At 45.0% G+C, this 70,914-nt stretch overlaps 5 protein-coding genes across 8 annotated transcripts; 4 read left to right on the top strand and 1 right to left on the bottom strand.

The window, feature by feature from the left end:
* The first annotated feature begins 24,576 nt into the window (after positions 1–24,576).
* On the top strand, positions 24,577–32,553 carry qrich1 (glutamine-rich 1). Of its 4 annotated transcripts, none has more exons than XR_014630654.1 (12): positions 24,577–24,733; positions 25,776–26,079; positions 26,309–26,368; positions 26,491–26,631; positions 27,072–28,235; positions 29,250–29,403; positions 29,745–29,899; positions 30,520–30,634; positions 30,937–31,045; positions 31,310–31,441; positions 31,666–31,756; positions 32,222–32,271. XR_014630654.1 is itself a non-coding variant. In XM_084445614.1 (12 exons), exons 2-12 carry the CDS (start codon positions 25,828–25,830, stop codon positions 32,409–32,411), a joined length of 2,583 nt encoding a protein of 860 aa, XP_084301740.1. In that variant the 5' UTR covers positions 24,577–24,733; positions 25,779–25,827; the 3' UTR covers positions 32,412–32,553. The 4 variants fall into 4 exon arrangements, 3 of the variants coding, with proteins under 3 accessions (XP_084301740.1, XP_084301741.1, XP_084301739.1); XM_084445614.1 differs by having other exon boundaries at positions 25,779–26,079; positions 31,290–31,441; positions 32,222–32,553; XM_084445615.1 differs by having other exon boundaries at positions 26,315–26,368; positions 31,290–31,441; positions 32,222–32,553.
* A 972-nt stretch (positions 32,554–33,525) lies between these two features.
* On the bottom strand, positions 33,526–39,681 carry rpusd4 (RNA pseudouridine synthase D4). Its single transcript, XM_084445291.1, has 6 exons — positions 39,171–39,681; positions 38,352–38,556; positions 38,154–38,247; positions 37,528–37,678; positions 36,527–36,624; positions 33,526–34,222 (listed from the first exon to the last, which is right to left on the bottom strand). The coding sequence occupies exons 1-6, from the start codon at positions 39,616–39,618 to the stop codon at positions 34,010–34,012; spliced, it is 1,209 nt and encodes a 402-aa protein (XP_084301417.1). The 5' UTR covers positions 39,619–39,681; the 3' UTR covers positions 33,526–34,009.
* A 103-nt stretch (positions 39,682–39,784) lies between these two features.
* Positions 39,785–44,351, top strand: LOC311314796 (WD repeat-containing protein 82-like). The gene is made up of 9 exons (XM_084445292.1): positions 39,785–40,201; positions 40,542–40,642; positions 40,809–40,875; positions 41,038–41,137; positions 41,494–41,610; positions 41,795–41,950; positions 42,110–42,179; positions 43,230–43,372; positions 43,982–44,351. The coding sequence occupies exons 1-9, from the start codon at positions 40,041–40,043 to the stop codon at positions 44,009–44,011; spliced, it is 945 nt and encodes a 314-aa protein (XP_084301418.1). The 5' UTR covers positions 39,785–40,040; the 3' UTR covers positions 44,012–44,351.
* Positions 44,352–46,004: 1,653 nt separating this feature from the next.
* LOC311314781 (twinfilin-2-like) lies at positions 46,005–55,277 on the top strand (the record flags this gene model as incomplete). Its single annotated transcript, XM_084445267.1, has 9 exons — positions 46,005–46,029; positions 47,595–47,672; positions 47,833–48,011; positions 48,355–48,450; positions 48,913–49,017; positions 51,113–51,238; positions 51,412–51,562; positions 51,909–52,030; positions 55,110–55,277. 9 exons carry the CDS (start codon positions 46,005–46,007, stop codon positions 55,275–55,277), a joined length of 1,050 nt encoding a protein of 349 aa, XP_084301393.1.
* A 12,557-nt stretch (positions 55,278–67,834) lies between these two features.
* LOC311315407 (ras-related protein Rab-17-like) lies at positions 67,835–69,761 on the top strand (the record flags this gene model as incomplete). The annotated part of the gene is made up of 5 exons (XM_084446076.1): positions 67,835–68,015; positions 68,242–68,393; positions 68,762–68,887; positions 69,072–69,264; positions 69,715–69,761. The coding sequence occupies 5 exons, from the start codon at positions 67,835–67,837 to the stop codon at positions 69,759–69,761; spliced, it is 699 nt and encodes a 232-aa protein (XP_084302202.1).
* Between the last annotated feature and the right edge of the window lie 1,153 nt (positions 69,762–70,914).

Here is a 70,914-nt window from a genome sequence, read left to right as displayed (position 1 = left end):
AGGTGCGCGAAGAAGTGATCCGGATCTGCCAGACTCTTCTGCCCGCGGAGAAGGACAGGCTGCCGCTCGTCATCGACACAGTGCATCGGCTTGGCCCAAAGAAACCCAACCACTCCCGGAGCATCATTATTCAGTTCTCTTCTCGTGTCGCCCGTGGTGGTGTGTGGGCTGCTGCCAAGAACTCTGCTTTCCTGCGCGACAAGAATCTACGTTTTGCTGAAGACCTCAGTAAGACTGACCGCGAGAACAGACAGAAGCTGTGGCCGCTGGTTGAAAAGGCAAGGAAAGCGGTGAAGGTAGCTTACTTTGTGGGAGGGCGAGGCTTTATCGAGGGAAAAGAACTCCCTCTTTCTTGAGCCACAGTTGTGTTATTTATGTCTGCCTACTTATGTCTATTTCTTTTTGATAATTGCAGATGTAAATGTCCTATTCTCTCGTTTGAGAGTCATAAGCATGGCTTAGACATCCCTTTCTATATAGACCTTGGCGCCCTGTTTTTTGAAGTCAATTGACCATCTATTTCATCCGCTTTGTTCTCCGTTGGCCGTTGGCTTATTTGGTGTACAATATCTTATATACTATGGTAGGCTATATAGCCTATATTATATCAATCTCACCTCTATTCTCACAAATTGTTGACTTAGGTGACGTGTTTGGTCCCTTTCTTTCATCTTTCCTAACCTACTCTTGTAGCCTACTCATAAGCTTTATTTTTCAAGGTTAAACCTTGTCTATTTCGTTAGTTTCTATTAACACCAGGGGATTGCGTGATATCACTAAACGTAAGGCCTTGTTCCTTTTTGCCAAGCAGTTCAAAACTGATTTTTGTTTTGTTCAGGAGTCCCATTCAGTTGCAAATGATTCTAAGCTCTGGAGGTCGCAATGGGGCAATGGCCTCTGGTTTTCTCATGGCACAGAGCGCTCAGCAGGTGTCTGCATTCTAAAAAACATGTTCTCAGGAAAAATTATTAATTCAATTGTTGACCCAAATGGCCATTTTCTCTGTCAGGTTATTCAAGTTTACAATGCATTCTTTATTATTGTCAATATTTATGGTTACAATTTAAAGTCGGACAATGACCACCTCTTTGACACTTTAGATGAACATATCCTTTTGTTAATGAACAAATATCCTTCTTCATGCATTGTATTGGGCGGTGATTTTAATATTGCTATGAACAATCTTATTGATAGATGGCCACCCAAATCAGTTTCTTCTCCAAACCTTACTCTAAAAACATTTATGGAGAAATATAGCCTGATAGATGTGGCGTGAGAAGTTCCCTCTTGAAAAAACATATACGTGGAGCAATAAGTCAAGATCCTGTCAATCTAGAATTGATTTCTGGTTAGTCTCGAACTGCCTGAAAGACAATATATCCGTTGATATTAGTCCAACGTCTTTGACTGACCATAAGGCAATCTATCTTAAAATCTCTCTTCTTTCTTCCCCTGATCGATCCCATTCATCTTACTGGAAGCTTAACAATTCTCTCCTTCATCATGCGATGGTACAAGCAGAAGTCAAGAATTTAATTAATCGTTTCTGGTTAAAAGCTGTAATAGAAGATACATTTTGTATTAATTGGGAGTTGATGAAATTTGAAATTGGTAAATTTTTGAGGAAGTTTAGTAGTGATCTTACCAGATCTAAAAGAGCTGACGAGTTGGAGGTTATTTCTCTGATCGCTTCCCTCACGCAGAAATCCCCTGATGATTTATCAATGGAAGAGAGCTCTCAGCTCTTAGAACTACAGTATAAACTTGATTTAATCTACAAGAATAAAGCAGAGGGTGCCTTTGTTAGATCGAGGCAAAAATGGCTAGAGGAGGGGGAACAGAACTCGGCCTACTTCTTTAGACTAGAAAAAACTCACGCCAGCTCAAACTCAATCTCTCAACTAAAAATTAACAATGTAGTCTCAGATGATCAGAAGGACATTGCCTCTCACTGTGCGGACTTCTATAAGGCTTTATATAGCAGTAAATATTGCAAGGAAAGCGCTTGTTCCTTCCTAGATTCTATTTGTTCTTCTGTTAATGCTGTTAAGCCTGAAGATCGTGTTTTTTGTGATACGCCGCTATCTTTAGAAGAAGTCGTGATCTCGATCAACTCTCTTAAGAATAATGAGTCCCCTGGTGTAGACGGCTTAAGTGCTGAATTTTATAAGATGTTCAGTGAGCAGCTGGCCCCCTTTCTTCTAAAAATGTTTAGTGAAAGTATTAATAATGAGACTCTCCCCCCTTCTCTGACTCAAGGCCTGATAACCCTCATACCTAAACCTAGAAAAGATATTTTATTACTTGATAATTGGCGTCCAATATGTCTGCTGAATAACGACTATAAATTACTTGCTTTACTTCTTGCGTGTCGCCTGAAAACTACTCTATCCTATATTATTGATGAAGCTCAGTCTGGTTTTTTAAAAGATAGACATATTTCTGATAATGTGCGTTTAGTTCTTGACGTGCTTGACTACTCAGACTTAGTTACTGATGAAGGCTTTATTCTTTTCCTTGACTTTTATAAAGCCTTTGATACCATTGAGCATGATTTCATTTTTCTTTCTTTAAAAACATTTGGATTTGGCGATTTCTTCTGTAGATCTATCAGAACCCTATACACAAACAGTAATTGTTCCATTAAATTGTCAGCTGGAACTTCCCCCAGATTTAATGTAAACCGTGGTGTCAGGCAAGGCTGCCCAATTTCCTGCTATCTCTTCCTTTTGGTCACTCAACTCTTGTTCCATCATATTAAAAAAAGCAGTTTAGAAGGCCTTACAATCGCTGATAGAGAGATTGTAATTAGCCAACTGGCTGACGATACAACTCTCTTTTTAAGGAATGCTTCTCAGGTTTCCCATGCTCTTGATATTATTAGTGTATTTTCAATGGCTTCTGGCCTTTCTCTTAATTTGAACAAATGTGAATTAATGGCTCTAAAGGACTGTAATTTACCTGACATTTGTAATGTACCTGTAAGAGAATCTGTTGTATATTTAGGTATCACTGTAAATAAGCTTCAACATTCTAGGTGCTCTACAAATTTTTCTCCTATTATAGAAAAAACTAGAAAAAAACTAAACTCTTGGCTTCAAAGGGACCTGTCTCTTAAAGGAAGAACTCTGTTGACAAAGGCTGAAGGCATCTCGAGACTTACCTATGCTGCATTGTCACTGCATGTAGACGTCAAAACCTGTAAATCGATTGATCAGTTGCTTTTTAATTTCCTTTGGAAGAACAGAATCCACTATATCAGAAAATCTGTAGTTATGAATACTTATGACCACGGTGGTCTCAACTTCTTAGACTTCAGCACCCTAAACAACACTTTCAAAATTAATTGGCTGGAACACTTTAGAAAAAACCCAACTTCTTTGTGGAACTTCATCCCTCACTCTATCTTCTCTCGTTTCGGTGAAATAGATTTTCTTTTAAGCTGTAACTATAATATTGATAAGATTCCAGCAAAACTATCTGCCTTTCATAGGCAAGTTCTATTAGCTTGGTCCATGATCTTCAAACATAATTTCTCACCCCATAAGTATAGTATCTGGAACAACAGAGATATCCTTTTTAAGAATAAGTCTTTATTCCTTCAACATTGGTTTGACAACAACATCCTACTTGTTTCCCAACTTTTGAATTTGGACGGCTTCCTTCTCTCTTATAAAGAATTTCTTATTAAATTTAAGTTCCCTGTCACTCCTAGAGAGTATGCGATGGTTTTTGATGCTATTCCGTCAGGTGCTTTAATGTTATTAAAAGGAGCCTCTCCTGTGGTACAGGTTCCTTCTATGAATCCTGCTCTATCTTCCATGGGGAAGATTTGTTTTTCACTGCTTCCTAAGAATAATAGAGCAGTTCGCTCCTTATTTCAGAGAGATACTGTTTCGATACCATCTGTTTGCTCTTACTGGAATAATTTAATCTCTGATATTTGCTGGTCTGAAGTTTGGTAGATTTCTACTAACCAATAAGGTTAGAGAAGTATCTTACCGTATTATTCATAAATATTATCCGACTAACTGCTATCTGAGTAAATTTGTTCCTGACATTGATGTTAACTGCTCGTTTTGTAAAGATCAACCAGAAAATGTTCTCCATTTGTTTTGGTATTGTCCCCATACAAACATGCTGTGGAAGGACCTCTCTAGATACATAATTGATCATATCTATAGCAACTTTTCACTCTTATTTGAAAATGTTTTGTTTGGCTTCATGGTCATAGATTTTAACTATAAAAGTGAATTCTATATTATTAATCTTATTCTTCTCCTTGCTAAATTTCATATTCACAAATGTAAGTTCACTGGAAGAACTCCACTTTTTCTTGTGTTTATAAAAGAAGTGTCCTTGTACTTTGATTTTTTGCTTAATGTGTATTTATACGGAGATAAGATTCGATTGATCAAGGGCGAATGTGAAATAGCAGCCACGAACTCAGCGGGTTATCCGAGATGCGGCAGCAGCGGCCAAAGCTCCTGCTGGCGGGGAGTGAAGCTTTTCAACTCGCCGGTCACTGGCTCCCTAGAGAAATTCAGCCTGGCTGCAATAACGTTATCGCGAACGGAATGAATACCATCTACTAGCAAACAAAACATGTTCAGTTATATTTAACCTGTTAAAACTAAGATGCCTGGATGAAAAAATAATTTCTCCAATGGATATATTTGACAAAAACAGGTTAATATGCAAGCCGGTTTTCATTGCTAAATCAAAGCGGGGAGAGCCGAGAACGTGCGTCTACATTTCACATAAAGGTTAACTTTTTCGTGGACGCGCGTCGGACAGAAAAGCTCAACTGCGCAAGTACAAAAGTCACCGGAAATAGCCAAATGACTACAGATCTAGCCAAGATGGCGCGGTTCAATAGGCCTTCACTTTAGATTTCGAATCCTGGGGGCTTGACCGTGTCACATGAGACGCGGTGGGCTGTGGGTATTTTCTGCTCCTAAGTCCGCGAAATTGCGGACTTTCGGTAAGTGCGGTTAAAGTGCGCAAAATGGCGGCGTGGCGCACATGTGGACCTAGCAATTCCGTTTTGGAACTACCCTGAGCCCTTGTGGATTTAGCGGGAACGCGCATGTAAGGCCACAAGGCTGCGAGTGCTCTGCACTTTCGCCTAAGTGCGCGATTTGAGATTCAGCTTTTGACGGCGAAGTGAATGGAGCTGGAAAGGACTGGTGTCTGGCATGAGCGAGCGTAATGCGACAACAGGACTGAGAAGGGCTAGCTCAGTAGCTGTCTTTTCAATGCTAGCTAACGTCAGCTAATGATCAGACTAATGATTAAGATGATCAGAATTATATTACGAATGTGTTCGATAACTAGCTAAATGATATGAAGTAGCTACTGGCAGTAGATAGCTAAACTTATAAGCTAGAGTGTAAGCTACGTAGCTAGCTAGAGCTAACGTTAGCTAGACAGTTACTAGCACGCCAGACTAATGGGTTTAAAAGCTTCAAGCATCCACGGGAAAAGCATATAAAAGATCGGTCGGGATTTATGAATTGATTATCTTAATTCAAAGGAAGAACAATTTTAAAGCTTTTTTTTTTTTTTTCCAACCGAGCCCTAACATGGATGCTAGCTAACATTAGCTAACAGCTAACGTTAGTGCAAAGCTACTCTTAGCTAGCCAGTTAAGTAGCCTAGTAGTTAGCTAAATTAATGCCGTAAACGAGGTAATGTTAGCCGGACACAAATATTTTGTTAAAGAAATAAATGAACTTAAGCGTAAAACATTGAAATACATAAGTGCATTACCTCTCCATTCACCAGACTGCATGATGGTAGGTAGCTGTGCCCGCCGGTTTTCAAAAGCGCAACGTCTGCCTAACGATCATGCACGCGCACTTGAACTGTTTCTGTCGCCAGACATGATATTCAATACTGAAACGAAACTGATTTTTAACAACCCGAAAGCATGCATTAGCTTATTGTTGTTGATTAAATAAATAGTTAAGTCTTTTCAATATATATATATATATGTTATTTGTCACACAACTGGGTAAATTGTATGGTTCCGGTAGCTTTCTAGCGGGATCGCAGCAGCAGTGAGTAAAGCACACATCAGTTTAGTTGATCAGCTACCCTACAAGACCGTAATAGCTAGCTATGTCGAAAAGAAAATACAACACCACCCCCAGTCCCAACACGAAAGAAGAAGACTGGTTGAGGGAAAATGTTCCTAGAAGTACTTTCACAAGATGGAAAAAAAGGTTTGTGTTACTCTGTTTCCTAATGCACCTTATCCTAATTAGCCTAGCTAGCTAGCCGCTTTTCCACAGTGGTATGGCTCAACTCCCGCCTCGCATTGCCTTTTTTGTATTTCATTTGGACGGAAAGTTGGCCAAATTACGAGTAGAGTCGAGTCAAGTAGATATTTTTGTTACGTTAGCAACTTGCCCGTTGCCCCGACTAACTAGCTAGCTGTGGGGCTAGCACTGTTGTGTTAAGTGATTCATTCCTACAGTAGTTAACATTACTGTCCACTGTCTCCTTAGGAAAATCAACAGAACTTTGTCTGACATTGAAAAACACAGTGTGCAACACAATGTAAGTGTAAGTCCGGTTCATGTCCTTTCTGTCTTATCAACTAAAGGTATACAGTTACAGCTATATATTATTAATAGTCTACCGTACACAGATGATAATGGACCTGTGACTCCTTAGGGAAGTAATGACAGCCAAAGAGAAGAGCAGAGCCTTTCACATTGGCACAGGTGAGGCAAAACTATCACCTCTCTTTCTCTCCAGTATCTCTCTCTCTCTCTCCCATTAGATATCTTTCTTTTTAAAGGTTTGTTGACTTGTAGCCTTCACAGGAAAGTGAAGACGATACCAACCAAAGAGAAGAGCAGAGAGTCGAGCCTTTCACATTAACACAGCCTGCACAGGTGAGACAAAACTGCAGAATCTTTCTCTCTGTCTGTCTCTCTCTCTCTCTCTCTCTCTGCATCTCCCATATATATGTGTGTGTGTCTCTCACTCAGTAGATATCTTTCTTTTTAAGGGTTTGTTGACTTGTATCATTCACAGGAAAGTGAAGAAGGTGCCAGCCAAAGAGAACAGCAGAGAGCAGAGCCTTTCCCATTTGCACAGCCTGCACAGGTGAGACAAAACAACAGTATCCCCTCTCTCTCTCTCTCTTTGCATCTCTCTCAGTAGATATCTATCCCTCTCTCTGTCTCTCTCACAGTATATATCTTTCTTTTTAAAGGTTTGTTGACTTGTATCCTTCACAGGAAAGTGAAGATGACAGCCAAAGAGAAGAGCAGAGAGCAGAGCCTTTCACATTAGTACAGGTGAGACAAAACTACGGTATCTCTCTCTCTCTGTCTGTCTGTCTGTCTTTCTCACTGCATCGTTCTTTCTCTCTCTCTCTCTCTCAGTAGATATCTTTATTTTTAAGGGTTTGTTGACTTGTATCCTTCTCAGGAAAGTGAAGAAGATGACAAAGAGAAGTTGTTATGGTTCCCCCTGCTCTCGGTCGCCCCGGCTCACCCCCTACTCTCGGTCCAGACCCTCACCCCGGACCCCTGGTCCACCCTGGCTCACCCCCTGCTCTCCGTCCAGACCCTCACCCCGGACCCCTGGTCCACCCTGGCTCACCCCCTGCTCTCGGTCCAGACCCTCGCCCCTGCACCGGACCCCTGGTCAACCCTGGCTCACCCCCTGCTCCCGGTCCAGACCCTCGCCCCTGTCCCGGACCCCTGGTTCGCCCTGCTCACCCCCTGCTCTCGGTCCAGACCCTCGCCCCTGCCCCGGACCCCTGGTTCGCCCTGCTCACCCTCTGTTCCCGGCCTGGATTCCTCACCCTGAGCTCCTGTGCCCCCTGGACCCTCCTGGACCCTGAGCACCTCCCCTCCCAGTGACTGCCCCTGCACTACCCCCAGAGACTGTTGTACACTTTGGTCACATTGTCACTTGGGTTTGTTCTGCCTCCTTGTGTGTCTGGTCTTGTGTCTGTTGTCTTGTCTTCTATGTTGGTTTGTGTCCTCCCAGTCCCAGCTCTAGACACCTGTCCCCTCACTAGTCTCACGTAACTCCAGTCCCTCCTCTCCTGGCCCTCTAGTTCCCCCCTCTAGTTTTCTGCCCAGTGCCTTTGTTGTGTTGCACTTTGTCTCATGTCTCATGTAAAGCACCTTGAATTGCCTTGTTGCTGAAATGTGCTATATAAATAAACTTTACAAATAAACTTGCCTTGCCTATGTGGACTCTCAATATGAGGAGGAGGTATAGACTGAAATGGGTCTTGTACAAAGAACACACATTGCCACATTTCTATGTATTTTAATGTGTTATGTAATATAATTCTTTGCTAAATTAAATCTAGACCACAGCAAGAAAGGATCGAGTGTCTTTTTATATTATTTTTATTTAGCTTAATATTTAATACATGTTCTCAAGTGTTGATAATATCTACAATTTGTAATTAGTCATCTCATCTAATTATATGCTCTTCCATGTGAATTTATTTTATAGTATGATTTTATGCGTTCATTTGTATGTATGTGTCATATATGTGGCATCTTGCATAATCTTGTAAGGTTTTCATGCAATATTGTATAAGTTTCATATTACACACATTTAATAAGGATCATGCATCTGGTTTGGCTGTCATATGTATTACTTACAGGTTTCAGATAAAACATATACAAATTTTGTAAAATGTATCTATATCTTTTCCATATGGGTAGGTTACCCCATAGGAGGGAATGTGATATTAAACAACGGGTTGTCTGTAATGGATCGCTGGTCTAGTAGGCGGGGTCCTTGAGGCTCGGAAGTTTAAAATAAAAATGCATGACGCCGTAGTTGTAGAGTGGGCTCTTTGCACAAATCTGCAGGTTTCAGAAGAGCTGACCGGGCGGAATAGGAGGACACGATGCGGGGAATAAAGCATGTGCCAGGAAGAAACCGAATTTCGGTCAACAAACTATTTCTACAACTATATATATATATATAAAAAAGAGCTTAAGATGTTAAGCCGTTAAGATGTTAAGAAGATAATTATTATTAACATATAATTGGAAGTTCTAAACACGTGCTTTGGGCGTGGTTTAGGTAAACTGACAGTGGGTGCAGGTAGGTGGTGTCTTAAGAAAATTAACAAGAAACAGCGAGTGACAATGACGATGATGGTGCAATAATGTGTATGCATGTCATAAAAATAGCTGTAATAATGCTTGAAATACTAAGCGCTACAGCTATGCTAACGTGCTGAAACTTAATCATGAACTAAAAGCCAGCTGATCTGAGTAAAGTGCTATAATAACACTTTTGAGAATCGCTCTTGGCTGCACGAGAGATGAGGCTGAGTGAGTGGCTGGCGGGAGCAGAAATCTGCCTGTTGCGTATGTGCGTCGGTGTGTCATTTACACACACTTCTCAAGGCACCAAGAAGCTATTTAAAGAGCAGCCCCCACCTCTGCTCTCTCTCGGAGCAGGGAGTACTGTAATCCAAAAAAGATCACAGGAGAGTAATATTGGATTAAGCCAAAACTATGATTAGTTGTTAGCTGATTATGATATTAAACTATTGTAACTGCAATTTGAAATATCCTGAATATATATATATATATTTTATTGAAAATAACAGGGACTGGCTAATGACTGAGTACTGTCTGCAATAATGGGCCTCGTCTCCCCAGACACTCAGGACATCTTGTTACGGCTCGCATGCCCTCGCCTCCACAACCGCCTCCCTCTCTCCCCTCTGGGCCCGCTGCGCGCTCGGGGCGTCCTACGCGCTCTTCCGCACGTCGCCTCGGCCCAGGCATGCGACGCTCTGGCTCTCCGGAGTTTCCCCTCACTACCGGGCGTTCCCCGTCTCCGGCCAGCTCCGCGGACTCGGCAGTCTCCTCCCTCTCCGGTGACGTCGAGTCGGATCCCGACATGCCCAGCACATCGGCCCGTGCGCAACACCAAGAACGGCGCGCTCGTCTCCGACGATGACGCGGGCGCGGCTCTGCTCACCGGTTTCCTATTCATCATCACCACACCTGTCCCTCGTTCTGCAATCACCTTCAACCCCTACAAGAACCTGGTCTACTCTCCATTCATCGCCAGATCTTACCATAACCATATGTGGTAAAGTATAGCCTAGCCTACGATATTACTTACCTGTGTTTTGTAGTGCTTTTCTCGTTCCCTGCTCGTGATTACTATCACTCACCCTGCCTCTCCTCCTCGTCTCTCCAGTATCCCGGACCCCCTCTGCTGAGTTGTACCAGCTAGCAGAGCCCTCACCCTGCTCCACCTCCGGATCCCTCCGGCTCCCTTGAGCCAAGAACATTTTTATTATTTAGTGGCAGTTTGGTGGCTCCTTTTTTTTTTCTCTCCCATTATATTTTTGTGGCATCCCTTTTTGTGGCTCCCCCTTTGTGTTACCTTATTAAATCGCCCCTCCGGGCTTAACCGTTCCTTGCCTCCTCCATTCCTGTTGCGCCTGGGTCCCACACCGAACCATCACACATCTATTGTTTTGAGAGCCGAAGGGAGGACAGTAGGTCCTACTGTCCTACAGTAGGTCCTACACTTGAGGTTCTGCAGGATATTTTTGCAGATTGCTCGGTTATCATGAACCAAGAAGGAAAAAGTGAAGACAGAGTAGCCTATAGCCACCCAGCACAGCTAGAAGATACTAATGGCGCGTTCCAGGCAACCCGTAACTTGTATTTTTCCGACCTCCTACACGTGAAAATGCTCTGGAATGGCAGTCAAACCCGTAACTTCCCACCCGTGAACTCGTACAGATCGATGTACTCCCAGTTGCCGGTTGGAAAGTTAGGGGTTTGACTGCCATTCCAGAGCATTTTCAAGTGTAGGAGGTCGGAAAAATACGAGTTACGGGTTGCCTGGAACGCACCATAAACTGCCACAACAGGTATTTAGTCCTGTTTTAAGAATTGGCACTGTAACGTGTATGGAGTAACGTAACAATAGCAGCGTTATCAGAATCTACAGAACAATAGACTACTTAAGAAAATATTGCTGAAATGTATGTAAAGCATAACGGTAATATGAGCGACTAAGAGTATTGTTCCAGAGTAAGGAGAGACGAAGTCGTGAAGGAGAATCGACGCCTGTGCGTCTATCGACGTCGTTTGATTGGGCTGACGCCGTCACCTGTGGTGAATGGCGCGCAGATTTAAAACAAATAACTGACTGTGTGATTAATTGTTTAACTGCTTGGGTGTCACCGCTCCACGTCCTCCATCTTGCAGGCTCGTAGGAAGGCTCTGATCAAAACTTTAGTAATACGGCAACGCTGTTTAACATCTGTCAAGTGTATTTTTACCTGCAGGATGGACAGAGCGGCCGTGGTGTACCATGGGTCAAGCAGGTACTACATGATACCGTAAGAAATGTTATCTCCACTGGAGAGAAATATTTCTATTGACATACAATCTAATAAATTACTGAACTAACTTTTGAGGTGCTCTGGAGCCAAGGTCCGTTCTACGATGGGATTGTATTGTCCATCGTGGCCTGGCGTCCGAGATCTGGAGACTAACCATCATGACTACACTGAAGTAAGAGAGGATCAGGTGAGCTTTGAGTGAGTAGCCAATTAACCAAGTAACAAGCTTAACCTGACTGGAATTTACTATTAAAGAGTAATAGGGGAAGCGTAGTGACTATAGTGACGACTATAGTGACTATTAGCACACCTGATGGAATGGTAGGCACTGACTATTATTTGAGTTATAGGGAAAGCAAAAAGCAGTAATCAAGTTAACTATTTAAACTCAGCAGTATAGGAGGGACAAAGAAAAGCCTAGTGTGTGGGCAAGGAATGAGGGCAAGGAAGAGAGAGTAAATACCATTTGCTAAATTATATTCTAGACTAAACATCCCAAGCGAGAGACTCATTGGAAACCTAGCGCCCTGCAGGGAAAGGAAATTAGTAATATTTTATTTTCAGGAAAGTCAGTTAGCCAAGAGAATTATAAAATAATCTTTAATAAAAATATTGTCTAAATTAGTGTTTGCTCTTAGCTAGTGTAGTGTTAAAGAGCAGGGCAAGCAATTGTTTAGTATAATTTATATTTGTATTAGGAAATAGATGTAAAATATTAGAAATAAGTATAGAATATTTGTTATAATACTAGGGATAGTTTTTATAAGCTTAATATTTGCTAGAATAATTTACATTTTTGAAGTTTTTATTTGAACTGTCCAAACCACAATCATTCTATTTTTATTCACTATTATCACCATGAAACAATGAGAGAGAGGTACTTGGAGAGAAAATCAATGACTATATGATGAATTGAACAAATTGTTATATTACATTGTTGTTATACACTTGTACTACTTAATAAGGAATTTGTTAATCTGTTGTTAAAGTCTCTGTGTGCAGCAGAAATACATTTGGAACCAGACCAGTCGCACAGCAATGGAGGTCAGGATACCATCATGAACATCCTGTATGGTAATTAAGACTCAAGCGCAATCAATTATCATCATTATCATGATCATTGTAATTGTTGTATTTTTATTTTCATCTTAGCTCTGTACTAACAAAGTACTATACTGTGGTGTTAATTTGTGTGTTTTGAATTAATCCAGAGAAAACAGAGCAACACACCAAAGCCCAAAGTGTTGAGCACACATGCGGAAATCGTCCTGGAAGAAAGGAAACTAGATATCACTCATGACAGCCTGCATTTACCACTGTGTGAAAGACAAGTGTGATTGTTGACCAATGTTGTCTCTCTCTCCATTACAGAGAGGGGGCGGGGTCAAGGCAGTAGTGAATGGAGACAGGCCACAGCTACAGGAAGCAGGTAGAGTAGAGAGCGTCAGAAAATATTGACTGTTCATTGTTCTGTGAAATTTCATCATACCCCAAAGGCCAGGTGTGACCATGACACATGCTGAGGTCATCACCGAAAAGAATGTGTACCCCAACGAGGCTGGTGTCAGACGGGGGAGGTGATTGACGGGTGAGCCCGGCGGCTGGACAGTGGGGTTCCGGCGGCTGGACGAAAGGGTTCCGAAAGGAGGTCTGTAGTTCAGGTGCGTGGAACATGGAATGTGATGCCGCAAGGGGCAAGGAGAAAGGAGAATGGCGCCTTACCCCCAGCCAGACCTCAGAGAGGGACACAAAGGGAAGGCCAGGGGATAGGGTTTAGGGAGAACAGTGAAGGTAGATAGCTCTAAAAAAACATCAGGAGCATGGACAATACTTCTGCTATGAGTGCTCAATGCTTTATGCTCAACTAAGTAATTAAATTATTGATTGCAGTCCCCTACATGATAGATTTAGTTAAAATATGTCATTAAGTGTCCACGGCATTGTTATAATTCCGTGTCCAAGGGGGGATTGGTTTGATTTTGGCAAGGTTTAGTTAATTATAAAATAAGTTTTATTTTGACACAAACCAAGCATCAATTTTAATTGAATTTACAAACAAGGCGCTGGTCCAAAATTTATCTGCACAACAATTTATTAAAGATGTATAATAACTTTAATTTTTAATTGAAACAAGGAAATTGTAAATGTTTTTGCTGATAAGAAAAATAAGCTGAGTAAATGGAATTGTACCCTAACTCCTACGCTGTGATGAGTTCAAGTAACCTCCGAACAAAGTGACTTTTGAACCAAAAACCATCAAGGAAGGAATCTTCTGAGGATCTCCATGGAACCCAGTCTACCCAGTCTCCTCTACACTCTACTGGACTGATCGGACAAAGGACATTCCTAAGCCAGGGAGTGTGGGTGTAAAGGATCAGACGGGTGGTAAAGGACATTCCTATGGGTGCCATCAGACGGATGCCAGAGGATTGGATGGGTGCCATCAGATGGGTGCCAAAGGATTGGACGGGTGCAAGCCATCAGACGGAGGAGAATGGAAGGACCTCAACGGACATCGCGAGGAGGCAGAAAAACATGTCCGTGAGCATTACTTGTCTTAATGAATAATCACTAACACATACATATTGTCATTATTTATCTGTAATAGGACAAACCATAATAGGTCCTGTCAGTTGAATGTTTGTTTTGGTTAAAAGTGTTATGTTTCAAGTTTGAAAAAGGAATGGTTTAAAAACTGTGACTAAAATGCTGATTTCCTCTCCACATGTTCTCGAAACTCTCTCTCTCGCGAGATGTCTTGGCTGTGGGATTTGGACAAGGCAGTGGAAGCTGGCGCCAACCATCCCCTGAAAATTGAGGGCAAAAGACGCAGACCGCTCCCTACTCCAACCTACAGACAAGCTAATGTTTTCTGAATGACAAACACAATTCTTTTGAAAACTGACTGTGTTTTTGAGTCAGCATCTATTGTCTGAAATTATTGTTTAATGTTATTGTTTAATGTTAATTGTTGTTTTATGGACATTTTTGAGTTAAGCTAGAAGCCAACGGTGAAGTTACTGGTTTTGAGGGAATTAATCCCTCAGACGGGGGTCTCTGAAGTGGGTTTTGGGGCAGAACTTCACCAGTTTCATTGCTGTTTATATAAAGTCAGTTCTGGCTACAGTGACTCTGATAAACAGTCTGAGGGTCATAGAAGGTCAGAGAAGGCTCTCGGAGCACCAACAGCTGTTAAGTTGCCCAACTCGACATTAGATATGGTCCAGTTCCCTAGCAGGTCTAATCTTGAACTGGTTCTGGGCCAGCATCGCTTCTCACCATAATTAAAGATTGTCATGTGACCAGCCCACACTAAACAGTATAAAAGAAGAACCACCGGATTGGGTAGCTTAGCTTGCACACTTAACCTCGTAGCTCATGTTGGGTTAAACTATAATACGCTAGCTTTAGCATTAGCTTTAGCTTAGCCTAGCATGTAAGCATGCTAGCTCACACCTGTTTTACTTTGACGTCAACTTCTGCTACTCTGCTGCTCCCACGCTGTCACGGTATTGTATTGTCTATCACTGTTACTTAACTGTCCTTGTCAGACCTGTCAGAATTGTATTTGACCACGCCTGAAGCTTGGTTATTGTTTTATATTGTTGTGTATTCATATGCTTATTCGTTGTTAAATAAACTACAGAAAGATAATCTCTCTTCTGAATAATTATTGATCAGTAATATGTGTAAGTTGAGTTTCTAACATCACCAGCTCGGCAGATGAGGACTGGAGGTCTTCCTTGGGGGCAGAGCGTAGGCCGAGCATGACCCACAGGAGGCGATCCACCCAGTTGCTGTCCGTGAGGCTGGCCCGAAGTGCAGCTTTCATTGAGCGATGAAACCGCTTGCACAGTCCATTGCCTTGTGGGTTGTATGCTGTGGTGCGGTGGAGTTTAACCCCCAGGCCCTCAGCAATGCAGTCCAGACTTCAGATGTGAACTGCGGGCCCCTGTCGGAAGTGAAGTTGGCAGGTGTGCCAAAACGGACCACCCAGGACCCGATGAATGCCCGGGCCACCTCAGCGGATGTAGTTGAGGAGAGAACAACTTCTGGCCACCTGGTGGTCCTGTCCACCATGGTGAGAAGGTGAATGAACAAAGAAAGTGATGCCGCACACTCTGGCTTCTCAGATGCAAAAATTGATTTAATAAGACATAAAAAAGACCAACGTTTCGGCGCTAGGCCTTCATCAGGGTCATCTAACCATCATACAGAATGAAGAAAGCTTATATACAAGCACACTCAGGCTATGACACTCAGGCTAAGTGGACACACCTCACTGAAAGGGTGCCTCCCGCAAATAGCAATTATCAAGGTGAACCATATATGGTCCTCAGGAAGTTAGCCTGGAATGGAAAAATACACATGATCACCATGGTAAGGAACAAATTGAGCCTCATATAACTTTACCATAAACATCAACAAAGTAGGCTAATCAACAATAACGAAATACATATCAGAATACAAATAAGCACAATCATAGTCAGGTACACACTCAAATACTATAAGAAAGGGAGCAGATATAACAGAATATCAAAAAGAACAAATAAATAAGACATATCAGTCAAATCAAAGTAATAAAGGCTATGTGCAGGATTACAAAAACGACCCCAAATCAAAGTCGACATTGAGACCATGGGGGACACGAGTATTATAATATATCCATGCTGCCTCACGTTTTAACAGCAGCGTGTCTAGGTCTCCCCCGCGTCTAGGCACGGACACTTCTATACCTATATAACGTAAAGAAGACACAGGATGATTGGATTCTACAAAATGGGCTGAAAAAGGTCTGACTTGACTAAATGGTCACGGAGGTTCTGACCCTGAGAAAACACTGTCAAAAGGGGTACAGAGGAAACGCCATTTAACAGTTTGTCTGTCTTAAGGATGTGCCAATGCTTATGTACAATATGTTTAAATTGTTCGGCACATTTGGAATAACAAGTGGAAAAAATTATAGAAGGTTGTCCTTTCTTTTGTGGCTGTCTGTATAACAGGTCTGACCTGGATCTAGACTCGATTCTGTGGACAGCTTTGTTGATCTGTTTCACACTGTAACCTCTCTCTTTAAATTTATTCTGCATGTCTGCCATGTTGCGCTCAAAATCAGATGGTTTCTTGCAGATTCTTTTAACTCTGCAGAATTGACTGTAAGGTAGGCTATTCTTAAGAGGAAGGGGGTTATATAGGTATAGAAGTGTCCGTGCCTAGACGCGGGGGAGACCTAGACACGCTGCTGTTAAAACGTGAGGCAGCATGGATATATTTTCTTAATACTCGTGTCCCCCATGGTCTCAATGTCGACTTTGACTTACGGTCGTTTTTGTAATCCTGCACATAGCCTTTATTTCTTTGATTAGACTGATATGTCTTATTTATTTGTTCATTTTGATATTCTGTTATCTCTGCTCCCCTTATTATAGTCACTGAGTGTGTACCTGACTATGATCGTACAAGGGCTGCATGAGGTGAGCTGCATGGGAAATGAACCTGTTGTAAAAGTTCACCATGCCCAGGACCTCCTGCAGGGATCTCACAGTACGGGGGCGAGGGAAACTGGCGACAGCGTCCACCCTGGCGGGAAGTGGAATGGCCCCCTGTGGAGAGATGCGTTGCCCGAGGAAATCGATGGATGAGAGGCCGAACTGGCACTTGGCTGAGTTGACGATGAGACCGTGCATACTGAGCCGCTCGAACAACTGCTGGAGGTGTGCAATGTGCTCCTCCGTGGACGCGCTGGCAACGAGGATTTCGTCCAAGTAAACAAACAAGAACGGCATGTCGCGCAACACAGAGTCCATAAGCCGCTGGAATGTCCAGCGGCCCTTGAGGCCGAATGGAATCCGGAGAAAGAGACCGAATGGCGTAATGACCGCTGTCTTGGGTATGTCCTGTGGATGGACCAGTACCTGGTGGTAGCCGCGCACCAAGTCCACCTTGGTAAAAATGGTGGCACCTGCCAGGTGGGCAGAGAAATCTTGTATGTGCGGAACGGGGTACCGGTCAGGGGTTGTGGCATTGTTCAGGCGGCGAAAATCACCGCAGTGGCGCCAACCACTATCTGCCTTCATGACCATTTGCAGGGGGGAGGCCCATGGTCTGTCCGAGCGGCGCACGATGCCGAGGCGTTCCATGGTTGTGAACTCCTCCCTGGCGATGGCGAGCTTAACTGAGTCGAGGTGCCGAGCACACACGTGAACTGGGGGGCCGGTGGTGGTGATGTAGTGCCCCACACAATGCTTAGCCACTGCTGATGAGAACGTCGGTGTGGTGAGGTCAGGAAACTGTGAGGAGGCGTTGGTACACGTCTCCGGCTGCGAGCATGATTGACTGTGTCCGAGTGTCCTTGGCCCTCCGAGTGGGTATGTGGAGAAAGAGACTGCATCGATCAAACAGCAGTTTGCGATGTCCACTAGCAGGCTGACAGCACAGAGGAAAAATCCGACGGTGTCGTAGAAGAGAGCGGACGCGCACGCGCCCCGTGTTCCGCCCTCGCCACGCCCAAATCCAACCATATATGGTCAAAACTATGACAGCGCACAACGTGGATACCCCGGAAGGAACCGACATAATATAGCGTGGAGCATAGGAAAGACAAATACGTTTATGGAAAAACGCGGAAAGAAGAGAAACTTTTCGGAGACGGAGGTGCATGTGCTTGTTGGTGAGGTCCACGCGAGGAAAGAAAATCATCTTCGGAAGGTAAGCTATTTGTACGAGCCTACATTTGTCTGATTGCTCCTAAAGTTTAGGTAGCCTACTGTACGTTTCGTGCATCCTGTATGTGGCGTAGGCTACACGGACATTCTGTATTATGTGGCTGTGAGGAAAGCAAACATTCCACACATTCTGTGGTAGGCTATGATTGATCTAGGACCAAAAACAGGGAACGATAACACAGATGACCACTTCATAATGTTAGACCACATTAAACATTTTCCCCTCTGGGAAATTAAGACTCTCATCTAAATCACCCGGTAAATCACACTTAAGCATTTATTTGGCTGCCAACAGAAAAACATATCAATTGAATATGGCTACACAATGAAATGTTTAATGCATAATCAAGTTAACAGACAAACTCAAAGAAAATGACTGAAATTGTTTCTCCAGACTCTGACGTGGGGTGGGACTCAGAGGAGGGGGAGTCTGCAGTGGTCCTTGACCTGACGGTCGTGCCCCCGCCGGTTGCAGCCTCTACATCCAGCGCCACGACCTCCAGTGCCTCCACCTCCAGCGCACCGGCCTCCACCTCCAGTGCCATCTCCAGCGCCTCCGTCTCCACCGCCCACGCCTCCACCTCTGGCTGCCAGCGTCCCTGCCTCAAGGGTCCCTGAGGGCTGGGCTTCCTCTCAGACGCTGTGCTGGAGGCTCATGACCCTAGAGTCCCAGAGGGACATGGCAGAAGGGATTGGGGCAGTTGTGGGGCAGTTGTGCAGCAGTTGGTGGAGGTCACCACACTACACCACCAGAGCCAATAGGACATCCTCACTGCACTTCATTCCCTCACACATGCTGTCACGGACCTCACACTGTCACTCACTACCACACTCACGGACCTCACACATTCACTCACAAACGCACTCACACACCTCACACAGTCACCCACCAACAGACAATAAATTGGTAGAAATGTGAACCTTACTTGTTTGTGTCTTCATAGCTGGCGCATGACCTCAGTGTGGGCCCTTTGGCCCCGCTGGTAAACCTCATGACGGGGAGGGGGCTGAGGGCTTGGGTCCTCATTTTGTGGTGGGGTCTTGGCTGGTTCTCATTCTTATCAGCTTTGAATATACATCTTGGCAAACATAACAGAATGATGTACAAGGAGGGGACAGATACCTAGTGAAAGTACTATTGGTTGCTAGTAAAAAGACTAATGAGGGCTTGGTATAAGGTGGAACCCCCAACCAAGGAGCAGTGGTGGGTGTTGTGGAGGAGATTTATGAGATTTATTTATGCATTGAGGATGCAGGAAGGAAAGTTTGAAGGGAGATGGGAAAAATGGATGGATTATAGAAGGAAGTGTGATGATACCACTAATATTAAAATTGTCATATTTGAGTAAGAAAAAAAAGCTGCATGGATGGAAGTACCCATAAGCTGTTATTGTAAGTTTTTATGTTTTATTGTATTGTCGTTGTATGGATGGAAAATGCTAATAAAGATTAAAGTAATTAAGACAAAGAATATGTATCTTGGCTATGCACACACCAACAAGCCAGCCGTCACGCGCAGCGCCTGCCTCCAGTCTAGCCCCTACCCTGCTGTGCGCCAGGATGAATGAGTCATGCGTGGAGCCAGGCCACCGTGCCACTACACTTGTGATGAGCATGTCGGCGTCACATATGATTTGGGTATTTATAGTGTGCACATTTTAGCGATTCACATAGACGTATTCATTCACTGATGGTGCCCTTATGTGGGTGCAGTCGCCATCGCCGTCACCTCTTTGGAGTTCTATCTCGGCCAGTAGGCCGAGTAGCGCCGGATTCATTTAGGCTCGCATTACGCACAGGAGGACTGTCATTTATATGCTTACCAAACAGCAAACAGGTCCAGATGATCACATATTAATGACAATCTATTTGGTCAATTATTGCCGTTTGATGGAGTGCCTGCATTAGGTGTGTGAGGACATATAGCGCGGAAAGGTTTGGGACAGCGCATAGGTTCAGTTTGGGGAACAAATCCATATCGGACCATGAATGAGCCGGTTAGAGGACACATCTAATCTTGCATTGCGATATATGTTGGTGCTGAATTGGGCTATTAGCCTACATGATTGTGCGTTCAGAAACTGTCGCTCTTATTCTCTCCATCAAACATTGTAATTCACCGACGCACCACCTGCGTCGCCAGTTCCCCCTGTGTTCAAAAAGGGTGTAGGAAACCGTGTAAATCGGTACGACAACCTGAGAGGTGTCCTACAAAAGCGTGTAGAAAGGCGACTAAATTTTCGCCCTTTCGGCTTGATAGATCGCAATGTGGGGGGGGAAAATGGCGTACGCCTGAAATCGCGAAAAAGACCGTGTAAAATATGGCGTACCTCAATGATAAATGAGGCCCCTGACCTGCGGGGAGCCCACTATTTGTATTTGACAGCTAATTATTCAGATTTGTATTCGGAAGTGGGCTTAAACCGGAAGTCGGTTCAAAATGGTTTAAACTGAGGGGAAATGTCATTTCTTTAGCCTAATATTAATTGGCATTGCAATTGCTGTGCTTTCAATGCATTAGAATTGCTGTTTATGTATATATTATTATTATTATTATTATTATCATTAATTATGAAGTATAATTCCTCATCATCATGTATGTTTTTATTTTACTAATTTAACTATGAAGTGTCAGAACCCCACCACCACCCTTAACTGGGGGACATTCTACATTTAGTTAGAAACTGAAAAACATTTTTCTAAATCAAAATATAAGTCCTCATAGCAACTTTGCTAGAACAGCTATAGTATAGTATATTTCTCCCGTGTCATAATATCTAATATATTATCTGCAACCTTGTGACACAGGCAGCGTGGTGTAGCCTATAGTAATGTTTTTCACAAACCCAGCAATAAGCATGTAAATATAATTTAAATTAATTATAAAATTAAATGTAGCCTAGGCTATAGGCCAATAAGCAGAGGAAAATGACTATAGGCCTAATTGTAGGCCTATAGCCTAGGCTACTCAAGTTTCAACAGTGCTTAAAGTCGCACTGAAATGAAAAAAGCATTCTGTCCCATTTTGGTTCACATAATTTGTCATAGTGTTCACCTATTCAACGATGTATGCCAAAATAATTACAAAATTCTATTTTTGTTGTTATCTTATATCAAAGTATATAATTTCTTACTTCCTGGAAAACGGTAGGTCACGTGCAATGACGACAACAGGTACCTTAGATTTTAGGCCAATAATCTCAAGACATCCACCTGTCAATCAACGCTATCCTTCTATCGAATCTGTCTAAAGTTCTTAAAACCCGTCCACTTGTCAATGTTCCAATCAAATTCCTCTAAACATAATTACAGTATGTCCCACCCTCATAGCTTGTTTGCGTCGGAAATACGTCAAACTACGGAAGTTAGATGATCTCAAACGTCCGTTTCAGTGCGACTTTAAACCATGATTAAGTAGGGTATTGTAGTGAAATTATTCTTATTCTTATTTTTTTATCTGTTTAAATAGTTTATTATTGTTATATCAGAGATAAGGTATTTGATTATAGCCTATTTTAGGCCTACACTAGACTACTCTGTTGTGCTGATAACTGAACGGCATGGATCAAACATTTGATCAGTTGTGTTTCAGTTGTTAAAATATACTTTCATAATTATTTCATATTTCAAAATAGCCGGATATTATAAAGGCTAGTGAGAGGCTGAAATAGCTAGCGTTAGCTAGATATAGGCTACTACACTGAGCTAACAAGCTAGCAACAGGGTTGCCGTGCGAATCCGCCGAAGAAAGTTACAAAAAAAGAAATGTTTGCGAATGTCGCCGTGCGGCGAATTCTGGCCGCCGCATTGACTTTCTATGTAAACTCACCGCGCGACCGGAACAAATCGCGCCCGGTGTGAACACAGCTGTCTGTCTCCCTGTCTGGGCTTTTCAGCAGCGTGGTACTCGTTAGCCAATTGGCGTCAATTGGTAGGCTAGACCTAAACCCCGTCGAGCACCTGTCTGCGCTGTCCATGGTGCTGAACACGGCCTGTCCGCTCGGCCAGAGTTCTTCTGTCCGCTTTACCTGCCTCGCGCTGTCCAGGGTACTGACAGTGAGTATTACACCCGAAGGGGGTCCACGCGCCCTCGTGGCAGCCTCGAGGTATGTTTTAAGATCTCACTTAAAAGTTACCACGGTCTCACATATTCTCAGGTCCTCTGGCAGGGTGTTCCAAAGGCTGGGGGCATACGAATTAAAAGCTGCTTCAGTGCCTCCCCAGGTGAAGCTTGGCCAAAGAGCAATCATGCAATTCCAGTTCCTCTCAAGAACTCGTTTGTTCTCGCCATCCAGCAGCTGTAGACTCACCTGCCAACCCCCTAATCGTTGAGGGTCTGATCACCACACCAGTAAGTGCTGACTAACTGAACTGTTAATCAGAGGAATATCTTGTTTTTCCTATATCATTGTTGGTTCACTACTAGCTTTGGGGTACATCAAAGATGATTTATGAAATAAATTAACATTATGAAATTATAGTAGTGTTTTTTCCTCCTTTCTTTCTCGCCTATGTTTCTAAGTCATTGTAAGACCATTTGTGAGAAGCGAGTAGTTTTCATGCCAAGTCATGTTTTTTTATGCAAGGGCTATACTGTAACTCAAACATGACATAGGACAGCTGTCCCACACAATGCAGCCAATGTCTGATGATCTAAGGATCTAAGATTATGTCTATTTTATTGCCCCCTATAGAGAAAATTTCCTTAGATATTATTATACAAACACTACAGCTTATAATAGACTATATGGATATAGGCCTCTGTGGTATGCCACTTCCATAGGATACGCCTTCTACACAACAGACTAACATGCTGTATTTGTGAGGGGGAAAAGCATTGTTGGTATGTTGTGAAGATGCAATATTTGGAAACGGCACCATTTTGAAATATGTGATATGAATGTGTGTTGTACATGAAGTGAAATCATCACAGAGGCATATAAAAAGAAATGTAGGCTACATTAATTTAAAAAATCATGAGGTGAGTTTCATAATGTTGTTGGGCACTTTACATTCATAATGTTTTTGGGGAACTTTTTTGGTGCTTGTAAGAAGTGTCGACTGTTGCCAACACCATACCCACCGGACAGCCCTAGGATCACAGAAAGGCTAAAAGAGAGAGCGTGGGAATTAACTCTTTCTTGTCCAATATAAAGACGGAGTAATGTGCACATGCCGCATATCTGTTCCGGTCCACCTTAAGAGAGAGGAGAGGCAGCCTGTTGTGGAGAGAGCAGGGGGAGGCTCTCACTGGCACATGCCTGGCTCTTTAAGGCAGACCGAGGCAGTTGGCTTTCTGTTTTAAAGGCACATACACACAGAGCCTCTCACAACGTGAAATCCTGCATTCAGGTGGTTTCTGAATAAATAAATAAATAAAAATAATCAGGATACAAAAAATGGTGTGGAAACACTGAGCAGAATCTTTACGTGAATAAGTGTTAGGTCTGTGTGGATGCTGACTCTAACTGAATACTTATAAAGAGAAAATAATATATTTTCTATTTTCAACCAGAGAGAAACATTCTCTGTTTCATTGACTGACTTCATTATGACTTTGATGGAGCAGACTGTTCTTCATCCATTTGCTGTGACCTAGATTAAGTGGATATTAAATCTGTAGAAAAAGAAAGTATACAGTCTGAACAGTCACCGTGGAGAAATAAAGGGATTAGTCATTTGATTTGTCTATCAACCTTGATATGCCATCAGATTAGGCTAACTAACATGATTTCATGATGTGATTACATTTCACATGATACATTTGACCTAAAACGGCATAGTAGGCGAGGAGCGGCAATCCGACTGAAATGAAAACATACCGCACCTCCAGTGAGCAATAATTTCTTCACTAGGTGGGCTGCGGCCGTGCGCGTGCACGTTGGTATCACCATGTAAGGAAAGATTGTTTTGAGATGGGAGGGGGCCGGGGAGGAGCTAAACATCACACCTGCACACTACTAGGCTACAGATGAACCACTGACGAGGCTTATAAAGTAACAATCACAAATTCAATCAACTGGCTTTATCATTGAAAACCTCGATGTCTGGAGGTTTAACCTGCTTTAAATGGGGAATTGAAGGGAATAATGTTTATGAAATATCGAGTTAAGGATGAAATAAATAATTGGAAAGATGCAAAGCTAAGTTGTGAATTGCAAGTGCTTTTGGCATTTTCATTATCCTAGCGGGGCAAATCAAGCTCGATTGTAGCTCGATGTACGCTATTATTCTTCCAACTATCAACACAGCCATTTTCTTACATTTAATGTGTTCTATTTAATATGAAAATGTAGCAAATGTCAGTTCTTTACAATCCCATGCCAAAAAAGCCCATGCTCGTTCCCGCAGACATGGAGAGTGATTTGTCACTGCCTGGCTTCTGGCCTTTGAAAGGGAGTGTGCACGTCTGGATTGCAAAGCATAGGAGGTGATTGGGGAATTTCATTCCGTTCTGATGCGGCCGTGGCTTCGTATAACAGTCCGTGGATTCACGTTGTTTCGACGGGCCTACTTCCGTCATCTTCTCTGCATACTTTATAATGGTTAAAATCATTTTCCTGGGACAGTTACAGAGGACATAATACACACAGAAACATTTGAATAGTCGGAAAACTGCTGGAACGATCTGAGCGTGAGTTGGGTTTTGCATTGTTCTCCTGGAAGCCACGGGCTAATATCGTCCAAATAAGACCACGTCACTCGCTAGCCAGCTAGCCGTCTGGGCTGGACATAAAATATAATTATTGCAATTAAATGAGCCGCTAGCTTGGCAAAGATACATATATTTGACCAGCTAGCAAACGGCGTGTGCATAGTAAATATGGGTTGGAGTTTATCGAGTTTTATTTTGAACGCCGTGCCTTGGCGGAATCGAGAGGTTTTGGTTTTATTTAAGGTAGCATGGGAAGATGTAGCTAGCTAGCTAACTTAGCACTTTGCTTGCTAACGTTAGCTAGTCGCTTATGTGTCGAAATCACAGGATTGCAGGGACGCCAAATAAATATTACATTTTCAGTGAAATGTTTATCTCATTTTGACTTGTGGTTATTACAGTAACGATATTAATGAACGGGCTGTGAAATCTAGCTAATAGTTTGTTGATTGCTAACTGCTAGGTAGCTATGCTAACTAGTCACAGGCAATAGTTTGTTGCTAACGATGCAGGTTTGCTGGTTTTGCTAGTACTAGCTGTGGTGTAGTGCAACACCGACTCCTTGAGATGTTTAGGCATATTTGGTACACACATGCTTATAAGCAGTCAGGTATCATATCAACTTAATGTAGATGTAAAAGTGTGATAATGACACAAGCAAGGCACTGTAGCAAACAGTGCTCCCCTTTTCAACGATTAGGGGGTTGGCAGGTGAGTCTACAGCTGCTGGTTGACGGGAACAAACGAGTTCTTGAGAGGAACTGGAATTGCATGATTGCTCTTTGGCCAAGCTTCACCTCCCCCAATGCAAACAGTCAGTCAGGGCTTTGGAAAACATCAATCATGCATTAAGTCAGCTAGTACTTAGTCATATATTTATTTAATTTGTCCAATACTCAACATAGGTCAGGCCTATTTAAGGTTGTGTTGAATTGCACTGTGGAGCTGTAGCATGTGTTTCAACGGCCGTGGACAACGGCCGTGTTGCCTAAACCTGGTTCCATCACCCTCTCATCACCAGCAGCTGCCCGTGGCGCCCGGTGGGAGGTTGTTGTGTTGCGACTGCGGAGGTCATGAACGAGCCGGAGAGTGGCGTGGTCTCGTTCGACGAGTACGTCCGTCAGAAGGCCCGCAGCGTGCCCCAGCACCGGATGAAGGACTTCCTGGAGTCACTGGCCAGCAAGGGCCCGGAGGCGCTGCAGGAGTTCAGCCAGCAGGGCGGCACCGCCACCACCACCGCCACCATGGTGTACCAGCAAGGCGCCAGCTGTGTCTACACTGACAGCACGGAGGTGGCAGGGTCACTCCTGGAGCTGGCCTGTCCGGTAAGGCCCCGCCCACCAGTAGGCCATTCATTCTCCACAGGTTTGGCTCGGTGTCGTTTTAAACCTCCTGCACTTTAATCAGCTTAATGGAGCTTGTTTAGCTGCACTTAACCCGATGTCCAAGCCCCCCTTAGTTAGATGTCCGCTTTTCATGGTGACGCCGTCCCTCTTTTTGTCTTTGTGATCGACCCATTCCTGCCCGGTCGGCCTTCCCTCTCTGGACGGACAGGTGCAGGTGACCTCGGCCCAGATCTCACCCCAAATGTCTGAGCAGCAAATCCAGGTGCAGGTGAGACCTGCCCGTAACACAACACATCTACGCAGCCACTCTGAGACTGGGCCTAAATGAACTGTATTCTGAGCTGTCTGTCTGTCTCCCTCCCTCCCTCACTCTCTCCGTCCCTGTGTCAGGTGCAGATCCAGGGGCAGCAGGGGCAGGCGGTGGGTCAGGTGCTGCAGCTGGCCTCGCCGTCACAGCAGGACCTGCAGGGCATCCCCACCGCTGCTCAGCTCGTCCAGCAGGGGGAGCTCACCGAAGAGCAGCACCAGCAGGTACACACACTCACTCACTCACTCACTCACTCACTCACTCACTCACTCACTCACTCACTCACACACACACACACACACACACACACACATACACACTAACAGAGACACTCACACACACAGACAAACACACACAAAGACTCACTCACTCACTCACTCACTCACTCACTCTCACACACACACTCTCACACACACTGACAGAGACACTCACACACACAAAGACATGCACACACACACACACTCAGTCACTCACTCACAGAGACACTCACACACACACACACACACACACACACACACACAGACAGACAGACACACATTCTTGCTCATTTGCAAAAAATGAACAATTCCCTCTGCATCTGTGAATGTTTATTAAACACACATACATACACTGGCTTCCGGTTGTAACAGAGTAAAGTTCTGCATGGTGTTTCTATCGTTCACAGATCCAGGCTCAGCTGGTGGCGGCCGTAGGAGGCCAGCAGATCCACCTTCAAGGGGGTCAACAGATCCACCTTCAGGGTGGCCAGCAGATACAGCTGCACGGAGGTCAGCAGATTCAATTACAAGGCGGCCAGCAGATACAGCAGATTCAGCTCCAGGGTGGCCAGCAGATCCAACTTCAAGGTGGCCAACAGATCCAGCTACAGAGCGGCCAGCAGATCCAGCTACAGAGCGGTCAACAGATCCAGCTACAGGGTGGACAGCAGATCCAGCTACAGAGCGGTCAGCAAATCCAGCAGATCCAGCTACAGAGCGGTCAACAGATTCAGCTACAGAGCGGCCAGCAGATCCAGCTACAGAGCGGTCAACAGATCCAGCAGATCCAGCTACAGAGCGGTCAACAGATCCAGCTACAGAGCGGACAGCAGATCCAGCAGATCCAGCTACAGGGTGGACAGCAGATCCAGCTACAGGGTGGACAGCAGATCCAGCTCCAGAGCGGACAGCAGATCCAGCTCCCCAGCGGTCAGCAGATCCAGATCCAGACGGTGGAGGCCATGTCCCCGTCCCAGCAGCAGGGCTCTCCCCGGGAGGCCGAGAGACGGGTGGGCGCCTCCGCCGCCGTCCTCCAGCCCGCCAAGAAGCGCAAGGTGGACGTCCCCATCGCCGTGTCCTACGCCCTGTCCCAGGGCCAGCAGGTGGCCACCGTCCTGGCCATCCCCCAGGGGGGGCAGCAGCAGAGCTACGTGTCCCTGCGGCCGGACCTGCTGACTGTGGACAGCACCCACCTCTACAGCGCCACGGGCACCATCACCGGGCCGGCGGGGGAGACCTGGACCATCCCGGTGTACTCCACGCCGCAGGGCGGCGCCCACATCGCCATCCCCCAGGAGGCCTACAACGCCGTCCAAGTGGCTGCCGGTCACGACAAGGACAAGATGGCCGGCAGCTCCTCGGCGTCGGGCACGGCGGTGACCGTGGCCTCAGCAGGCCAGGAGGAGGTGGTGCAGACCCTGTTCCCCGCCCAGTTCATGAACGGCAACATCCATATACCCGTGGCGGTGCAGACGGTGGGAGGGGCCTACAACGCCACCCAGTCGCTCCACATCTGGGACCCTCAGCAGCAGCATGGCCAGGGGGGAGAGGAGCAACAGCTCCACCTGCAGGTCAGAACTGGGAACCACAATCGCTCTACTTGCCTTTACTGCACCGCATGAGGACCTTGAGTTTGACCTTGCCGCAGATTCCAAATTTGTGTGAGGTTTCTCAAAGGAGTAAATGCTGGTTTTGGTGGAGGTCAATCTCAGACCAGCAGGGGGGGATAAGTTTATATAATCCTCAATCTGTCGTTATGGTGCCTTGAAAGCTACTAGTTTTATTGAGTATAAAGATGAATCCGCATCTGAGTGCGCAAACCGCACTTGCGGCCCCTCGCACTTGCGGCCTGAGGCCTGAGCACTTAATTGACGTCAGCTGGAAGGTCCAGAGGGTGCAGGGCCGTGAATTAAATGGGACAGCACTTCCAGCGGCGTGCCAAGCCAGTTTCGCTCAATGCCCCTCCCACTTCGTTTTCATTGGCTGCCACGTCCCTCCGACGCAGAGGCTGCTCTGACGCTCCCCCCAGCTCTCCGCTCGGCTCTGCAAATTGACCGATTGACGTCTGTTTTAATTTAATAATAATTAAAAAAATATGTTGGGTGGGATATGTTTGCAGCATGTGGATTTCAAGATAAATGTTGTGTTATCTGCAAATGTCATCATTAATGTGTGATGCACTCGGATCATGACTCGGATGCACTCAAGCACCGTGTCACATGAGACGCGGTGGGCTGTGGGTATTTTCTGCTCCTAAGTCCGCGAAATTGCGGACTTTCGGTAAGTGCGGTTAAAGTGCGCAAATGGCGGCAGTGGCGCACGCGTTTTGGGACTACCCTGAGCCCTTGTGGACTTAGCGGGAACGCGCATGTAAGGCCACAAGGCCGCGAGTGCTCTGCACTTTCGCCTAAGTGCGCGATTTGGGATTCAGCTTAAGTGTCACTCCACATCGATGCACACAATTTGAGTATATTAAAATTAAATTATTATTAATTATATATTCAGATCAAAAACAACATTGCAGACTGAGACACTTGAAGAAACAAACCAGTAAGGAGTGTGGGATGTGTGTTTGCGCGTCTCAGACGGAGTCGGCTGGACAGGTGGAGTCGTCCAGCGAGCTGCTGCTTCCCGTGTCCCTGAAGCCCGAGGAGGGCCTGGACGTCTGGCGACTCTGGGTCCAGCGCAAGAACGCCGAGCTGGACAAGGATCAGCAGGCCAAGCTGGCGCCCATCGGACGTGAGTCACCGGGCAGTCATGTGGCTACCAGCTACGGAGGCACAGCCGGGAGTTTGAGCTACGTCCTCCTGACGAATGTAAACTGATAACTCACTGAACACCTCTCTTCCTTCTCCCTCTCTCTCCCCCTCTCCCTCTCTCCCTCTTTCTCCCTCTCCCTCTTTCTCCCTCTCCCTCTTTCTCCCTCTCTCTCCCTCTCTCTCTCCCTCTCTCTCTCTCCCTCTCTCTCTCCCTCTCTCTCTCCCTCCCTCTCTCCCTCCCTCCCTCTCTCTCTCTCTCTCCCTCCCTCTCTCTCTCTCTCCCTCTCTCTCTCTCTCTCTCTCTCTCTGTTTCTTCGTCAGGTCGTCAGCCCATGCGTTTCCAGGAGGACCTGGTGTCGAGCGCGGTGGCGGAGCTCAACGTGGGACTGGCGCTGATGACGCAGGAGGCGCGGGGGCTGGAGGGGGAGCAGTTCGAACCCGACGCGCTCTACTACATCTTCCTCTGCATACAGAAGGTAGTCGCTCATCCCACGCTCATCCACGCTCCACCCACGCAAATACTTTGTCCTTAATAATACACTCACATAATGTTCATTAAAGTTGATTTGAATAGGGACAGATTAGGGATGTTAACAGTTAATTGACTATCGATTAATTGCAAATAAAAATTTACTTGAGTAAGATTTGGATACTCAATTAATTGCTTTTTGGAATGGAACTTTTTTTTTTAACGAACGTTTTCAACGGGAGTTGTGTGAAAGGTAATCATGATTTAAGGTCTGACTGCACATGAGGGCGCCACGCCACGTAGTGAAGTCTAATTGGGATGCCGGGAAATTTCAAAGACAGCAGAAGAAGACAAAAAAATAAAGACAGCAAAGTGCAGTCCAGCGTGGGACGTTCTTATCAATTAATCGACTATTGTTTAAGGTTAATGGTTATTGGTTAATGAAATTCCATGAAATTTGCAACCCTTAGACAGATACAGTGTACATTGTTAGGTTGCGCAGCAATCTTCCCAAGAACTGCATCATAGCATGTATAGCTATTGCTAATTTCCAATGCCCATCCCTAGAAGGACCTTTAAAATAACAATGTTGACAGAGTTGTTTGTTGCTTTTGTTCCTGTTTGTAGTACCTCTTTGAAAATGGACGGGTGGATGATATTTTTTCCGACCAGTACTACATGCGTTTCTCCCAGTGGCTCCACAAAGTCCTGGATGACTGGAGACCCAGCGTCCACCCGCTAGGTAAGAGCAGCTGTGTTTCAGAATGGCCCTTTATTTCCAAGTAGCAAATACTTTGAGGTACATTTAAAAATGACCTACAACATTAAGACGTCTGGAAGATTAATATCAGAATGTGCATTCCTATTACAACTGCCGTGTGTCAAACATAGTTGCCGTTTGTTGCTGACCCTGTGATAATGTCTAATTGGCTGATTGCTATCTTGTGATAATGTCTAATTGGCTGATTGCTATCTTGTAGTAATGTCTAATTGGCTGATTGCTATCTTGTGATGATATCTAATTGCGTTACGGTGTCCTCCTAGGGTACTTCGTCCCCAGTCATGTGACGGAGGAGATGCTGTGGGAATGCAAACAGCTGGGAGCCCATTCCCCCGCCACGCTGCTCACCACCCTCATGTTCTTCAACACTAAGTAGGTTGACGCCCACGCGTGTTCAAGTTCATAATAAAAGAGAAGTGGTACGCAACAGAAAATGTGTTCATCACTCGCCCCCACACACCCTTCACCTCAACACCCTCACACACACTCGTACTGTTCATGTCATAGTGTAGTTGTAGTTTGAGGTGATGTGTGTGAATGAGTGCTACAGCAGGTGCTGTGTGTGATGAGCTGTGTTTGTGCGGTAGGTGTGTGATGAGCTGTATTTGATCGGTAGGTATTTCCACCTGACCACAGTGGAGCAGCACATGAAGGTGGCCTTCTCCAAGGTGCTGAGGCACACCAAGAAGAATCCCTCCAACCCCAAGGACAAGACCACCAGCATCCGCTTCCTGAAGGGGGTGGGGCCACACCAGATCGGCCAGAAAGGTGAGGCGTTGGAACTCCACCTTTTTTGGTCCAAGCATGGAATATTTTAGTATTAAAATTAGACTGTTTATAACCAGTCAAAAAGTCCTCGTAGTGGTTTTAAAAATTGTCATATACAAGAATCACGATTTGTAACTAAATTGATTTTTTGCCCGCAACTGTAGTATTTTTACTCTTTACTTATTAAGCTAACCTTTGACATCTTATGCGATTGGGTGTTACAGTGACGGATGACATGTACGAAGAGCAGGGCGAGGATCCCGACAACCCCTTACGGTGTCCAATCAAACTCTACGACTTTTACCTCTTCAAATGGTGAGTCCTGCCCCCGGCAGAATGGTGAGTCCGGTGAGTCCTGCCCCCAGCCAGCTCAAACCCGGGCCTGGCTAACTTGTGGAGGGGGAGACGGAGGCTCGGTGGTCCTGCGCTGTCCTGAACCCTGTCTATCGTCGTCTATCCATCAGTGTTGCACCAGAACAAATCCCTAGTATGTGTAGTAAAACCTACCTGGCAATAAATCGGATTCCGATTGAGGTAGAGCAGGTCGTCCAATGACCGCAGGGTCGGCGGTTCGATTCCCGGCTCCTCCTGTCCACATGTCGAAGTGTCCTTGAGCGAGACACTGAACCCCCAATGAGCAGGCTAGCTGCTGTGTGAATGGGTGAATGAGGCCATTTTAAAGCGCTTTGGATGACAGCGTTATGAGTGCGGTCCATTTACCATGGTGATTAGGAGTCGTGTGTGCAGCTGTGTACAAACAGATGTCTCTTTGTCTCGCAGCCCGCAGAGCGCCAAGGGGCGTAACGACGCCTACTACCTGACGCCGGAGCCCGTCGTGGCGCCCAACAGTCCCATATGGTACTCCACTCAGCCAATCACCAGTCAGCAGGTGGAGCAAATGCTCAGACGCATCATCATGGTGCGGGAGATCCAGGAGGCCATCGCCATGGCGCAGGGGAACATGCACTGAGGGGAGGAGGGGCAGGGGCTGAAACAGACACTCCCCTGGACACGGCAGCACCCCGCCTCCCTCTCACCACATGCAGTAGTACCCCTCTCACTCAGTACCAGGAACTCCAGTGGCCTCTTTGTCTCGCTCTCTCTGTCTCGACCCCTACTCACAGCCACAAGAGTGACACCGGAAGAACAGTGTTTACAGACTCATTTTCTTGGCCTTTTTTTTTTAGTACAGATTCCTCTGTTGATCTAATAATGACTTGTTATAGTGAGTCACCCTCAGCCGGACGCTGACTGAAATGTCCCTTCTGCCGGTCACATGTCGGCAGCTCTGTCACCGCGGCTACGCGCTCACTCCTGTCCTCCAGGTGTCCTCTCACTGACCCGAGCCAGGCGGGTTTCATGATCCTGACTATTAGGAACTATAACGTACAGTAGGCCCCGGCTCCTCGATATTACCGAGCTTGGACAAGAACAAAAAAACACCCTTGCTGATTAAGTCTTATATATAAATATAGTGTACATATATACGGACATGTACCTTTTTAGCCTCACAGGTCACGGACTCGCCAGGGGTTTTGGTTTCCACCAGAGCCAAGTGTATAAAACATGAACGTGACTTCTGCTCACTGTTTTGTTAATTTTTTTATATTTCATTTACGATCTCCTGTATGTATTGATATCATAATGCCATGGGAGGCGAAAGAAGAGCCTGTGTTTTCAAACATGCCTTTTGTACTGTGGTTTTGTGCTTGGGCGTGAATCTGACGTCAAGTCTGAATATCGGCGGTTTCAGTTGAAGGGACGATTCACGCAAATCACTGACTTCAGAGACGTGCCACTATAGACTCCTGTCTCTGTGTAGCTTCCACTCAGGTGGTCATGTGACCATTGTCAAACGCTCTGGCGCTCCAATGCCCTTTAATGCACTCACAAATCCCATGTGATTTTCCTTTCCATCACATTTTAATATCAAAACAAAACCGTATCCACCTATAAGCTTGAGTTTACAATCGACAAGATTGTCACATTGAGTCCCTATGACAAGCCAGCTGAGTGCAACCTGGAAATGTGCAAACCTCCAGAATGATCTTATATACTCTTTACATAACCTATATAGTCAGCAGCATTTATTTCTAGTTAGTAAGCAAGTAACTGCAAAAAAAAAACATTACACCTGACTGACTCAATGATGTTGCTGCCCAAACAGACTGTGGCCTATGCTGCCCCCTGGTGTTTGGTGGAGTCCTATCATGTGAAAACTGCTTTCGTTCACATTTTTATTCCAAATATACAGTCCCAGAAGGAAGAATATTCTGTTCTTCAGGGTGAAACATGTCTTGTCTGGGAGAGGTTCAGTCAGTGGTGGTTGGGTTCTTGTTGGGAGAAGTTCAGTCAGTGGTGGTTGGGTTCTTGTTGGGAGAAGTTCAGTCAGTGGAGGGTTGGGTTCTTGTTGGGAGAAGTTCAGTCAGTGGAGGGTTGGGTTCTTGTTGGGAGAGGTTCAGTCAGTGGTGGTTGGGTTCTTGTTGGGAGAAGTTCAGTCAGTGGTGGTTGGGTTCTTGTTGGGAGAAGTTCAGTCAGTGGAGGGTTGGGTTCTTGCCTGGGAGAGGTTCAGTCAGTGGTGGTTGGGTTCTTGTCTGGGAGAGGGATCTGCAACCTGCGCAGTGTGTTGATGAAGAACTTGGGCAGAGGGCAGTACACGGTGATGTCACCCTGACCTTTGAACCCCGGTAGGGTCAGCTGGCGGGCGTGCAGGTGAAGAGGGAGGAAGCGCACCTTGCTCTGCTCCAGTCCCAGACTCCGCAACACGCTCACGGGTAGTCGCTGAGGACACACACACGCACACACACATCCAACAGCCTGGATCTGTGAAGGCATGACTGAATTCCCTGACTCAAATTAGATCACTAGCATTCGCTGTTTGGTAGCTTAAAGGGCAATGCTCGTTTTTGACAACCTGGACCTTATTTACGACATATTATAAGAAGTTTGACTCACCGAGATCACTTTTGTGTAGTTCGGAGGCCTGTAGAAGAAATTTAAAATCCAGCGCGAGCCAGTATATCCATGTAATGACCGTGATCGGGGCACCGAGAATGCAGTTTCTCAAAATCTATTTTCGGACGCTAAACGGTTGTTTTCATCAATCAGATTGGATTAATCGACAGTTGAGATTCCTCAACGCGAGGCATTGTTGTGGTTTTCAAATACGGGGTCTTTAGCCTCTGTAATATGATCTTTACACGCCTTTCCCCACTTGCTCCAGCACGCATGCGCACAGGCCAGCGCGCAGACTGGCTATTCTCCGGCTACACTCGCGGCTCACATTCTCTGCGCTACGATCGGATTGTTGCTGACGAATGACGACGACAATATTCTCGGCACCAACAACGATCGTAGCGCAGAGAATGTGAGCCGCGAGTGTAGCCGGAGAATAGCCAGTCTGCGCGCTGGCCTGTGCGCATGCGTGCTGGAGCAAGTGGGGAAAGGCGTGTAAAGATCATATTACAGAGGCTAAAGACCCCGTATTTGAAAACCACAACAATGCCTCGCGTTGAGGAATCTCAACTGTCGATTAATCCAATCTGATTGATGAAAACAACCGTTTAGCGGCCGAAAATAGATTTTGAGAAACTGCATTCTCGGTGCCCCGATCACCGTCATTACATGGATATACTGGCTCGCGCTGGATTTTAAATTTCTTCTACAGGCCTCCGAACTACACAAAAGTGATCTCGGTGAGTCAAACTTCTTATAATATGTAGTAAATAAGGTCCAGGTTGTCAAAAACGAGCATTGCCCTTTAAAGGGTTCCACATATGCTAATTTAACCTACCTTCTATCTCTACCTTTGGTCCTGAAAATGTGTTCTATAATGTCCTTTGCTCTGAATAAACATGTATTTATTTATCAGGGCTATTTTAGTACCCCCCCCCCCCCACCCAGGCTGAATTGACTTGATTCAGAGTATGCTAATTATTTAGTTCCCGCCAGGTAATGTTACCGCCCACTTTGCTGTTTTGAAAAGATGGCAGCTAATTTGGTTCCTTACGATTTTGACCCGCCTAGCGATCCAGAAAACGACAACCACCAGCCGTTAGGGTTAGGGTTGCCACCAGGTGCATCGATCAAATGCATCGATTCTATTGACAGGTGTCATTACAGCGATGCGTGTGCAATTTCGAAACAGGATGATGACGTTGCACAGAAAAAGGTCTATAGCTTACCAGCAACTTGTTGGCTAATGTACCCGAGCCTTTTTAGTTAAACCAGGAGGCTAAAATAGCAGTCACATAGGCCTAACGTTATTACCAAAATAGCAAATAGGCGAGCCAACTGTAAACAATCTAAGTGCCTGTTAGAATAATACTAACGTTAGCGCGCCGGCTACAACAGCCACCATCCACACACACAAAGCACAACTCGTGGAGTTTGGTTTTTTTGTACATAGTTTCAGCGTCTTCACGAACAGTTGGTATAGCAGCGTTCCTTAGAAGCAGGAACTTTGCAAGTCCTTGTTCAAACTGGCCGAGATTTATGAACGATTCGCGAGTAAAGTGCGCAGCGCTAAGACTGATTTAGGAAGGGTTTTGGGAATATTACAATTATAAATAAAATTCAACCACTTATCCTTTCTTTCATCGCGTGGGAGGGAGTGGAGAGGCTTGTTTGTTAGAGAACAGCCAAGGACATGGCACCGTTTACCAAATTTAATGTCCATCCTCGTAGGAGAGACTGGAGACGCGAGGCTAGGTAAATGATAAGGTGGCCTACGCAACAATCTAAATATGCTAATCAGGGGCGAAGTATGCAAATTATTAAAAAACGTGACGTCAGGGCCCCCACTTCCGGAAAACGAAGCAATTGATAGGAGGGGGGGGAGGGGGGGGGGGGGGAAGAAGCGCTCACGGGCAATACAGAGAGAGCAGCGAGTGTTAGGAATTGGGACTGGGCATATCATTAAGACTCTCAAAAACCGAAATGAGGGTGAAAAAAACATTTTCAATTGAGTTTAGCATATGTGGAACCCTTTAAAGGAGGAATTGATCCACACAGCCTTGTTGCAGAGGATCTAATGAGCATAATAAACGATGATGATATGATATAACGATGGAATGATGATATTACCTGAGGCGCCAGTTTGTCCCAATGGGAGTACTTGTGGTCTCCGATGATGGGGTTTCCCAGACCGTACGCCATGTGGACCCTCAACTGGTGCTTCACTCCTGGGGAACGAGAGAAGGAAACCAAAGTACATCTCCATGGAAACCAGGTACATCTCCATGGAAACCAGGTACATCCCCATGGGTTTTGTGCTTTCATAGGCATAGAACAGGTTAGATCACCCAGAAGAGCGTGGAACTGACACTAAAGGGTTCTGGTTCAGAGTCCTGGGCCGATAAGGTGGGAACTTGACCGGTTGTCTGTAGGGCTGCTGGGTGACTTCGTTGCCATTAATAATTGCGTACTGTTGTGCCCTTCAGCAAGGCACTTAACCCCAACACCAGCTCATAACGTCCGGCCTGCTCATGCTGGGTGATCCTAGTGCGCTCTACTCAACTGCGTGGAACGCCATGAGGAGAGCGCCATGGGTTGAGATAGAAGACACGTCAGTTGCTTTCGAACAAGTGACTGAAGTTGTATTGTATCCCCATTGAGGGGACAACATGCTTGTGTGTGAATAGACTTCTTGCCAGTGTTCAACCCACTCTTCCAAAACATTTAAGTTCATCCATGTTTGTACATGCTGACCATAAGTAAGTAGCCTTGAGAACCAATGGTTCTCGAGCCTAGTGGAATGGAATGGAGTGGAATCTCCTGATTCCTTAGCGTGAGGCAGCTTGATGTACCAGTACACCCCCTGGACATGACACTAGTATATCACAGGGACCTGCCCCCAGTCCAACCCTTGATGCTGAGTGCCAAGCAGGGAGGCATTGGGTACCATTTTTATAGTCTTTGGTTTGACTCGGCAGGGGATCGAACCCCCAACCCTCCATCGAACCCCCAACCTCCTCCCAATATCAGGGTAGACACACTAAACACAAGGCCACGGAGCTGGTTCCCCATGATGGCATGGTCTCATATTGTTCAAGGTTGACCCTGAGAACACAGTCTGCGCTTCTTACCCGTGATTGGCTGAAGCTCCACCAGACTGCAGCCACCACTGCTCTCCAGCACGCGGTACCGGGTCACGGCGCCGTGGGCCTGCCGGCGGGGCTGGACCCGGGTCACTCCCTCTCCGCTGTCTCTGACCCGGTAGACGGGACTCAGGCCCATCTGAGGGGGAGAGAGCGGCCAGTTGGTACCTTGCTGTACGGTTTACACAGTGTTTATAGTTATAGTATAGTATAATTATAGTTCATGTACACAACAGTCGAGACGAAACGCTAAGTTTCATACCGCTTGTCTCATCGTCAGTACTTCAATAAGATCGGACAGATTGAAGCTTGCAAACGGCAGTTTGCCGTGAAGCACTTGTTGTATTTGTATTTTGTTGCTCTTGCACTTTGGCTTTAGCACTAGATTAATTAACTCCTAGTAACTTGTTTAACCGCCAGTTTAACTGTGTTAAATGCAATTATTGTGTCGCTTTCGATAAAAGCATCTAGTAATTAACTGATGTAATTTTAGAGCTGTCCCAAATTGGGCCTTCCACTCACAAAACAATAGAATTTGGTTCTGAAATGTCTTAAAACTGTCTCTGGCTGTTGTATGTGAACCAACCCATCTACAGTCATCTAAGGTCAGTTACCTTGAAGTGAGGCTGTGAGCCTGTGACTTCTCTCTCCATGACAGGGATGTCAATCACTCCCTCTGAGGGCACAGGCACACCCACAGTTACAGTCCTAGGAGAAGGGAGACGAAGATTATAGCCTAATGATGAGCTGGTGGTGATAACGGTTGACTGGCATGAACATCCCATCTAAAACGACATCTTCACACCCCTCACCAATACTTTCTCTCCACTTGGCAGTTTCTGTGGAGGTTCTGTATATGGTCCACCACCTCCTCACTCCTGGCCAACAGGAGAGTCCCGGTGGCCTCCTTGTCCAATCCCAGACAGACGTACAGGTGAGACGCACCTTTCTTCCCATCCATCATCTGGGTCAGGATCGGGAGCACGCTGGATATGTTGTTCTTGACCCCTGACCCTTCTGGGAGAAGGAAGAGAAGGAGTTGTGTTGGGGTCCATGGATGTGCATTCACAAGTCAACATGCACTGGTGGCAGAGGTTTGAATCCGAAGCAGCCTGCCCAGTGATGAGTACATGTTGTTCGAAGTAGACTACAGTTGTAGGCTACTGTAACTAGGGATGTAAAGATAGCCAATATAATGATAAACCACGATAAAATCCAATTCAATTTATCGTGATAAAATATCACTGAAACCGTGCTTTGAAAAACTTTGAATACTGTCCAGCATCAACCAAAGTTAGCAACAGTCTTCAATACACAATTTTAATGTTTATGTAAACAAAAAGTGCATAGTGCTGCTAATTTTGTGTGGTTTTCAATGTAAAACTTTGTGAAAAGATTTTCAGTGTGTGTATCTGTAATTTTTTGAACATTTTCAGCCAATTTTAACAATACCGCCGCGATAATACTGATAATTTGGTCACTGTCATCATGATTTGAAATCTTCATAACGCTATCTCTAACTCTAGCAGGCGCTGTGCGCTGGGACAACCTTAGTGGTAGAGAACGGTTCTGCTGGTCATTTGAATTTCCTGTCTTTTGACAATCCATGTAGATTCTTTTTTTACCCTTACCGTGTACAGGCACGCCATATGGCTTATTGATGGCGACCAGCTCCTGGTTGTGGAAGAGCAGGCTCCTGTGGAGCTGCTTGGCCAGCACGTTGGGGTGGACGTTCTGCAGCTGCAGGCTGAGCTGGCGGAGCTCGGTTACCCTCCTCTCCAGCGGGGACCCCGGCGGCCTAGTAGCACCGCTGACGCCGCTTCCCTGGGTCTGTGCCTTCGCCTTCTCCTGTCGAATCTTCCGTGCCAGATCGATCGCCCTTAGTGTAGGCTTGTTTCCAGGGTCAGGGTCATGCCTGGGAGGTGCCTCCCTCCGCGGGGCAGTCACATGTGTCCGTGTGAGCAAGGATGCGACTCCCGGCGAAGCGCGATAAGATACGCGCATTTTCCGTAAGCAAAGGTTTGTTAGCCGACTCAGTTCATTGTTTTGAGCCACACTGACCGCTCGGCGACTGTTCATGGCAACGTGGTTTTATTGTAAATTGTAACTTTGTATCCGTCTGTGTCTGCATGGAGAGTTCGACTCCATTGAGAATCCTTTCCGGCGGAAATGACGTATATTTTAGTTCCGATACACTAACAACAGTTCTGACTTTCCTACCATCATGTGGTCCTTGTAACCCAACCCTAACTAACCCTAACCCTCCAACCCACTGGATGCTTTTAACTCCCACGTGAGACTTTAAAGCATGTGTAACGTTTTAGGATAAAATAATTGCAACGACCATGTATTGTGGATAAACTATTGGCGCAGAGGAAATATCCAGTCAGGTTGAGACATGCGAGAGTCTGAAAACGGGCATGGTTGCGTCTTGCATGAACGTGGATCATTAAACCACTGGTACTGTATTTAATAATTTCCGCGTGATTGTGGCTGCAGATATGAAGATTACCGACAGTGTTTTGCGAAGCTTTAGAGTTGCCAGGACATACCGAGAGAATTCCCAGAAAGTCAACTGTGTGGATTACAGCCCGGATGGCGAGAGCGCGGTTTCCAGCAGCGACGACGATTCCATTTTGTTATATGACTGTCGCGAGGGAAAGTGAGCTCAAACTATCTAATAATCTATAAACAATATCTGTATCTAATTTCACCATTAAAGTAGTTTATGACAGCTGCTTCATAACAGGGCAGGATTAGCTTTTGTACACACTCATGTTCGATTCCCTGTTAATTGTCACTATGGTCCTATTATCCATTCTGTATTCCTTATATTTGTATCTGTCTGTTATCCCTATTGTACCCTATCTATGATTTTATTCATGGTTAAGATTATTATTATGAGGCACCTTGTGCAATTCATGATTGGAGGAAAAAAAGTTATAATTATTATTATTATTATTACTACTACTACTACTACTGTACTGACATCACTTTCTCAGACCCGTACAGACCCTTTACAGCAAGAAGTATGGAGTAGACCTCATCCGCTACACATATGGGAATGCCAACACAGTTGTCTACAGCTCCAACAAGCTAGACGGTGGGAACTCTGGCCTCCTCATTCACACCAGGCACAGCGCCCCTCACCTTGCATGGCACCACACAGTGAACTGTCTGGGGCGAGGCTCCGATACTCTGAAGTGAAAGTAGCCTAGTACTGTGTCATAGTCATCAATATTCACCGTTAGCCTTTCATTCTGTCTTAGATACGATCAGATACCTGTCGCTCACTGACAACAAGTACATCCGTTACTTCCCTGGCCACACTGCGAGGTGAGAGAATCTGACAGTTAAGTGATCAGTTATCAGACAACCTCAATGTGACCAGCAAACATATTTTAATGTCATCAGCTTGCGAGAGGTGCTCTTGAGCTCTGTATTTCTGACTTAAGGTCAAGATTCTCGTCTTGACGTTTTGTTCTCCATGAACTTTAGGGTTGTTGCTCTCTCAGTGTCACCAGTGGACAGTATTTTTATCTCTGGCTCGTTGGACAAGACCATCAGACTGTGGGATCTGCGCTCTCCTAACTGTCAGGTGAGTATGTGTGTGTGTGTGTGTGTGTATGTGTGTGTGTGTGTGTGTGTGTGTGTGTGTGTGTGTGTGTGTGTGTGTGTGTGTGTAACCCATGATAAGGGGTTGCCTAGGGCAGGATTCAAACCCACACTTTCCTACTTGTGAGGTGGACAGTTGCGCCAATAGAGACGTCCGTCTTGGAGGGACTGTTAGCGCTCCTTTGAGGAGTGAGTTTAACCAACCACTCACTACCGCTACCTGGGACTTACAAGGACACTTTGACACACGGTTACATGTGGTTGAGGGGAGGCCAATCAGGTCAGGCCATGGTTGCGTGTGTGTATGTACAGCATGTCTGTGTTTGTATGCTCATTCAGGGTCTGACTAACCCCCTGGGGAAGCCTGTATGCTCCTTTGACCCAGAGGGCCTGATATTTGCTGCAGGAGTGAACTCAGAGGTGATCAACTTGTACGACATTCGCTCCTTTGATAAGGTGAACATTCATTACTGTTGAAATCTGATGTTTGTGTACAGAGCGGGTGTCGGGGCTGTTTGTGACAATTGTCTGCATCATGTTTCAAGAACCGTAATATCATCTGGGTCCATCTGAACCTCATTCTTGAAATGTAAGCATCTGCCATAAGTCATTTGTTTATCTTTGCTCTCTTATTTTCCAGGGTCCGTTTGCGTCCTTCGAGACTAAGTTCAGCCGGGCCTGTGAGTGGACGGGCCTCAAGTTCAGTAAAGACGGGAAGCTGATCCTCATCTCCTCCAACGCCAGCGCTGTCCGTGTCCTAGATGCCTTCAACGGATCTGTGTTGCACACATTCTCTGTAAGATTACCACTTTTCTAATACAATACACATTTTTATGTTTATATACATTTCTGTATTTCTTTACATTGCTAGCTTAAAGCATGTTCACCTGCCCATACTGAATGCATGTCTGATTGAAACAGTCGTTTATTCTGTCACCTGTTCATCTGCCTGTAGGGCTACAACAATGCTAAAGGCATTTCTCTGGAAGCCTGCTTCACCCCAGACTCTCAGTTCATCATGATCGGTGAGCCCAAACAAACAAACAAACAAACACCACCTCAGTACTAAATATACCAGGACCTTCACACATCACACTCCCTCCAACACTCAAATTTGACATGAGGACAACCATGTAGTGTTTAGTTAGCCCTATAGCAGATATCATTACAGGTCCATAGGTCCATGATTTCCAGAACTGAAGGTTCTGTCAGTGTTCTGTTGTTGTGCCCTAGTGAGACACTTGATTAACCTGCCAGAGACGCCACAGCGACCCTGGCTCTTAACCCAGATCTCTCCTGCTGTCTCATTGAGGGGGTTGAGATACGCAGAAAGAACAGTTGGCTCCAGCTCCGCTGTCAACCATCAACACTACTGCCTGGCTCCCTAGCAACATCGCAACATTAAATAGGCTAGCCAGCTACGTTACTTGTTCTTACCATTGCAAGTGAAATTTAAGCAATGTAGCAATGTCATTCATGGTTACAGTCTGCACCTTTTCTTTCGCCAATAAATTAAGTTAGCAAGACAAACGGTTGAACAGAGTTGCCCGCTAGCAGCGGTCATTATTGTTCCGTTGCACTTAACGTCGGTCAGTTATCGAGAAATAATTGACCGGTAGAATGTGTTGATTGTTCAATCAGAGTAGAGTATTTCAGAGAGCCGTGTAATAAATAAAGATGGTGAATGTGGTAAAAAGGCTATCACTAGAAACTGGTTGAAAAGTGACCCTCCAGAACTGATTCAATGGATGGACATTGTTGAGGAAATATTCTCCATGGAGCAAATGACTTATAATTTGAGGACTAAAGCAGCAACCCATGAACAACGCTGGAGGAAATGGCCTGCATTTAAGAGTAATGATGGGCGCACCTAAGAGAAAATTGATTGCATAGTGAGGTTAGATCCCCCGGGTCTTGGTTTGTGTAGAGTTCTTGGTTTGTTTCCGTCTATGAAAAAGGAAAATGTATGCATTGTACATTAGAATGTCATGTAACATTTGAGTGAAATAATGTGCAAATAAAAAGTTAAAAAAATAAAAATAAAGCTAGTGAATGTGTGCTGTCCCCTGGCCCAGGCTCAGAGGACGGGAGAGTCCATGTGTGGAGCACAGACAGCGGGATGAAGATTGCGGTTCTGGATGGGAAGCACTCCGGGCCCATCAACACCCTGCAGTTCAACCCCAAATACATGACCTTCGCTAGCGCCTGCACCAACATGGTGAGATGCTCCACCAACACTTAAAACTCAATCACATGCCTACTTTGGATGGGCACGGGGATTTTAATATTCAGATACTGAATATATACTGATTTTAGTACAGTATTTTGAGTGTAGCCTATTTTCGATTTGTCAAAAAATGATAGCGTTATTTTAACAATGGAAAGTCTTTGTTCAAATAAAATACTGAACTATTTTGTGTGTGACTTTATCCTAATTACATAATCCCCCCAAAATAAATGTTGCGTGTGTGAAAGTTCATTGAGTTAATAGGCCTACTGCCGTCTACATTACATTACAGTCATTTAGCAGACGCTTTTATCCAAAGCGACTAACAATAATTGCATTTAACCTAGGAAAAGCCAATGTACTACTACTTGCCAGAACTCACAAATGCATCTTCTTTCTAAAACAAATTTCTAAGAGCATAATCTAGTGCTGAAGGCAAAGTGCATGAATAGCAATCTAAAATACAATAAGTGCCGTCTAGTCAGGCAGCTCACACAACCGGCTAATTACCAAACAAGCGAAGTTATTAACTGCTTTAGACACATGTCCCTAAGCCTGACTCACCTCTTTCTCTCTCTCTCCCTCCCTCTCTCTCTGCAGGCGTTCTGGCTGCCTTGTGTTGAGGAATGACCGAGGGGAGGGGCCAAAGCAGCCTACTGGAAGACCGCCACCACTATTGTTACCCAGAATGCCTTGCTCTGCATTTCGATAAGGATAAGAACAGGGAGAGAACTATGGACAAGGTCAGTTAGTTCTGCCTTAGTGTAAGGGAAGGTGTTTTTTAATCAAGTCAGACACTAGTATGCCTATTTCTTGCAAATGATTTTAATATCGCATTTTAAGGTGGTGATGAGATGAAACTGATCTTAATACAAATGATAATTTGCTAATGCAACACTGAAATGCTGTATGTTTAGCTAGCATATAGATGTTTTATTTTTACATTCAAATCAATATTTATTCATTTTTATGTATGCCACATGTATTAAAACAGTTTTTTTTAAATTAAATTCTTACAATGGAGTCTTTTACATGTTTTGTTCTAGTGTGTTGGGCTAATGATCACCATGACTGGCTTTTTGTTGATGGTTAATGGGGAATCTTTATTTTATTTTATTTTGTATTTTTCTGGCATTTGTGCTTTATTATATAGGACAGTGTAGACTGACAGGAAAGGTGGGAGAGAGAGAGAGGGGAGGACATGCAGCACAGGGCCCAGGCCAGATTCGAACCCGGGCCGCTGCGATAAGGACTAGCCTTCACGCCTTAACCCATGAGCCACCGGGGCGCTCCAATGGGGAATCTTAAGTGGTGGTTACTGAGCCTTTGTAGATGTCTTTATCAGATAATCATGGTCTCAGTGTAGTCTGGTCTAAACAACAGTCTTCTCTCTCAGCATTGCAATACATGGTGCTCCTCTGATCCACGTGGAGGGGCTGAATGGGTTAAAATGGACGTTCTGTTGTCTGTGTGCTATTATAAGAACAGATCAGAACTGCATACGTGCCTGAGAGAAAGAGACAGAGCTTTAATGTGAGTGGGTGTTTGTGGGTTCACCTGTCCGGGTGCGCACAAAGTGTTTCTGTGTGTGGTGGAGGGGGCTGATGTTGAATAATGTATAGCAGCTTGGATTGTGTCCTCACTGCGCTGGTTGAATAATGGATGATACCATCACAGGTAACCTCACAGGTACGCACTTATCTTTCTCTCACCCATCTCGCTCTCTCCCTGTGTGTGTGTATGTGTTTGTGTGTGTAATAGGTTAGGCAAGAATAGGTGAGAGAGGTAATGTGAGTGACAAACACACATTGAATATGAATGAGATGTAGTTTTTATCAATGGCCATTGTTGGGTATAATTGTAAAGACTATTAACTTTCAGCCAATCATTCATCATGACCCTGGGAAAAATCATATTTGTTGGTGCCTATACGGTTTCCTAAATGAAACTTTACCAAGTTTGTTTGAGCTGATCCATCAGAGGGTGCAAGCTTTACCCCTCCCATGATAAACCTCTAAATGTTGTTATATATCCTCTCAATGTTGTTATATATCCTATCTAAAGTGCAGATTTGAAACATGGGTCAAGCTTCACATCGGGTGTCGCATTTCTGTGACCAGGTAGCTGGAATATGAGCTCGTAGCTGCGTCCGCTTGTTGAACTGATAGGGTTCGCTGTGTGAATGAGTGAGTGATAGGCCTACAATATGTAATCATAGATGACACAGGAACTGCCATCCACAAAAAAGACGGTGAAATAACGGTCCCGCCGTTACCCAGACGCATCTTTGGAGACGCCCCAGGGAGCGCCAAGAGTTTCAGCGTTGTGGTCACTGATACGCAAAGAATTTTAGATCAGTGGTTAAGGTGGCATATCCTCTGACAGACACGTTATTACTCATCAGCCAGAGTTCCGCAGATCGGATTTCAGGTGTTAGGGATCTCCCTCCCAAGCCACCCTTTCTGAGTTTATGTCACCGGGGCGTGCGAGTTGAACCCAGACGGACTTGTCCGCTGTCAGTCCCGGCTAGGCTACCTGACCAGTCTGCTGTCCGTCCCGGCTAGGCTACCTTCTGAACGGAATTGGAGTGAAGACACAGAGAGGACTTTTGGACTGCCAAAAGATGTCCCACCAGACGGGAATCAATGGTAAATAACTTTTTTACCGCCTTAATAACGTTTTACCGCTTTCTTTATAGAAATCACCGCACTCACGACTAACAAATGGTAAGGTGCTAGAAAAACAAAACCTAATGTTGAAAAGAAAATTTCTGCACACTTAGGTCTCATGCAAGTTTGAGGTTTAATACCGGTCAGATGACCTTCATCAGGGCAACAGCCATTACAATGAACATATGCCTTGATATAGACAAAGGGCTGTGGCGGTGCAATCAGGTTACACCTGTGAAGTGGCAGAGGCTGAAGGGAAATGTAGTATAGGCCCAAGCCTACAAAATAGTAAGCCTACAAAGCATATAGCATTCCACATACCAAACAACACAGGCTGTAAATACAGTAACAAAACCAATAACAAAAGTTATGAAATACAGTATTTACATATTCATATATTTTGTACGTTTGTTAGGCGGGTAGGGATTGGACAGGTATCAGGCTGACCGTCATAAAGTACAATCCCTATAGCCCTATGAAAAAACTTCAAATTCTGGAGCAGAGAATGATAACTAGCTTTACCTTATAGCAGGCTATTTTAGGCCTTAATGTGATATTTCAGATTTGGAAACCATTTTAGCGCTTTGGAATTGTGCTTGAAACATATCTCTGCTTTCCTTCGCTGTTTTAGTTGGGCCTATGTTCAGTAGGCTAAATCAAATTGATTGTTGTAGCCTATGAAAGTTCTGGAATCTTTAAACCGCGACTTTTCGATTCCAGACAACATTAGGCTACAGTCCATTTTGAACGAAGGTAGTTGGGCTTTCATTTGCCTGTCAGAGGGCAGCGCCGATACCTGTGCACATGGCAGGGAGTAGGCTAGTGAAACTGATAAAATCGCAGTAAACAGAATAGGGAATTCCTCCCAAGTCTGTCAATCTAAAGTTCAGTCGCAAAAGAAGAATTGATTGTAGAGTGAGTGCGTATGTTTCAGCATGTCCGTAATTGGAGAATGAGGGGTCCATAGCATACCTCTCTCTCACATTTCTCACTTGGCCCTGCATCATTGATGAGGCTGCTGTGTTTGGTAACCATAGTGAGAGGTGGGGGGAGGGGCCCTGCTAATGGGGAACACTTTCATCTCTAACCTAATTCATCTGCCGACCCACAAAGTATGGTTGGGTTCCTATGAACATTAATGACAGATCTGCGATCACTTAGCAACCGTTCAAAGTAGATTGTGTATGTCTACGGGGCCGGGGCCCTTGTCTGTGTCACCCAAGGTGATGTCATGAGGACACAGCTGTGGATCAAATTTAGCAGTCTCAAGTTCTTCCTGACCCATCTCTTTTTCTTTCTTTCTTTCTTTCTTTCTTTCTTTCTTTCTTTCTTTCTTTCTTTCTTTCTTTCTTTCTTTCTTTCTTTCTTTCTTTCTTTTTTTTCTCTCCCTCCCTCCCTCTTTCTCTTTCTCTTTCTCTTTCTCTTTCTCTTTCTCTTTCTCTTTCTCTTTCTCTTTCTCTTTCTCCCTCCCTTTCTCTCTCTCTCTCTCTCTCTGTCTGATTGTTTGTCTTACTCTCTCTCTGCCTTATATCTGGTTACTATAGCAACGTCTGAACTGAAGGAGTTTTTGGCCAAGGCAAGGGGAGGAGCCATCCGAATAGTCAAGATTATCATCATGGACGGTAAGCACGTGTGTGTGTGCACGTCTGTGTGTGCGTGTGCGTGTGTGTACGCGTGTCCATGTGTGTGTGTGTGTGCACGTCCTTGCATGTCCGTGTGTGTGTGTGTGTGTGTGGAGCGGGGCGGAGGTGGTCTCAGTGTGAGTTGTTCTCTGTCCTGCAGAGGAGCTGGTGCTTGGCTCATACAGAGAGCCCGCACAGAGCTGGGACAAGGACTATGATCACTTCCTGCTTCCTCTGCTGGTGGCCCAGGAGCCCTGCTACATCCTCTATCGCCTGGACTCCCAGAATGCACAGGGATACGAGTGGATCTTCATGGCTTGGTCACCTGACCAATCACCAGTATGTGATTCTACTGAGCCAGCACTGACCATGACTGAATCCATCATTCACATTAAACATGTTATCTTTAATACAGTACAATTAAGGTCATATTATTAGTATATTACATTAACATTAATCTGTGACTCTCTGACTTAATCAGAAGCAGACCAATTCAGAGCAAGTAAAAACTAAGAGCCTCTCTCTCTCCCTCCCTCTCTCTCTCTCTCTCTCTCTCTCTCTCTCTCTCTCTCTCTCAATAAATACTGTTTAAAAGAATAACATTCACTTTCATTTGAACAAATATGAATCAAACCAGGTTCACATCCACATTCTCCCTGCCTGCTGTGTGTGTATGCTGCAGGTGAGACAGAAGATGATGTACGCAGCCACCCGCGCCACGCTGAAGAAAGAGTTCGGAGGAGGTCACATCAAGGACGAGATGTTTGGTACCGTTGAGGTCGGTGGATGAACCGTGCAACACTTTTTATTGATTAGGATTAAACGGGCAGAGTCACGCTTGTTTCAGTTGATATTATTTAGATTATAAACGTTTGTATTTAAATTCTGTGTGTAGGCCTTTTTAAAATCCCCGTCAGTGTAGCGGTTTCCCTACATGTGTGAAATACTGTGGCCAAACTTCAAAGGGAAAACACATCCAGTGATGTCACCCTTTGAAGTTTTACCGCAATATTTCCTATACATACAGGAAAAGGCTACACTGACGGTGATTTTAAAAAGGACTACACACAGAATTTAAGCTGTTACAATGTAAATAATATCAACTGAAACAAGGCTGACTTTACCCCTTTAAAATGCTGCCTTGACCGCACGTGGTAGATACTATTGTTTGACTGGGAATATGGAGGTTTTCTCACTACGGTCTGAATCTCACTGTGGTCTCTGGACTTCCTGTGTGCAGGATGACCTGTGTTTCCAGGGTTACCTGCGCCACATGTCGTCCTGCGCCTCCCCGGCTCCTCTAACAGCGGCGGAGCAGGAGCTGCAGCGGATAAAGGTCACAGAGGTAGGACCGGTCAGGGGGTGACCAGGACCACACAGACGGGAAGGGAGGGGTGACCAGGACCACACAGACGGGGAGGGAGGGGTGACCAGGACACACAGCCGGGGAGGGAGAGGTGACCAGGACACACAGCCGGGGAGGGAGGGGTGACCAGGACCACACCGACGGGGAGGGAGGGGTGACCAGGACACACAGCCGGGGAGGGAGAGGTGACCAGGACACACAGCCGGGGAGGGAGGGGTGACCAGGACCACACCGACGGGGAGGGAGGGGTGAAAAGGACCACACAGACGGGGAGGGAGGGGTGACCAGGACACACAGCCGGGGAGGGAGGGGTGACCAGGGACACGCAGACTGGAGGTAGGACCGATCAGGGGGTGACCAGGGCACTCAGATGGGAGGTAGGACTGATCAGGGGGTGACCAGGGCACTCAGATGGGAGGGAGGACTGACCAGGGGGTGACCAGGACCACACAGGTGGGAGGGAGGGGTGACCAGGACACACAGATGGGAGGTAGGACTGACCAGGGGGGTGACCAGGGACATGTAGACTGGAGGTAGGGATGGGCCAAGGACAGACAGACAGGAAGGTAGGACAGGCCAGGGACACATAGATGGGGATGTAGGGGTGACCAGGGAGCCACAGACGGGGATGTAGGGGTGACCAGGGACACACAGACAGGGATGTAGGGGTGACCAGGGACACACAGACGGGGATGTAGGGGTGACCAGGGACACACAGACGGGGATGTAGGGGTGACCAGGGACACACAGACTGGAGGTAGAGGTGACCAGGGACACGCAGACTGGAGGTAGAGGTGACCAGGGACACACAGACTGGAGGTAGAGGTGACCAGGGACACGCAGACTGGAGGTAGGGGAGGAGCAGGGACACGCAGACTGGAGGTAGGGGAGGAGCAGGGACACACAGATTGGAGGTAGGGGAAGAGCAGGGACACACAGACTGGAGGTAGGGGAGGAGCAGAGACACACAGACTGGAGGTAAGGGTGACCAGGGACACGAAGACGTGGAAGAGAGCAGTGTGGCTCTGGGCATCTTTTCTGCAGTGTGTAACGTGTGAAGTTAGCGTGTGTGTAATGTTAATGTGTATGTGTGTGTGTGTGTGTGTGTGTGTGTGTGTGTAAAGTTTGTGTGTGTGTGTGTGTGTGTGTGTGTAATGTTAATGTGTATGTGTGTCTGTGTGTGTGTGTGTGTAATGTTAATGTGTGTGTGTGTGTGTGTGTGTGTGTTTAAAGTTTGTGTGTGTGTGTGTGTGTGTGTAATGTGTGAACTCAAATGTGTGTTACTCTCTTTTATCACATGCCATCTAGGATAAGGTTGTATGGGTACGTGATGGTCTCTTCACTCCTTCACTAGCTGAGTGAGTGAGCGAGTGAGTGAGAGACAGAGTTTAACATACTTGTCTATTTTATGTGAGAGACAGAGTTTAACATACTTGTCTATTTTATGTGAGAGACAGAGTTTAACATACTTGTCTATTTTATGTGAGAGACAGAGTTTAACATACTTGTCTATTTTATGTGAGAGACAGAGTTTAACATACTTGTCTATTTTATGTGAGAGACAGAGTTTAACATACTTGTCTATTTTATGTGAGAGACAGAGTTTAACATACTTGTCTATTTTATGAGAGACAGAGTTTAACATACTTGTCTATTTTATGTGAGAGACAGAGTTTAACATACTTGTCTATTTTATGAGAGACAGAGTTTAACATACTTGTCTATTTCATGTGCGAGACATAGTTTAACATACTTGTGTATTTTATGCACAGGATGAACGTAGGCGACTAAGCACACCTACAGCCAGAGCAAAGGTTTGTCTCCCTCCTGTGTGTAGGACTGATGGATTTAGTATTTGCACTCTTTATTGTACTGCATTTTCACTGTCATGTCTTTACCCTGTCCTGTCCTGCACCCTGTCCCATGTCATCTGCAACAGCATATGCCTTAACCCTGGTTAGATTCCTAGTATGTGTGAACTATATACATGACAATAAACAGATCTTGAATCCTGAATAGACCAAATAGATCACAAGGGACAATATGTAATCTGGGTTTTTGTCTCCCCCTGGAGGTGACAATGGAGTTTGGCTTGGACAAAAGGCACCAAACTATGCAAGGCCTGGCTTTCCCCCTACAAGAGGAAGCCAAAGGCGCTATGCAACAGCTTAAGCAGAACCGTATCAACTACATACAACTGGTGAGGTTCTCACACACAAAAAAACACATTGTGGAATTCACAGAGTAGACTGCAGCCTCACCAAACACTCACAAAAGTAAACCGCTCATGAAACAAACCTACTCAGTGTCGTGCATGTGTGTGTGTGTGTGTGTGTGTGTGTGTGCGCGCGCGTGTGTGTGTGTGTGTGTCAGCGGTTGGACGTAGAGAAGGAGACCATAGACCTGGTCCACACCAAGCCCACAGACACCTGGGAGCTCCCTGACAGGATCCCCATCGACTCGCCCAGATACCACTTCTTCATCTTCAAACACTCCCACCAGGGACAACAGCAAGAGGCTCTGGGTCAGCAACAACAACAACAACACAACAACCACCACCCAAACACACAGCTTATACACACACAAACACACACACTCGAATAAGCACAGTTGATTATAATGACCATTCATGCTCTGAGACTGAGATATCTCAGGTCTTGTAAAGACTGACGGATTGTTATGATTATATTAAACTAATAGATAGATAGATAGATAGATAGATAGATAGATAGATAGATAGATAGATAGATAGATAGATAGATAGATAGATAGATAGATAGATAGATAACTGAATAGTGACTAATCAGTAAGTTTGTACTGTGACTGAACCTCTCTCTCTGTGTCTCTCTCTATCTCTCTCTCTGCTGCAGTGTTCATCTACTCCATGCCAGGGTACAGCTGTAGCATTAAGGAGCGGATGTTGTACTCCAGCTGCAAGAACCGTCTCCTGCAGGAGGTGGAGAGAGACTACCACCTGGAGATCACCAAAAAGGTACCCAGCAAAACGCCACCTCCTTTCATCAGTACAGCCCACTGTGATTCAATATGTTAAGAGAAAACGAAAGGGGCGGCACGTAGTTCGGCCGGCTGGGGATCGCAAGGTTCCTGGTTCGATCCCAGCTCCCGGCATTGTGCCGAAGTGTCCTTGAGCAAGACACTGAACCCCAAAATCGCTCACGTGCGGCACAGTGGCACAGTACCTAGTACAGCAAGAAGGTCTTCGGGCCTTTCTGTGTGGAGTTTGCATGTTCTCCCCGTATTCTCAAGGGTTTCCCCTATAGATATAAGAACCCAATATGAAATATACCTGCAAGCAGGGATGTGGGAGACAAACAGTTTAGCTGCAAGCAGACAAGGAATCAGCTAGACTGACGTGGGGTCAAGGATGGTCCCGAGAATTTCGAAAGTCAGACATATGGTTGAACGGGATTCAATCTCTGTACCTGCTGTTTGCAAGGCCGACGCGCTATCCACTGTGCTACACCGGATGTTGCAAAGGTGAATCCCCCTTGTCCACAAGGCATGTCAGCCTTCGCTTCCTCTCGGTTGAGTGAGAGGGGGTGTCATTTGAATTGGCACACGGTGAAAAGTATACATAGCTTAACTATTTACTTCTATAGAATCCAAACAATCACGCGAACATTTTGAGGTATATGTCCTCCTATCTTCAAAAGTGTAGGAGAGGTGACGAGTTAGAAACACAACATTGATTCAATCATTTTCTTAATCAAGAAAACGTGGCTTTAAAGCATTTTGGCTTGTTATAGTGCCACCCTGTGGCCAATTCGCTTAACATTTCTTCAGTGGCCATTAGGCATGCCTTGGTATCAGCAGCAACTTGATATGATCATGTCAAAAGCATTGCTGTAAACACAGACACATATTTGCTTACTGCAGTGCGCCCTCATGGTCAACATGATGCAAAATATTTTGTGGTACTATTCCTCAAGTGGGGTCTCAAGTCTTTTCAATCCCTGGTGGGATTAATGGTCTGAAACTGAAATTAACTTCATATGTAAGGTAAAAAATAAAGATAACATTAAACATTGTTTGTGGTGAAATAGCAATAGTTTTTTTTTCACAGCAGACATCTTTAGAAAGCAGAGTAATGTTCATCCTGTCTCTGAAACCAGATTGATTATTAATTACACCTGTTAAACAACAAACAATGGCTGCAGATTATGTGTAGACCTACCACCTTTCATGCAGATTGGAGGAAAATCTGACATGTGGTTGAACGAGATTCAAACTCTGTACCTGTTGCTTGCAAGGCCAACTTGCTATCCACTGTGCTACGCCTGATCTTGCAAAGGTCAATCGCCCTAGTGCACAAGCCATGTCAGCCTTCACTTCCTCTCGGTAGAGTGAGAGGGGGGGTGTCGTCGTTTAAACTGGCACACGGCGAAAAGTATACATCACATAGCTCATAGCTATTTACTTCTTCAGAATCCAGACAATCGCGCAAACATTTTAAAGTGTCAAATGTAGTGTAAGTGTAAATGTAATATCTTGAACAGAGTAGGAGAAGTGATGAGTTAGAAACATGAAATTGATTCGGTGATTTTCTGCTTCAAGTTAGAGCGTGGCTCCATTGGTCTCAATGGAGGGGGGGGGAGTCGTCGTTCGAACTGTCACTAGGTGAAAAATATACATCAGAGAGCTTTTTTTAAATTTTTATTATTTTACGAATCCCAAGAGTCATGTGAATGTTTTTATATATAAAGTGTATAAGCTGTGAAAATTGGAAGAGGGATGGCAGTTTAGAAAATGTGACATTTTTCCAAAATCCCGCACTCTCCACTCTAAAATTGGTGAAATTGTGCAGGAGTCCAAAAGTGTAACTTCTGTTTTTCAATCCAAAAAAATGAACAAATAACGAAACCATGGGATGCTTTGAACTCGACTTGATCCAATGATCCCTGAATCTTGAAAGTCGAACATACGGTGCAAAAGTTATAAGCATAAACGCGACTCCAACTTTGACTCGTTGGTGGCGCTAGAGTGCACGAGGTGTCAACATGCTACTTGTTGACAAGGGTCGTGGATGTGTCCCGGATGAGTGTGCCAAATGTTGCTTTGATACATGAACAATTTGCTGAGATATGACCCCATATCCTGTTTGCCGGCTTGGATGCCAAATTTGATTGGTTGTAGCGGGCGAACGCTTTCGAGAATGGAAAATCCTTGTACAACTTTTGTGGATTAGTCTAGAGAATGTGTATACTGAGTTTCGTGCAGATTGGTGAAAGTTCCTAGGAGGAGATACATACATTTTAAGGGCACATCATTCAAAATGGCGGAGAATCCAAGATGGCCACAATTACATCATAGAGTGCGTTGAATCCGGCTTGAGCCAAGGAATTGAAGGATACCTGAAGTTTGAAAATTGGACTTTCTGAAGAAAAGCTGCGTGCATAAATGCACCTCCAATTTTGACACTTTGGTGGCGCTAGAGAGGGCAAGGTGTGGACATGAGACTTGGTGAGGAGGGTCAGGGCACTGTCCCGAATGAGTGTGCCAATTTTCACAACTTTTGACAATAGGGTTCTATAGGCTGCCATAGACTCCCATGGCAGAAGAAAGAAAGAAAGAAAGAAAGAAAGAAAGAAAGAAAGAAAGAAAGAAAGAAAGAAAGAAAGAAAGAAAGAAAGAAAGAAAGAAAGAAAGAAAGAAAGAAACTTACAAAAACAATGGGTGCTGCAGCAGCTGCGCTGCTTGGCCCCCAAAAACATGCAGAAGAACAGATCGCTAACGCTGTCCCTGGTGAAGACGGACAGGAGCACTTGGTTGGCCCCCGGGTGCGTCCCCTGCATGCTGCCTACTGTCTGCTCCCACCTGCCCTTGGGGGAAGGACGTCGGGATGGGTTAAGAGCAGAGAGAAGTTTCATCAGTGGACGCTCCAGTCATTTGTGTGTGTGTGTGTGTGTGTTTCGGCGATACCGCCTCCCTGCACCATGTGTGATGTGTATTTCACTGCGTGATAAATAAAGATGTTTGTTTGTGGTTGGTTAAAGCAATGTTTTGTGTGTGTGTGTGCGTGCGTGTGTGTGTGTGCGTGTGTGTGTGTGCAGATGGAGATCGACAGTGGCGAGGGCCTGACAGAGGAGTTCCTGTATGAGGAGGTACATCCCATGGAGCGGACCCTGAAGCAGGCCTTCGCCAAGCCCTGTGGCCCCGGGGGCAAGAGGGGCAACAAGCGCATCATCAAGGGGGCGGGCGAGAACGGAGAGGACAGTTAAAGATACACACACACACGCACATACATACACACACACACACACTCACACGCACACACATACTGTACACACACACACATACACACACACACCATCCATCCATACACACACACACACACACACACATAAAGTACCGTTCAAACACACAACACCATGTATATGTAGGCTACCTTAGACTTCTCATCTGCTCTACCGTTTCTTCTTCCTCTCCCCCATGTGGAAATCTGCAGTCGTATTTTTCATGTTAAACTTTAGGCTACCTACGGCATAAGGATGTCTAATTGTTTTACATAAACACCTGGCAAATAAAATATTTTTCTGTATATTCAAATCATCTTCTTATTTTACCTTCAGAACTGAAACCAGGCCAGGTCCAGCCTGGCTTATGTGCGTGGCTGGCTTGTTTCTGTTCAGGACTGGTAGGACGGAAGCTAGTCATGCCACTGAAATAGCTATGAATTGAAATTATATGAAATAATGTCTTATAAAATAAGATAGGTCATGTCATCTGGACACATCAGTTCCAATGCTTCCAATGCTAATCCAGCACAATAAGAGCCGGATAGCCAGTTAGCTCATGAGCTCACAACAACTAGCAGCAGCTTCCATAACATTAATGGTAGCGGTCAGTGGCTAAAGCAGTTACACTGATGATTCCTGTTACGTTAGCTATTTTGCTGCAATTGGTTCAACTTCTGTTTCTGGACAAAGGTAAGGGATAAATCCAGATAACACAAGGCTAGCAGACCTACGGCGGGTCCCCGATGGACGAGTTGGCAGACCTCGGGCGGAATATAACACAAGGCTAGTGGACCTACAGCGGGTCCCCGATGAACGAGCTGGCAGACCTCCGGACGAATCTGCAGGAGGGTTCCTGGCCATTTGCACATCGAATGGCAAGCGGACCTCTGGCAGATTATTAGCGTCAGTGACAGCGGCCCGCTAGTAATCCGAAATGCTCCCGCTATTGCTCCACCACCATTCCACCGGTAGTTTATTGTCTATATCATAGGCCCATTGGCCCTAGGCTTATGGATATCTATTGCTAAATTAACTTACTCTGAACATTTTTTGGGTAACCCTTCCTTTCATAGTCCCCCAATGACTAAACATTTACCTGGTAAATACATGCAAAGTTACTGAGACACCTATACTGTAGGTAAAATCTAGGAGTATTTCAAATGTTCAATTACTGCACATAAATTCAATAACTGACATAGCACCACCAGCCCAGATAGCAAGCGGATCTGGGCCATATACAGGCCAGATCTGGCCCTTGTGGCTTAGTTCCGGTCCATATATGGCCCAGAATTATTACACATCCGCTTGCTATCTGGGAGGTAACCTCATTTTTACATAGCTTAACATCCAGTGACAAAACAAAATCTTCCCCACTGGGGCTTGAACCTCTGACCAGTCAGACACTTTGTCCACTACATTACCGAGGATCTGGAAAGTGAGTGGTGTCATAGTGTATTTATTTTGGTGTGCCGGGACTACTGCCTCTTGTGATGGCAACATAGAACTGCAGGTCAACAACAGGACGGAGGGAAAGACGGAGGGAGCGAAGGAGTGACAACCAGACAAATGCTATCTATGGTATCACAAAAACGCAAAATTGAAACGTAAAATAAAAAGTCCCTAACCCACAATAGTAATACATATGTGTAGTATATTTTTATACTGTATTATACTGTATTACATCAATACATTTGTATTACTCTCATGTAGTAATCATTTTATTAAGAATAATGAATTAACTTTACTTTAGTAGGAATTGTGTTAACTTAAGTAGGCTAGTTTAACATGTGGGTTACAACAGATGTCCTGTCTTGAGTAAACATTCCTTTGTCCCTGAGTCAATAAAGATAACACCTCTGAAGTCTACAGTTGTAACGTGATCCTAGGAGGACACAGGAAGAACCCAGAATAGCCCCATGTCCAAGGGGGGGCAGAGCTCAGTGACCTGTTGACCAATTACAAGACTAGTTGATCAGATCTGTGTTAATGAACATTTCTTGTATGCAAATTTGTTTGTCATGTGAGACCTGGCCTGAAGCCAGGACATATAAGATGGCCGCCTCGTGAAAGAACCTTAGTATTGCCGAAGATTTGACCCCGTGTAAAGGCTTGCTCAATAAATTGTTGATTTGACCGCATTTTTATCCTGAAGTACTTTTTTACCTAAAAGTGTTCATCTGAAATATACGACATATGTTTTGCCATTAACGTAACGTGATGTCGCAAGAGCTGTCCCATTCCTTTTTATACCATTTCAAGCCCTTGTAGCCTCTCGCACTCAACCTCTTTACCAGGTTACATCAATAAGGCTGTGAGGGCTCAGGGCTTGAGATATTGAGATATATTTACTGCAAAACTGTGGGTAGCCTACAGTTCCGCGAGGCCTGCCACCCAGACTGCACAGTGAACACTGCACAATCTTCCCATTGTAAATGTATGCTTCCCTCCAATTGTCCAAAATGTATGAAATACCGCAGAAGAATCAAAATTGGTTGATATATTGATAGTACCCGTCTCTTACATGACACTCACCTAATTTGGTGGCTCTGGGCCCTTTGTGACTGTGCCAGCAGAGCCGTGTAACTTAGAAGTTCATTGTCATGATGTAATGCACAGTATAGGCTACGTTAGGCATAAATAAGCTTGCCTTGCTATACTCTGCTCTTTTTTTTTCTTTTCTTGTAGACATGCCTCATTCACCAACGAAGTAAAGAAGTTCTTAAGAACATTTCTTCTTAAACTGTACGCCGTTTCTAAGAAAATTCTGGCATTCACCAATGGTTTCTCATCTGGGATTTGTTCTCAGCTAAGAACAGAATATACGAACACTGAATGACAATCGCAAGTAGGCCTTTTGAGTGGGGAAATGTAGCCTAGACTATGCAAAATTGGTGATTGCGGTTATCTCAATTCTACAGTTGGATGATATATGATTGAAATGCAATTATATTTGCATTATTCCCCAAAACCTGTCCTAATCATAACCATAATTTCCATTGTAAACGTGTGCGTCAGAATATCTGATATGTCATAGTTTAAATCATTTCGCTCCGAATTGCTTGTTATTCGTGTTGATCTTGAAGATGTAGATAAAATATTTAGATTGTGTGTTAATAATTTATGATTTTGGTGTAAATTAATGTGTTGTGTTTTGTTTTAATTCTTTGACCGTTCTGCAAAAGCACCGTGAGATTTCGCTGTATAGGCCTACATATAATAGCCTACCAACAAATCCATGACCATTTCATAATTTGGTGATTGCGGTCACCTCAATTCTACAGTTGGATGTGTGTTAGTGCGCTGCTGTGGAGAGGGTGGTAGTCCGTGTCCCTGGTGTCTGTATCCATATCGCCTGCGGCGCGCACACCCAACAGTGCTGTTGTCCCTGGTCGAACTCGGACAACGGTGGGCACGCCGGCCCCCCTCCAGTGGCCTGCATATCTATCTTCAAGATTAAACATTCACAATTCCTTTATTTGTCACATGCAGCCTAATGTCCAGTCACAGTGAAATGTTGCTGCCGGCTCCAAGGTTATGGTCATTACAGATGAAACTCTAATACTCAATTTACAAATGACACAATAAGGACCATTTCTATACAGTATGTAGATAAGATCAGATAAGTAGGGTATCTCTTTTGTCAACTGCTAGCGTTGACAGCTGTGTAGGCTATATAGCCTATTTTTGTAGACTGTAGGCTTGTATATTGTATTCTATCACGTTGACATTTTGCACTGTTCTGCCTCGCTATGTTTATGCACCAAGGCAAATTCCTCGTAGTAGGAGGCCTACTTGGCTGAATTAAAATCTGATTTTGATTGCCTACGCTGGATTCAAAATGCAGTCTTCTGACTTGCTAACGCATCCGGCACAACCCCACCTAAACCATTATGCTATCGAAAAGCTGGCTTTAGCCATGTGCGCGAATGACTGGTATTCATTCAGAGAAGTGACATCTGCGCACGACCCTGGAGTTGCATATCCTTATATGGGGCTGGCGGGGAGTTTACCTATGCTAATTCATGTGAGCGGCCACGAGCTTTGAACTGAGAAGGGGGAGGCTGCAGCCGTGGAGCACCAGTCTGGTGCCGCACCACCATGGATGTATTAATAGAACTGGATACAGCCACTCCATTCACTGGCCCAGTCCCCAATGTCCACCCTTGGGCCCAGTCCCAATGTCCACCCTTGCAGACTCGCAGACTTAAGGGCGCGCTCCCGCGAAGTCCGCGAGGGCTTAGGGGTGTCCCAATGTCAACTCGGCAAGTGCGCGAGGGCTCTCCGGCAGCCATTTTGAGCCCTTTATGGCCCCTTCCCGTAAGTCTGCATTTCTGCCATGGATGTATTAATATAACTGGATACAGCCACTCCATTCACTGGCCGCTATCAACAATGAAGCCCTATTGAACCGCGCCATCTTGGCAAATTTGTAGTCATTTGACTATTTCCGGTGACTTTTGACTTGCGCAGTTGTGCTTTTCTGGCCTTCCGGTGACTTTTGACTTGCGCAGTTGAGCTTCTCTGGCCGACGCGCGTCCACGAAAAAGTTCACATTTATCTGAAATGTAGACGCACGTTCCCGGCTCTCTCGGCTCTCCCCGCTTTGATTTAGCAATGAAAACCGGCTTGCATATTAACCTGTTTTTGTCAAATATATCAATTGGAGAAATTATTTTTTCATCCAGGCATCTTAGTTTTAACAGGTTAAATATAACTGAACATGTTTCGTTTGCTAGTAGATGGTATTCATTCCGTTCACGATAACGTTATTGCAGCCAGGCTAAATTCCTCCAGGGAGCCAGTGACCGGCGAGTTGAAGAGCTTCACTCCCCGCCAGCAGGAGCATTGGCTGCGGCTACCGCATCTCGGATAACCCGCTGAGTTCCTGGCTGCTATTTCACACTCGCCCTTGATCAATCCCAATACCTAATTGATCCTACCTGTTATTCTAAATTATTTTTAGAATAACAGGAATTTATTCACATACAATGTAAAGGAGTTGATGTGTAGCATGAAGATGAAACGATACACTGAGTTTGGGTGTTTTCAGTCAACGTTGGCGTTCACCGCTTCCATTTATCGAATGGCCGACTGGTGTAAGATGGATAGCCTAACGTTAGAGAGATAAATGTAGGCTATGGTTATGTTAATAAAGGTAACAATGATGTTGTAACATGCATGCAGCACTTCCGATCTGATCTGAACGATTGATTCATTATTACCATGGATCGGTATTGGGATTGATCAAGGGCGAGTGTGAAATAGCAGCCAGGAACTCAGCGGGTTATCCGAGATGCGGTACTCAGCGGGTTATCCGAGATGCGGTAGCCGCGGCCAATGCTCCTGCTGGCGGGGAGTGAAGCTCTTCAACTCGCCGGTCACTGGCTCCCTGGAGGAATTTAGCCTGGCTTCAATAACGTTATCGCGAACGGAATGAATACTAGCAAACAAAACATGTTCAATTATATTTAACCTGTTAAAACTAAGATGCCAGGATCAAAAAATAATTTCTCCAATTGATATATTTGACAAAAACAGGTTAATATGCAAGCCGGTTTTCATTGCTAAATCAAAGCGGGGAGAGCCGAGAGAGCCGGGAACGTGCGTCTACATTTCAGATAAAAGTGAACTTTTTCGTGGACGCGCGTCGGCCAGAGAAGCTCAACTGCGCAAGTCAAAAGTCACCGGAAATAGCCAAGTGACTACAAATCTAGCCAAGATGGCGCTGTTCAATAGGCCTTCACTTTAGATTTCGAATCCTGGGGGCTTGATTTCTGCAGACTTAGGCCAAGGGAATTACCCACAGTTCATAGCGTCGTGACGTGAAACACGGGGTTACCTGAAGAACAGCCAATAAACAAGCACGGACAGATCAACCAACCGTAACGTTCACGTTACAGAACAAAATATGTTTTCATGTTTTCAGCTGGACTTGCTTATCTGCACAAGTAGCCTTATAATTAATTTGGTTTCATTATTTTTAAGTATGGGTTATTAACCCCATGGGTTTGTATAATGTGATTTGTTTAATAATATGTAGGCTATGGTTATAATTTACATCGATTTCTGTTGCTCTAAATCATATGATTGCCCAGTTAAAAGCAGTATGACATTAATTACCCATTTCGGTGCAGTGTTCTTTGAATTGAGATTTCCAACATGAATATGGAAAGAGTTGTGAGGTGCAGGAATGTGTATACATAATATATTATCATTCTTAAGTTAATACTTTTGGATTCATCACAAACAAGAATCACAGGCAGTAATGTAGGATCGATGCGATCCTACTAACAAATACTGGGTTGGGTTGATATTTGATCGCAGATGCGATCGCATATGACCACAAAATGAAATGATTTCAAGTTGAACAAATGTTTTGAGGGTAACACAGAGAGTTCTGATAATGTAAAGGGGATTTGACTCAGCCAACATTAATTTACACGAAGGCCTACAAGAAAAACATGTACAATTTACAAATTGATTTAAAAAAATCCCCACGCCCACAATAGTAAGAAATATGTTTTCACGTCAACGTAATGTGATGTCACAAGTGCTGTCCCATTCCTTGTTATACCAATTCGAGCCCTTGCAGCCTCTCACACTCGATCACTTCACCAGGTGACGTCAATAAGTCTGTGAGGGCTCAGGGCTTGAGGGTTTAGGGGGGACATTGGGATTGGGCCACTGACCGCTATCAACAATGAAGCCCTATTGAACCGCGCCATCTTGGCAAATTTGTAGTCATTTGACCATTTCCGGTGACTTTTGTACTTGCGCAGTTGTGCTTTTCTGGCCTTCCGGTGACTTTTGTACTTGCGCAGTTGTGCTTTTCTGTCCGACGCGCGTCCACGTCCACGGTCAACGTTGGCGTTGACCGCTTCTAGCTATCGAATGGCCGACTGGTGTAAGATGGATAGCCTAACGTTAGAGAGATAAATGTAGTCCATGGTTATGTTAATAAAGCTAACAATGATGTTGTAACATGCATGCAGCAATGCCGATCTGAACGATTGATTCATTATTACCATGGATCGGTATTGGGATTGATCAAGGGCGAATGTGAAATAGCAGCCACAAACTCAGCGGGTTATCCGAGATGCGGTAGCAGCGGCCAAAGCTCCTGCTGGCGGGGAGTGAAGCTTTTCAACTCGCCTTTCACTGGCTCCCTGGAGGAATTTAGCCTGGCTGCAATAACGTTATCGCGAACGGAATGAATACCATCTACTTGCAAACAAAACATCTTCAGCTATAATTAACCTGTTAAAACTAAGATGCCTGGATGAAAAAATAATTTCTCCAATGGATATATTTTACAAAAACAGGTTAATATGCAAGCCGGTTTTCATTGCTAAATCAAAGCGGGGAGAGCCGGAACGTGCGTCTACATTTCACATAAAGGTGAACTTTTTCGTGGACGCGCGTAGGACAGAAAAGCACAACTGCGCAAGTACAAAAGTCACCGGAAATAGCAAAATGACTACAAATATAGCCAGGATGGCGCAGTTCAATAGGCCTTCACTTTAGATTTCGAATCCTGGGGGCTTGCAAACCACTCTGTGCCGGAAGCCACTCGTGCCGGAAGCTATCCATAGCTATCTGGCGATAGCGATGACAAGCTGTGACGTTGCCTACTGGTTCTGTTTGACAGGTCTGTAAAGTCACCAAGCATATTAAAATGAAGTAGAAACCATACATGTATATATTTAACTTGTATACTACAAAGTTCTGGGTCATTTAGTCCAGCGTAATAATTATTTTATTGAATAGATAGCTAACCAGTTAGCTTCATAGCTAGCTTGCCCCATGTAAAGTCGCATGCTATGTAACAGTGCATGCTAATGTATTCCATTTGAGGGGAAAACGTTTGCTCACGCCATTTAAGTATTTATTTTTGCTTCATTTCGGCTCCCGGGCTCATTTGGTTTATTTTGTGGCTCAATTAAGAATGTATGAATGTATATAAGGATTAAAATTAAACAAACGTTTCTGTTGAAACGAGTGTAGCTGTGGTAACCATAGCAACAGGCAAAAAATAGTTAGTTATGGTGACTTCTATGTAGTGTTATAGAATTTACATCTGGCCTCAAGACTTTTCTATTCCAAACACCTTAAACCTTTGTTCTCTCTCTCCTTTTGTAATTCACCACCTCCCCCAACTGTTCACATAGCTGTGCTAACCTACAGAATGGCCTCCAGGAGGCCATACACCTAGAAATCTGTCTACACCAGAATAACCATCCTTTGTCCCCTTTGTCCCCAAGAAATTGCCGCCTTTTTCTCATGTCACATGTCTGTATTCTCGGCCACGCCTGCCATTTCATATGACGTACAATGGATTAGCCAATCACATCCTGGAAGCGCAGTACCTGTGTTTTGCTTGAATATAAGGCAGACCACGATCAGGAGGTTTCACTTCTTTGGATAAACCACTCATGTTGCGTTGTCCAGGAAGTCCTTGCGCTCGTGTGTTTTCTCAATAAACCAGACTTAACCTTTTGAGCGAATCTTGGTAAATCCTTTTTGACTAGATCAGTTAAAATCCATTACAGTTGGCGACGGAAATGACGAAAAGGGAGGACTGCCCGTGTTGCTTCGGGATTCCAGTGGATGAACTGGTCGACAGACGTGTCGGTCCATAGTGGGCTCGGAAAGTCAATTTTCTCTCTTGCGCCAGAGCGCACGCTGAGATTATTTCCTCAGTTCTTCCACTGGTTTCTTGAACTAACAGGTACGTTTGAACGAACCCTCTTATGGTTCTGAGTTGTATTTGCCTTGTTTTCGTTTCGAATTGTGTGGTTGGGCTGGCGTATTGTTGGAAACAAACTCCCCCGGGGGGGGAGTAGGTGGTATCGATCTAAGTAGTTGTAACTCAACAATAGCGATATATGATATTGTATTGTTCTTTGACTTCATCCTTGTTTCGTTACTAGGGGTTTTGCCTTTCAGTAGAAGTGTGAATTTGGTCTTGTAACTCATTTGTTCCCCTGCAGTTGATGTACAGTTTAGGTTGTTTATCGGTTGCAGTTTAGAACGGTTGAGTTGGTGTTGAGTCAAAGTAGGCACAGAACGGGCTTCCCCTTTGGCCGGTCGCGGGTGAAATTAAAACCGCAAGCCGTTGTATGTTTTCTCAACGAAGGTAGCTACTGGGAGTGATTTGGTAGTGTTTTCCCTTTTTATCCCGGGTGGTTGGTGTAGCCTAAACGAGTTTTAGCTTCCAACCAAGGTGGTTCAGCCGGGCAGGCATATGTTTTTTTGCTTGTTTTTTAACGTGGGCCTTTGTTCGTCCTTTGTGTTCCGTGTCCCTACACGGGGTTGTTCGTTTTGTTGTTTACTGTTTGAGCTTCGGCTCTTGCCTTGTATTGTTTGTTAAGCGCGCCTTTTATCCAGGTAAGTATTGTTTACATTTTCGACACTATTTCGACTGCCATAAATCGTAACTGCTAGGTTTCCGGTAGCTGGTTGTCTGGGAGACAAAGCAAACAACATCAACTACTCCGCTCTCTCGGTGATCCCGCCCGAGCCGGAGGGACAACAAAGAACCAGTTGCTGGGTGAGTTATGTAGTGGTTTAATGTGTCTGTTTCTTTCGAAATTGTATTCCTTTGTTTATTTCCCGCCTTGGTGTTTTAACTATACGTTTCTTTTCATCGTTAGTTTTGAATTATAGGGTGTAGGGTATTGTGTTAATTATGAATACCAATACTAGTTCGCTGTCTGGCCCAGCTAAGATTGTTGCGCAAAGGTTTTGGGATGATGCTTGTGTGCAGTTTTCGCTATGGGCGAGACATTCTGATTTCCCCCTGTCCGGTACACTCTCGATTCTCGAGTTGGCGACTGTTAGAGCTCAGTTACAGGCGTTTGAGATGACTAGATTAGGAAGGGAGCCTGGAAATGCGATAGATTGGAATGCATTCAGGAAGTGGGAAATAGTCGCACATGAGTGTTTTTTTCAAGTCAGAAAGAAGCATAGCTGAGGAAGTTAATCAGAGAGATGAATATTCAGAGTCCCTTCCCCCTCCTAGTCATTCCGTTTTGAACTCTATCACGCCGACTCGGCACTCAGAGCTCACACATCCTTCCCAGACTATGACTGTTTCAGCCGCTGTTGTAGCTGCCACCCCGCCTCCCAACTCTGTTTTTCCGTCTGCTCCCAACCAACAACGACCACAGGGCCGTCACATGAACAAGAATCGTAGGGGTAGAAACAGAACGGACTACAGGATGAAAAAGAGTGAGAGAAACGAAAACGGAGACAAAACTGACGCGTGTTTTCATTGTGGTAAAACTGGTCACTGGATTAGAAACTGTCACAGTTACCGCAGGCAAAATGAGAAAGAGAATCCTGCAACCTGGGGTTCGGCGCCACCTGCTGGGGTTCCCTTGAACAACCCACAAGGTAGATTTTAACTAGCCAATATAGACTTATTTTTTTTAAGGTAAATAAACAGGACAAGACAGATGAAGCTGAGGACGTAAGGTTTGTGCATGACAGTGGGAGGATAGATAATGTTTGCCAGTGTCAATCTGAATACAGCATCTCCTAACCCAATTATATATTTTTAATGTTTATGTTAAATATCTCATGTTTATAGTTTGAGGCACATTCATCGGGGCTGAGTGTTTTTCTGAGTGTTTTTACAGACAACTGTCGTTCCGGGAGTGATGGGTGAATGCCGAACCAGGAGACGGGTACAGGACCGGAGGTGGAATCTGATGTAGGCCTACAGTCTATGTAGTACCACATGGAATGTGGTAGGCTATGTCTTTAACAGTTCTAATTAGTTAAGCTAGTAGTTAAGCTAGTAGTCTAATGGTTGAGACAAGAAACATAGGCTAACTATTGCTGTCATGACATAAAGATGCCAGACATCCATAATTTGATAGAAAGTAGGTGTAGTAGGAACCCTGAATCTTGTGTTGGCTACTGGTATATGCAATAGAAACATCATCAGAAACACTGTGCTGGTGTGTAGGCTACAGTAGCAGAACATCAAATCTAATATGGCCTACTGTGTAACAATTGGCTACCTTGTGATATTCTGAATCTGCACGCTCTCCCATTAGAAGTCGTTGGAGGTGCAAGCAAACATGCAAGTTAGATAGCTAACGTAACGTTAGCGAACGAACGGTAACAGTTTCAAAAAGTAGCTAGTTCAAAGTAAATGCTACCCTGTTCAAAAATAATGAACTAAATAAATTAATAAATAATAATAGCAGCAGCTTCCGGCATGAGAGTGGCTTCCGGCACCAGAGTGGTGCGGCACCAGAGTGGTGCTCCACGGCTGCAGCCTCCCCCTATAGGAGGGTTTGAACTTGAGAAACCATGAGATTCGCAGGTAGGTGTGAACTCTTCCAGCGGTTTACGAACACGTCTTGAATCAGACGGGAGCTTTCCTTAGAAACGTTATTAGGAAGAAATTTAAGAACAGAACTTAAGAAGATATTGGTGAATGAGGCCCAATGGGAACATTGAACACAGTAAAATCTAAAACCATGATAAACACACTTTTAGCACATCGACACATGAGGTCAAAGTGATTACCCTATAAAAAAAACGACTGCTGGTCAGGCAGTTTTAACCTCAACACCAGTAGGGGTTCTAGCAAGTTTGACCTGGGGTGGTTCCAGCTGAGGGGTCAGAGGTCATCTCCCCAAGGCTTTTTTCCCCCTCTAGAAGCGTCAGTGCTCCCCCCCAGCCATGTCTCTGAACGGGCCGTCCCAAGCCTTTGAGAGAGCACGTGTGGAGGACCAGGGCCGCCCTGTCTGTCTCTCCTGGTTCTGAGGCCTTCAGAGCCAGGCTGGAGGTGCAGCTGGTGCAGAGGCAACACAAGGACAAACACCCTTCCTTCATTGTCCCCCACCCGGCTTTAGGTTGCAAGACTCACTGAGAACAGGAGGAATGGGAATGGGAACGTTTCATGAAAGTTCAATTCACAGATAAGAGCTTCTCAGTTCTCTCACATACTGTATGCCTATCCTTATCAAACAAAACCCTCTTGAAGTGGCAAGGTGGTTGAAGTTGTGAAAACCTTTATTAAAAAAACAAAAATCACGTGCCTTTAAAACAAACCTCAGATTCGGTTACCAAAGCTGTACAGAAAGTAAAACAACTCATTTAATTTGAATGGAACTTCCCTACTCCCTTTGCTCTCTGTTTTACATTGAGTAGTCCACTTCTTCTTTTTCTTGGATTTGTTTTTATACTTGAGCTATGGTCTGTACCGTCAGTTGATTCAGGGTTGCTACAGACAGTTACAGAAGGTGTACAGTAAGCTACATGTGATAACTAGATTCTAATTGGCTTAAAGTGTTTATGGCTTGGCCATTTACCCTGCAGCGTTGGACTTTGCTTGGATCTTTTCCTCTGACTACAAAAGTGGGACAAAAGCAACCATCATTCTTGGAGTTCTGTCCTGGTTATCAACATCACTGTTTGATTGCTTTCTACTGTGCTGAAGTGACTCAAACAACACAGCTTCATATTGTAGAATTCAGTTTGTTCTCTACCTGTGTGGGTCGTCTATCTTTTTAATTGTTGTGATGGGAGAGAGGATCCCAAAGGCCTCAGGTGGAGCCCAACGCTCTGAAGACACTGCAGCAAGAATCCCCCGGAGCCTCCGGGTCAAGATGGTGCTTCTGGGAAGCTCTGGGGTGGGGAAGTCTAGTCTGGCTCTGAGGTTCTGCAAGGATGAGTTCAAGAACACGTCAACCACAGTAGGCTGTAAGTACGCATACAACCGTGAGTCAATACACTAAGACATAAAGTATGCTTAGCATATACTTTGATGTAAAGGATGGCACTACTGTGTGTGTGTGTGTGTGTGTGTGTGTGTGTGTGTTGTTGTGTGTGTGTGTGTGTGTGTGTGTGTGTGTGTGTGTGTGTGTGTGTGTCTCACTGGTCCTCCAGTCTGGTGACAGGATACTGTTTCATCTCCACCCACCCACAGGTGCGTATCTGACCCAGGTGGTGTACCTGAGTGATGTCACGCTGAACTTTGAGATGTGGGACACGGCGGGGGAGGAGAGGTACCACAGCGTCACCCCCCTGTACTACAGAGGAGCCCACGCAGCGCTGTTGGTGTACGATATCAGCAAGAGGGTAGCTAGTGCACACACCTGCACAGTACATGCACATAGACATAGTCTCTCTCTCTCCCTCTCTCTCTGTCTCTCTCTCTCTGTCTCTCTCTCCCTCTCTCTCTCTGTCTCTCTCTCTCCCTCTGTCTCTCTCTCCCTCTCTCTCTCTCTCCCTCTCTCTGTCTCTCTCTCTCCCTCTGTCTCTCTCTCTCCCTCTCTCTCTCTTTCTCTCTCTCTCTCTCTCTATCTCTCCCTCTCTCTCCCTCTCTCTCTCTCTCTCTCTCTCTCTCTCACATGCACACACACAAACATTTCAGATCTCATGGATATATACAAAAATAATATGCTTCTGTGTGTGTGTGTGTGTGTGTGTGTGTGTGTGTGTCTTAGGATACGTTCGTCAGGGCTCAGATGTGGCTCAGAGAGTTGGAGAAGCACTATATCCCCGGCTCCACAGTCCTGGGACTAGTGGGAAACAAGGGAGATCTGTCTGATCTTCGCCAGGTCTCAGTACAGGTAATGAAGTACAGTAAATACAGTATGACCTCACTTCCATGCACTCACTCAAGATCGTCACAAACTAAACACATTCAGCCACTTAAATGCACACACAATCGGAAACACAGGTACCCAGACAGAGATGAATTATGTTCTGTAAATTGACCAACGTTACCTTCACATGTTTTGCTTGGTTTAACAGGAGGCACACCGTCTAGCAATGGACAGAAACCTGCTTTTCATGGAGACCTCGGCCAAGTCAGGGAAGCAAGTCAGTGAGCTGTTGCGGGCCATAGGTGAGCTCCAGAGGGCTGAGTATTTCAGCACGGTGCCCATCAGTGGCTCCAGTCTGTATGAGCTTTCAAAAGACTGTTACAGGCAGGACATGCTGTCATGTACACAACACAGTATACAGACCTCTTGAGATCGGTTACACATATGTACTGGGGCGGCTGTAGCTCAGGGGGTAGAGCAGGTTGTCCAATGAGTGTGGGGTCGGCGGTTCGAATCCCAGCTCCTCCTGACGACATGTCGAAGTGTCCTTGGGCAAAGACACTGAACCTTAAGTTGCTCCCGATGAGCAGGCTAGCATCTTGCACGGCAGCTGCTGCCATTGGTGTGTGAATGGGTGAATGAGAGGCCTGCATTGTAAAGCGCTTTGGATAAAAGTGCTATATAAGTAAATTTTATATAAATGTTTAACCATTTACCATGTTCTCAATTGCACTAAGTGAGAGTAACAGAAAAGCTTTAAAACTGCAGTTCTCTATGCTCACCTCTAGAGGACAGCAAACAGGAACAGGAATCTCTCAGGCTGTCTGGAGTCACTTCTCCTTTCATTGAAGGTTTTACTGAGGATGACTGGGAGGTGCAGACGGTTCTCCTTCTCTAGACAAATGTACATATTGTAAGTGGATTTGGATAACAGCGTCTGAATGATTACAGTGTGATCAAACACAAAGCTCCTGCACACTGTCCTCTTCACCTGCAGTCAAACTGGGACGTTTCGGTAGTCTACACCGACCTTTTTCAAGTGAACTTTTGAAAGAGTTTTGAAGTTTAGTTCCCCCCATGAAGATCTGTGCACCAAAACGCTGTCACATTAAATAGTTTGACTGCAAGTGAAGAAGAAAGTGTGCTGGAGCTTTTACTTATATTACTGTTGGCCTTAAACCTACTCCAACGCGCCCGTCGATTTACGGGTGTGCAAAAGTTAGCCCCTTAAATGACTAAAATGTGAAGTGTTGATGTTAGAAACTTTGCTTAAACATATTACTGATTAATAATTATTCAAAAGAGAGTTTATCTTGCATTAATTTATGGTCCTTAAATAAAGAGGATGTCAGACGAGAGAACATTGATCCAGGTTTATTGCTTCTTAACACAAGACAGCAGCTAGCAACAGCTAGCAACAGCAAAAGCTAAAAGCAAAAAGCTACAATTCACATCAGTTTCTCCACTTTATAAGACGCGGGACATCACATTCCATCAGTCACAATAGGTTCGGCCAGCAGGCCTGCATTTCTCATTGGTCAGTTTTATCAGTTACAACTTGTGATTGGCCATTCTAGGTTGCTCCCATCTTGGGAAAGTTAGGCCTAGTGACATTAATCATATTATGCTGCAGTGATCTGGCAATGAATATGGTGCCAGCTCAAGATTAGACCTGATAGGGGACTGGACATTCCCATGTCCGATTAAGCAACTTTACAGCTGTTGTTGACGGCTTACTGCTGACTGAGTCAGTCCGAGAACCTTCTCTGACCTTTTATGACCCTCAGACTGTTTAACAGAATCACTGTAGCCTAAGGCAAGAATTAACAGAGGTTTACTGAAATTGGTGAAGTTCTGCCCACTTCAGTGTCTTTGCTTATACTAAAATATTGGTACTGTTTAAGAAACATGTTGGATATTCCCATTGGTGTACACTTACTGTACCACTTCAATACTTATAAACGTTGTAGTTGTAGGCGTTGTAGATTTTGGAGATGGGAAGATTATTAGATATACGGTCATTTTTTGCAAGGTCAATTCACACTCTCACA

The sequence above is a fragment of the Borostomias antarcticus genome, assembly GCF_949987555.1.
Source record: "Borostomias antarcticus genome assembly, chromosome: 11".
In the NCBI taxonomy this organism is placed as follows: Eukaryota; Metazoa; Chordata; class Actinopteri; order Stomiiformes; family Stomiidae; genus Borostomias; species Borostomias antarcticus.
This window is presented reverse-complemented; position numbering and strand designations above follow the sequence as displayed.

Bases quoted from the DNA above. Each gene is read 5' to 3' on its own strand.
- rpusd4 (XM_084445291.1), bottom strand. From the start codon at position 39,618: ATGAACAGTCGCCGAGCGGTCAGTGTGGCTCAAAACAATGAACTGAGT. The intron at 38,557-39,170 runs GTAAGGGTAAAA...TCCTTCTCCCAG, and splicing joins ATATGGCGTGCCTGTACACG to AAGGGTCAGGGGTCAAGAAC. The intron at 34,223-36,526 runs GTAATATCATCA...GTGTGTCCTCAG, and splicing joins GGGACAAACTGGCGCCTCAG to CGACTACCCGTGAGCGTGTT.
- LOC311314796 (XM_084445292.1), top strand. From the start codon at position 40,041: ATGAAGATTACCGACAGTGTTTTGCGAAGCTTTAGAGTTGCCAGGACA. The intron at 40,202-40,541 runs GTGAGCTCAAAC...TCACTTTCTCAG, and splicing joins TATGACTGTCGCGAGGGAAA to ACCCGTACAGACCCTTTACA. The intron at 41,138-41,493 runs GTGAGTATGTGT...ATGCTCATTCAG, and splicing joins TGCGCTCTCCTAACTGTCAG to GGTCTGACTAACCCCCTGGG.
- qrich1 (XM_084445614.1), top strand. From the start codon at position 25,828: ATGAACGAGCCGGAGAGTGGCGTGGTCTCGTTCGACGAGTACGTCCGT. The intron at 28,236-29,249 runs GTCAGAACTGGG...TGCGCGTCTCAG, and splicing joins AGCAACAGCTCCACCTGCAG to ACGGAGTCGGCTGGACAGGT. The intron at 29,404-29,744 runs GTGAGTCACCGG...TTTCTTCGTCAG, and splicing joins CAAGCTGGCGCCCATCGGAC to GTCGTCAGCCCATGCGTTTC.